Source organism: Ochlerotatus camptorhynchus, unplaced genomic scaffold, assembly GCF_037179485.1.
Source record: "Ochlerotatus camptorhynchus isolate MF236.1 unplaced genomic scaffold, CSIRO-AGI_Acam_v1.1 ptg000022l, whole genome shotgun sequence".
Classification (NCBI taxonomy): domain Eukaryota; kingdom Metazoa; phylum Arthropoda; class Insecta; order Diptera; family Culicidae; genus Ochlerotatus; species Ochlerotatus camptorhynchus.
Window position 1 is genome coordinate 3,328,298 of NW_027040514.1, and position 72,089 is coordinate 3,400,386.

Sequence of the window (72,089 nt, forward strand, 5' to 3'; positions counted from 1 at the left end):
CTTCAGTCAAAGCTAGATTGCTTCAAACTTGAACCAGAAGAAGGGGCGTTTGTCTGCTGAATTGGTATCAAAACCAGTATCGAGAGTACATCAGATAGTTTCTCTGGACTGGAATGGGCACTTTTGTTACACTTCATGTTTTGATGGCTCGACTCCATTTGATGGTGGACAGGAACCAATCATCGTTGAATGAAAATGAACTTGATAGGATTTTGTTTGTCAATAACACTGCTTAGGGAACATTCACAAATGACGTCCCTGATAAGTTGGGTTAAGTTTTCTTCATTAAGGATGCTTTAAGCCTGGGACTGGTTCGCCTCCAGTGCGTCCCTAATAAAAATTGTAATGTTATTTTACTTGACGACGGGTTCGGGTTATCATCCAAACCATTTGTGGAATAGTTCAATCATTTGGGTTATCGTTCGTTCGTATTTTTTTATTATGGCTAGCATTTGAGGAGGAGGGAGGGAGTGGGGTATCAGTAGTTGGGAAATTGATCCTCAGAGAATTTTATTTTTCCTGAAACCTGGAAGTCTCAGGGAATTTAATAATTGTCTTGCCATTAATATTTTAAAGAAAATGCTAATTTTAAAATACAAACATTTAATTTTCCTCGTTACGTCCATTCCCACATTGAACTTTATAGATTCAGAGTGAATTAATCTTCAGTAACAAATAAATTTAAAAAAAAATCAGAGACTTGAAATGTTTTAGCTTTAGTTCATACTTTCAACAAATTCTGGATTGAAAAGTTAAAATAGTTCAAGAAATTTTTATGAAACTGGAGTCAAATTACTTGCACAGTTTTAAAAGGCTCAGGCAATCTTATTATAATTCCAAAATACATTCCAAGGGAGTTCTGATAAAAAAAAGCAACTGCAATCTGCTTTCAAGGTAGTTCTGAGGAAATTTTAGATTTCATATCAAGCCTGAGATAGTTTTGAGTAGAATTTTAAGTAACCCCTGAATGTAATTTAAATTAAATTTCAATGAAAACTAATAGGAATTTCTGAGAAACACAACTATTGGTAACTTCATGGAAAATTTTAAAGGGCATTTAGAGGATAATTTCATGAAGCTTGACAATCTGAAAAGACGTAAAGATGTTGAGTCTATGGGAGAAGAAATACACAGCAAAAAAAAATTTAATATCAAAACAAAGTAGATGCACATCAATCGTGTCGAAAATATGGTGTAATATTACTTGCCAAAAAGGAAAAAAAATATCATTATTACATTGCATGAACTGACATTACGCTGCTTTTACTGCATTTGTTTATTGTTGTGGCCATAAAAATTACATGTGATTTTCGACATGATTGAAGTGCATCCTCTTGGATGTAATATTAAAATTTATTTTTTGATGTGTATCAGCAATTTTTCACCACCGCGGGTTTTTCTCTTCACCATTCAAAAAATAAAAAGAAACCCGTTAAACACATCCACAGCATGATCATTCTCATAGCACTAAAACAATATAGACGAATATTAATTGTAATCTACGATTCCATACACTACAAATACCCATTAACACATGAGAACCTCTTATCGATTAGAATGTATTGTGTAATTTTCGAGCCAAAGGAGCAACAGGATCGAGTGATGAAGGATCGCAGTAGGCCGGTTTTTCTTTTGCTGCGTCACCGAATTAAACATTATTTGCTTTAAATTTGTTAATTTGTGTGCTGAAATTTAGTTTCAAGTGATCATAAAGTTATCATTTAGTGATACCTCGTGTTTTGCCTGTGTTTGCCTTGAGTAAGTCGGTTGACCTCCAAAATCTAAGACGCAGCTCCAGTTCCATTGTTCGGTGTCGGTTTTCGTTGCCTCCCGGGAGCCCGGTTCTCCGAGTTCGGATGCCACACTTTGGGCGTGTAGTTTTCTTCAGCAATGATATCATTCTGGCCCAATTTTTTCATCATTATGAATTTTAGCTCAGAATGAATGAGAGATAAACAAAATTCAGCTAGAAACACGTGCATTGAACATATAGGGGAAATGGCTCTTTCGGGTTCATTCGGGTATGCATGTTCATTATCGGCTGTGTCCTTGTCCAGCTACTACAGTAACTTACCAGCCTTAATTGTTATCATATAGGAGAAATGTTGGCCTATGGATCTAAGATTGGGCCCATCGCTAAAAATCTGCTAATTATCAATTTTATTTAGATGAACGCGTCATTGGGACGGTACTAATGGATATTTTTGGTCGCTATTGAAAATTTAGTCGATTGTTGAATTTATGTATGGGCCCAAATTAGGGGCATTTAGGTCGACATTACATCCATTACACCATTACATCACATCCATAGTTTGGGATATCCAAGGGTATTTTTATATTTTTATGTAGAATTTGTATCCATATAATACTTTTTTATATTTTCTTAATATTTTATATATATATAATATTTTTATATTTTTTTAATAATTGCACTTAGTTCAAATTCTCAAAAAATGTTCCAGATAAAGGGTGATACGGTCAAAATTTGGTCAATATCAACTTGACGTATTTCTTTCAATTTTGCATTTAAAAAACCTGAACACCCCTCATTTTGAAGGTGTGTGTGTGTAGAATGTTGCTCCTATTTTGATTTTGGAATTCACTCTTCAGTTGTCAAAATGCCGTCCAAGCAAGAAGAGCAGCGTATCAAAATTTTGCTCGCGCATCGCGAAAATCCGAGCTACTCGCACGCAAAGTTGCCAAATCAACCGTTACAAATGTAATTAAAGTGTTTGGGGTACGTTTGTCGACAGCCAGGAAGTCTGGATCGGGGGGAAATCGAAAACCGGAAGCCGCTGAGACGACAAAGAGAGTTGCCGGTAGTTTCAAGCGAAACCCTAACCTCTCTCTCCGAGATGCCGCAAATAAGCTGGGTGTATCGTCTACAACCGTGCATCGAGCCAAAAAACGAGCCGGACTATCGACTTACAAGAAGGTAGTGACTCCAAATCGCGATGATAAACAAAATACGACGGCCAAAGCGCGATCCCGGAGGCTGTACACGACGATGCTGACGAAGTTTGACTGCGTGGTAATGGACGACGAAACCTACGTCAAAGCCGGGACAGGAGTTTTATACGGCAAAAGGAAGGGGAAAGGTAGCAGATGTTTTCAAGCACATGAAACTGTCAAAGTTCGCAAAGAAATATCTGGTTTGGCAAGCCATCTGTACCTGTGGCTTGAAAAGCAGCATTTTCATAGCTTCCGGGACTGTCAACCAAGATATTTACGTGAAAGAGTGTTTGAATAAACGTCTGCTGCCTTTCCTGAAGAAACACGGTTGTTCCGTACTGTTTTGGCCGGATTTGGCATCTTGCCATTACGGTAAAAAGGCCATGGAGTGGTACGCCGCCAACAACGTGCAGGTGATTCCCAAGGACAAGAACCCTCCCAACACGCCAGAGCTCCGCCCAATTGAGAAATACTGGGCTATTGTCAAGCGGAACCTAAAGAAGACCAAAAAAACTGCTAAGGACGAGCAGCAGTTCAAGGCAAACTGCGGCGAAGAAGGTGGACAAGGTGGCTGTACAAAATCTGATGGCAGGGGTCAAGCGTAAGGCCCGGCAATTCGGATTTGGAAAAGCGGAAGCCTAACTGAATATTTTTCCTGAATTTTATACTAATTGAACTTGAAAAAGAAATTTAATTTGATTTTTTAAATAAACGATTTCACCGATTTACACGCGTTTTCCCTTGACCAAATTTTGACCGTATCACCCTTTAGTCGAAATTTTCTAGAAGAGTTTCTAAGCCCAATATTTTTTTCTTTTTGAATTTAAACTTATGACCGGTTTATGATTATGGAACTAAGCAAAATTTAAAATATTACAGAAAATACATACTAGACATAAAAAATATCAAAATCAACAAATTAAATAAAAGTCTAGAAAAGGCAGCTCGGCACAAAGTGGTCAATATAATATGATAGACAAAAGGTGATCGTCATCGATAAAGTGAAAATTGTCTTCACTGTCTTGGAGTCTGGAGTTCATCGGGACTACCTTTAAAGCAGATGGCACTTAATGTTTTCCTCACAGTTCTTCCCAGACCTCCCTTGGAATGAGCTCCTTAGGAATTATCCCTTAATCTTGATGTTTTCAAATCTATAATCTTGAAAAAAAAAAAATATCTAGGATCTTAAATATTTCTCCAAGTATAATTATTTCTAAGTCCAGAATTTAAAAAAAAATGGTAAAATTTAAAAAATTTGTGAAAAATATTCATATTCCAGAACCTGAATTGCTAGTTAATCTAAACGAAGCTGCTAGTTAAGCAGACCGAAGATGTCATTTAAGTACTATTTATATTTTGTATTTAGACTTCTGGATGATCTCTATGAAGGTCTGAAGATCATCAACCGTTCTAGAAAATAATTTACGTGTCTCAGATATTCTCCCAAGATGGCTGGTTGATCAGAAATTTTGATCTAAATGAATGATCTGAGCTATGATCTGATGATTTCCAACTTTTCAAGCTCTCATATATTCCTCTAAGATGGCGCGTCAATCGGGAATTATTATGACTACCAGCTGACCGAAGATTTCAATAAGGACTTAGATTAGTTGCACTTCCATAGTTATTAATTAATCATATCGTCCGGCCATTTTCCACAGAGATGGCACTGTTCCGCTGGTAGGAAGTGATAAAAATCCCCATATAAGAATTGAGAGAAGTGGCTTTCGGTGGTCAAAAAAAAGTGAACGACAATCTAAAGAAATTAGTCAGGGACTTTGACGTTCAGTGTTTTCCCGGAAATTATTGATAAACAAGCTACAATTAAATAGAAATGATTTTCCCCATACAGTTTTACCTGCTTTACTACCAGCCCCCAGAGAGCCAAAACATTCAAATTTGAGAGAGAAAATTCTCTCTGACGAGCTCAATCTCTCAACATGCCATGTATATTGATGACACTCGATTTGTGATTTCCCTCTCACAGACTACAACATAGAGTACCTGATACTGCAAAACATGTCTGGTACCTCTATATATGCATTTAGATTAACATCTGAAGTCCCCCTTTTTTATATATTCTCCTCCCAAAGTTACAACTCATTTGGTTAGAAACAGACTTCGCACAAGCCATTTGAAGTTTACATGTAAATTACTATGGGAAATCTCAACTTTTTGTTAATTGCCTTCTAGTTCCATATTGAGCTTCGATAGCCATTCTTATAGAAAATTTTTCTCAGCTACAACTTTGCTGAAGATTGTTTCTATGTAAAACGAAACAGGAAAAAAAAATTTAGCGGCGCCGGTGGTGTAGTGGTAAGCCTGATTACCTCTCACTCCAGCAGGCCTGGGTTCAATCCCAGTCGGCGCCGCCGGGATGTTCTGAGGCATAACATCTCTGATCACGCCTTCCTTCGGAAGGGAAGTAAAGCCGTTGGTCCCTGGTTCATGAATTGATGGGTCGGTAGGTAGGGTCCAGGTGTGGGAGCTGCCTCCTTGGCGTCGGTGGCATTGGTGCTCAGCACGGAAAACAAGATCGACGGAAAACAAACCAAAGGAAAAAAAAAAGAGACAGGAAAAAGTTACTAATTATTCAAGAGATTGGTAAACTTATGCCATGATCAAGCAGCTGCTCTGTAGGCAACACTGTATTTCGCAGTGTGACATAGTAGCCATGATGTTCCTTCAAATACAGTTGAAAGCTTTTGAAGCAGACAGATATGGTGAATTATTAGATAGACATGAACAAAAATCTTGGTTTTACCATACAAACTTCAAATGGTTTGTGCCATCTCAGTTTCTCACTAAATGGGTTCACATTTTGAGAGGTTAGTCCGGATTCGATTTGGAATCGTTTAAGTATTGTGGAGCGAAAATTTCAAATTTTGCATCACTCGAATACTCATGCCCAGGAGAGTCGAGAAAATTTCCAACCCGAAAGATTTCCTCGACTAGACCGGAAATCGTACCCGCCGCCTCCATTTTGGTAATACCATAGAGGTAACTCTAAGACCAGAAGGTCCCGAAGAAACGTGCTCAACTTTTTAGCTCAGCTCTGGTACTTTCTTCGGTCCCAAGCTAATTGATGCACCCCTCGAAATATAAGAAAATCCACGAACCCCTCATTTTATCTGTCAAACTTTCATAGCGAATCAAAACAAACAAAGCGTAGTACTAGAATTTTGACTAGAATGGGGTACGTTAATCGTTTGCTTGGGACCAGTCTTGTAAGCGGTCACGGTAGTCGACACATTTTCTGTGATAATTGACTGCCTTTGCTTCCGACACTTGCAAAATAAGCTATCATAGTACAGTACCAAACTAAAATGTCATATGACAGGCTCTGTCATACGACACTGTCGCCGAAGACCGTCACGTATGTATGTATTTTGGTTTTTCTCATATTAAGAGCTGCTGATGTTTTACTTGTGTGAATTCTGAAAATAGCAAGTAATGATGTCCTAGTAATAATATTTCTGATCAGAAATGGTTTGATTTACACCAAATTGAGGAATTACAACGAAATCACACATGTCATATGATAGCTATTTTGATAATTTTCTTTTAGCTCGAATGTTATTCTACCGGTCGTGTTGCGTAAGAAAGACGACGGTAGAGCATGAGTGTTCGAATACAAACAGACTGTCGCGCACGACAACGAAGCGAGTGTAGTAAAAACGTCAACTGTTTCAACCCCTGCTTGGGACCGATAGGCTAGTCAAGTAGTGAGCCAATTTAAAATCGTTAGTTTCGTATTGATTGTTGGTAATACCGTGCCTTCACCGACTAGGCTATCTCAGGCCCTGTCTGGATCATATTAATGCTATTAGGAATGACCATTTTTTTAGGTTTGTAGCCATAGTGCAATAGTACGAAGAAAGCATTTTTCTCGCCTTGTATCATATGTATTGTTGGTGCTAAGAAACGCACTTATCACAAGCGGCAGTATATCCGATCATTAAATTTCTAGCATTAAGAAATCCCATTACTGACCGAGAGGCTAGTCAACACCCGCATTTTTACATATCTTCTACAAAACATACTTTCCCAGGATAATTTCCAATGCAACACCCATAAAGTGCCACCAACAGTTCCATCTGGCATCAGCCATCGCTTTGTCGTCGTCGTTCTGCGAAGTTGATAGCCATCAACTGATGGACGCATTCTCCACAACTTCTCGATTTAGTTACATGGGTCTCCCCCAGGGCTCATGTTTAAGCCCCCTTTTGTACAATTTCTATGTCAGAGAAATTGACAATTGTCTAAGTGACAACTGCACGTTGAGACAACTTGCAGATGATGGCGTAGTGTCTATGACAGGGCCCAAAGGGGTCAACCTGCAAGGACCCTTACAGGATACCTTAGACAATTTGTCTACTTGGGCTATCCAGCTAGGTATCGAATTCTCCACGGAGAAAACTGAGTTGGTCGTTTTTTCTAGGAAGCATAGCCCAGCACAACCGAAGCTTCAACTTTTGGGTAAGCCGATCACTCATTCCATGTTTTTCAAATATCTTGGGGTCTGGTTCGATTCCAAATGCACCTGGAGATCCCACATTGAGTATCTGAGACGAAAATGCCAACAAAGGATCAATTTTCTCCGAACAATTACCGGAACGTGGTGGGGAGCTAATCTGCAAGATCTTCCAACGTTGTACCGGACAACGATTTTATCGGTTTTAGAGTACGGTAGTTTTTGCTTCCAGTCGGCGGCTAAAACTCACATCATCAAACTGGAACGTATCCAGTATCGTTGTCTTCGTATCGCGTTAGGATGCATGCACTCGACTCATACGATGAGTCTCGAAGTGTTGGCGGGCATGTTGCCACTATCGGATCGGTTTTCGGAATTGTCCCTCAGGCTCCTCACCCGTTGTGAAGTTATGAACCCACTGGTAATCGAAAACTTTGAGAAGCTTCTTGAGCTAAACCCTCAAACTCGTTTTATGTCATTGTACTACATGTACATAACTCAGCCCTTCACAGCATAATCCCCATCGTGTATGCTTCTCCGACTTCGGCAATTCAGTTAGTTTTGATTTATCTATGACGCGGGAGATTCGTGGAATCCCAGAACATCATCGTTCCATGATTGTTCCGTCAATTTACGCTGCAAAGTTTGGCCAAGTTGATTCCGGAAGATCGTTCTTCACAGATGGATCACTAATAAAGTCGTCCGCTGGTTTTGGTATTTTTAACGAATTTCATAGCGCCTCTCGAATGCTTCAAGCTCCTTGTTCCGTATATGTTGCTGAACTGGCGGCAATACACTATACGCTAGAAACGATCGCCTCACTTGCACCAGATCACTATTTTATTTTTACGGATAGTCTCAGTTCTGTCGAGGCTATTCGATCCATGAGGCCGGTAAAGCACTCCTCGTATTTTCTCATGAAAATACGAGAGCTTCTGAGTGCTTTATCTTTAAGATCTTTTGTCATCACCTTTGCATGGGTCCCATCGCATTGCTCGATTCCGGGCAATGAGAAGGCGGACTCACTTGCTAAGGTGGGCGCTATGCAAGGCGATATTTACGATCGACAAATCGCCTACAATGAATTTTTCTTCATTTATCGTCAACAGTCGCTCGCCAGCTGGCAAAGTAAATGGAGTGAAGGAAGTTTGGGACGATGGCTATTCTCGATCATCCCTAAGGTGTCGAAGAGTCCTTGGTTCAAGGGGTTGGATGTGGGTCGAGACTTCATTCGTCTGATGTCTCGCCTCATGTCCAATCACTATTCGTTAAACGCTCACTTGTTTCGTGTTGGGCTGGGAGACAGCAATCTCTGTGAATGTGGGCAAGGTTACCAAGACGCCGATCACATCCTTTGGTCTTGTGCTGAGCATCGTGGAGTCAGATCTGAGCTGTGCGATTCCCTTCGGGCTCGAGGTAGACAACCTAATATTCCAGTTCGGGATATTTTGGCTAGACGTGATCTGGAGTTTATGAAACTCATATATGTTTACTTTAAGAATACAAACCTTAGATTGTAAGTTTGATTAACCTTGTGTTTAGTTTGTGTTTAGTTTGTGTATTGTGCGTGTAGTTTTTTTTTAATGTTTGTTTTCAAGATGAATAGAAATAAGTTCATGTTTTAGGATTAATTAAATATTTGTATAATAAATCATATTTCAAACCTTCTTCTCCCTTTCCCCATCCAAAAAATTGTAAATCTCCACTAACCTCGAGACGACCGCGAGTAATCGGTTCAATTCCTTTAACTCTAGATTTAAGACATTAATCATGTATAATGCAAATGATAACTCGGCTCTGTAAAGTTTATTCGATTGAGCCTGTACAAATAAATTAATATAAAAAAAAAAAAAAAAAAAAAAAAAAACTGATGGACGCAAAGGCAGTCCTTTTCTGATTGCCGCGAGACATAGACGCTCGTTGATGGCGTCGGACAGAATTTGGGATGTGTATTTGCACTAGACAATAGTATATTTTTAGACTAAAATTAAATGAAAAGTTCCAGTAAGCTTCTAGCAGTAAGCCAGTAGGAGATTTTTGTAAAATATATTCCATTAGTTGAATTTTGCGGGGACCCACATTCTCCTAACCGAACTTTCCAAATCTGCAATCATATTTAAAAACTGTTCATTTTATAAAACGGACATCTATATGTGACGATAGAAAGCTAACGTCTTACCCCAATTTGATGAATTTATTTTCACCGTGTACAAAAGTTTTTTGTTTTTGTCAAAACAGTTTGATTTCGGAACATGGGAGTCCATGATGGGACGAATTGATGAAGCAACCCGAGTTTTCATTATTCAAAAATACTGCGCAGAGCGACTATCTTGTAGAGATATTGCGAAAATTGTGAAAAGATCGAAGTCTGCTGTACATCAAATCATCAGAAAGTTTGGAGAGCACCAAACCGTTGAAGATTTACCAAGATCTAGAACCAGAAGCGGTGCTGCAAACCTATGTGTTGTGTTGAGCTTTTGTTGTCTGAATAATCTAACTCTGTACGTAAGATTGCCAAAAAAACTGGGAATATCTGTCGGAACCGTCGAAAACATAAAAAGAAAGAAGAATATCAAGGCTTATAGGAAGCAGAAAGCGCCTAAACGGAGCGCGGAGTAGCACAAACGAGCTAAAGAGCTATGCCGGAAGCTTGATACAATTTTGAGGAAGTAAATCAAACGGTGCATATTAATGGATAAAGAGACATATTGCAAGCTGGACACAACCACACTACCCGGGTCACAATTTTTTAATGCAATTGTTGGAGAGGAGGTACCTCATGAGAAGAAATCCATTAAAATTGACAAGTTTGGCAAAAAAGAGCTTGTATGGAAAGCAATTTGTTCATGTGGTAAAAAAAAGTTTGCCGTATTTTACCACAGGAACCATTAACGGTGAACATTATGGCAAAGAATGCATTCAAAAACGAGTTGTTGCTCTGTATCGTCAGCACAGGATCCCTCAACTGTTCTGGCCTGACCTTGCATCCGCCCACTACGCTTCTGCTACGCTCAAACTGATGAAGTCGTATAAGATCAACTTCGTCGAGAAAGAGGATAATCCACCAAACTGTCCAGAACTGCGTCCGGTTGAGCGTTACTGGGTAATCATCAAGCGCAACCTTCGGCAGGATGGTAGAGAAGCACAATCTGTCAACGAGTTCAAGAAAATGTGGTCATCTGCTAGCCGAAAGGTCACACAGAAAACTGTAAAGAAGCTTATGAGAGGTGTGGAGGTGTGGAAAAGTGCGTCAGTTTTATCATTAAAAGCATTTCGTGGATTTTTTTTATTTTATAATTGTTGTGGAGTAATAAGAATCTGTTATGCATAAAACCGTGTTTAAATTGGATGATAAATATAAAAGATATCGTCAAATTAATGTGTCCGTTTTATAAATTGAACAGTTATTAGTGGTTACTTTTTTTACAGTTCCGGTAACTGAAAAAAAATATTTATCAAAACCACTGTAACGTCATAAAACTGTGTCTATCGAGAAAAAAAAACTCAAGATTCTGTGACTAAGATAACTATCTAAAATCTCATGGATGATAAAGTTTTCAAGAAACTCGAACTTAGAAATAAGATGCTGTGACATTATAATTTATTAGCTGTACCTTAAAACGGGGTAACATTGATAGTTTTTTTTTAAGTATATTCTAAATATTGTTTACATCAATTAATGTTTCTCAAATGTTTTTTTAAACAAGTACTGAGGATCCTAGAACTAATTCGTTAATATGTATAACGAAAATTATTGCATTTGCACTATTTTTTACTTTGATAATGCTCGCTGAATGTAGAAAAACACGTGTGAATCTCAAACAATTTAGTTCAAGAAATATGACAATTTGTATGAATTTATAATCAGAAACATCATAAGCAATAATAAGACAACACTAAATTTGTGATGGCTTTATCAGAAATACATTTCATAAGTGATGATTTGAGTGCTTTTTCAAACAGGCAAAAAGAAAGATTTTTTTTTCAATATACTTGGTAAACATTTAACACAAACTATATAAAAAGTATATGCGATATCAAGGGACATGCCCTAAGCTACAATATGGAACCAATGTTTCTTATTCGGAAAAAATGCAGAGAGTAAATAAAATCATCATATTCTACTATCAAAGTTACCCGCATTATCAAAGATACCCCATTCTACGGTGCTGGATTTAACAAATATAAAAGATATCAGACATGGACATGGAGAAATTTTCAAGATACTTATGCTTGAGAAGTTTTCAAGATAAAACAAAATAAAATAAATATGCCAGATGCCAAACTATGAAAAATACATATATTTATATAGAAGTTAAAAAAAAATGATTGTGAAATTTCTAAAATACTGGCGCTTAGAAAAAAAAAACAAGATATAGAAGGTACAAAAAAAAATATGGCCACAGTGTATTCAAGATTTGGAGCCTCCTTTCATAAAAGTAATCTGGCTGCGCCTTTGCAGCTTTAAAACTATATGTTAATCTAATTAGGCCACTATTTAAATGTGGAAAAACTCTAGAAAAACGCTTTCTTTCCTAAACGCTAGAAGATCGGAATTTCGGATACCGTTTTAGCAGAAAACTTAGCGGCAACGAGCTCTCAGTTATAAAATATATATATATATATATTTCCCATAGAGCATTCTCATAACATGTAAATAGACTATTTTCAAGTTACCCCAATCCTCCATTCCGCTAATCAACCGTTTCAAGTAGATTATGATCACTTCATTGGCATATCAGATCGTTCTGATGCTTCTTCGCTTGAATCTAACAACAGAGCCTATACCGAGTGGGTACCAATTTTGAGTGGGAGCAAAGCATGCCTTTCGGTTTTAATTATCTGGCTCTATTCTAACTGTTTAGTTATGGGTAGGTCGGTACCGCAACTATTTCCTCCACCGTCCATCAACATTGGCAGAGTTATCTAATTTCCATTTAATCGCGTAGCAAACAAAGACAAAAAAGCTCTCCCAAATCGTTATCTCCCTTTTGACTGTTCATTACATTTCGGAACCTCTCAAGCGGTATGATGTGAAGTAGTTTCGTTTAATGCTGTGGGTAGTAAACACCTGAATACCGTTCGTGGGGCGGCGCGTTAGCTTTTCATCTAATACACTCGTTATGTGAGTTCTTACTAAAATATACAACTGATAAAAAAGAGAGAGCATGTGAATTGCTTCGTTCGAGTTCGTTCTGGAGATTCCCTAGATCGGTTTCCACTGGGAGGGGGAAATGATATGCTACTTCTAATATTGATTCATTATGTATGTAGTTGAGAATTGGTGCGTTGCATTCGGAAGATTGCTTCGCGATTAGAGATTAGAATTATTTGTACATTGATAATTTGAAGGAGTCAGCTTTAGCACCCTTCGAATCCTTTGAATACACTATCAATAAATATCTACATTGCTTGGTAGTAAACAGTGCTGTAATACTCAACAGATGTGTGGGTGAAGCAGAGCTACTAACTGCGACTTCGCGGTTGATAATGAAGTGTTCGTTGTATAAAACTTAATGTTCTTACCTAAAAAAAATGAAAGCCAAAGTAAAACCCGTCGTCGCGTCGGTCGGCAGGCGGAAGTGATTAAGTCTCCAGCAGTATGGACGCGGCCAGCTGCACACTCCAGCCGGTTTTTAGCAGCGCTTCCTCGCACTTGGTTCGATTGGCCACACCGAGTCTGCAAATGGAAGATGGGGAAAAATAGAAATAAATTATTAGAAAAAATATTGCCGTCGTTTGTCCACATGCCGCGGAGGAAGTGTGACCAGGTCATTAATTTTACTCATTGCTCGCGGGCGAACCGCGATGATCCGAACGAGGCGATGCGACGCGGTCGGTTGCATTATGTAGCTCTAATGAATTGTGCCTATACAGCATGGGTTTGGATCATTGGGTGGTAGGAAATTTGCTGCGCATGGATGCCTCGCCGAAGCGATAAGTTTGAAAGGGAAACTTCAACTTGATTAGATTCGGTAGTTTAGTCTCTGTGATGGGTTCATTAGAGCCATAATCTACAATGAGCTAATTATGATATACATGAAATGGGTTTCATTTTCCAGCAGACAGCAACGGTTACAACTTGGGGTTAGTATCGAGGAGGAGCAGTGTGCATTTTCATTTCAAAAGATATTTAAAAAAGAATCCCGGAACAAATTGTTTACAATACAAGGTGTAATCTACCTTAGCATATTATGTTTGTTTATAGAGACGTTACGGCCGCTCGTGACAAGTCCGTCCCATAGTACAAATTGTAATTTTTTTTCAAAATGGCGTCTGCAATTTTTGAAAAAAAAATGAATTAGCACAAAAACGTCACTTCATCTCGAAATGGCGTCTGAGACAAAGTTGTAGAGAAAAGTAAAGTTTTTCTGCGAAAATTATATCCGGTTTTTTCAATGAATTTGGACTAAAAATTCCTAAAATATTTTAAAATCTCAAATATTTAAAAAAGTGTATCTTTAATTTATATATATATAAAATTCTAGATCTGATTTAGAAAATTTTCCAAGATTCCAGATTGGAAAAATACAATCGCTGCAAAATTGTGTGGTCTTGGAAAAATGTTAAGGGTAAACAAACATAACACATTGAATATTTCTTGTTTGGGACAACTGGAAAACGGAGTACCCCTATCCACTCCGCCGCTGCGGGGGGACGTGCTGTCAAATCAGCCTACTGATCATCTTGTATGAAACTGGTTCCAAACGTAAACAAACGCTGTAGGTTTCTTATGGCTTGTTTACGTTTGGAACCAGTTATGCGAGGTATTGTTCGTATTTGACAGCCACCTCCCCCCCTTGCTCCGCCGCCGCTGGACTCGCGGGTGACTGTTTTATCCGTCATCCTTCAGATGTCAACAAAGCGCATAAAGAGTGAATGAGATATGTTGTTTAATATTGTTGGTCTGTGCCATAAAAAGGGAGAGATATGTTGTCATCATGTATGTAAATAGAAGTGTGTTTAGTTCGTCATCGTAACAACGTGTTTTATTTTCATTCCGAGTTTTAATTAGTTTTAATTTATATTCGCGTCCAATGTTCGCGTATCGCGAGTTCGGCCACCACGTACGGGCGCGGGATACAAAAGTGGCGACTTCGGGAGTGGGAAAGTTGTGAAAAGTGGTGAAAATATCCCATCACTACGTTACCCACAGTGAAACGAAGAAGAATGGATGACAACTCGTTCGATGGGAATCCGTGTCCGATTCAGCCGGGAAATGGACAGCAGTTGCCTACCGGGAATGTGCGACCGATTCCGCAGCAGCAACAGTTTAGAAATCCGCCTCCAGCCGGACAAGTGGACCCGTACCTGCTATGGTTTCAGCAGCAGCAGCAGCAGGGTTATGTCACGGACCTTTTTCGGTAGCAGCAGGAGGTTATGAAGCAACAACAGCAAGCGTTTATGGCCCAACAGGAGCAGCTGATTCGCAGTATAATGACATCGATCCAGGTGCAGGTCCCAGCAAATTCGGAAGCTGTTTTAGATTCCTAGGCGAACAATATCAAGGAGTTCAGATACGATCGCGACAGCAATGTTACGTTCGCTGCGTGGTATAGTCGATATGAGGACTTGTTCGCGAAGGATGCCAGCCGACTCGACGGAGATGCAAAAGTGCGCTTGCTGATGCGACAGCTGGGAATGTCGGAGCACGAAAGGTATATCAGCTTTATTCTGCCAAAGGCACCGAAAGATTTTGACTTTGCGGTGACGGTAAAAAAGTTGACCAGCTTGTTCGGTGCTGCCGAATCTGTGATTAGCCGGAGGTATCGTTGTCTGCAAATCGTCAAGCAGCCACAGGAGGACTATGTGACGTATGCATGCCACATTAACAAATCGTGCGTCGAGTTCGAGCTGTCCAAGCTATCGGAGGAGCAGTTCAAGTGCCTCGTATTCGTGTGTGGCTTGAAGTCGGACAAAGATGCAGATGTGCGGATACGGCTGTTGTCGACGATTGAGGAGCGGAATGATGTTACGCTGGAACAGCTGTCGGAAGAGTGTCAACGTTTGTTGAACTTGCGGCACGATACTGCGACGATTGAGGAGAACTCAATGTCTGTGAAAGCCTTGAAGACGAAGCAGTAGCGTTTCAAGGGAACCTCACCGTCGAAATTCAACCAGTCCGGCAGTGAGAAGGGTAGTTGAAGAGCGAGCAGCGGAAAGACTAGTCCGGAAACAGCTTGTTGGCTATGCGGTGACATGCATTACGCCAGGGAGTGCACGTACAAAAGCCATAAGTGCAGCGATTGCAGTCAGGTAGGCAATAAGGATGGCTACTGTCGGAGTGCAGCGAAGGTAAAATTCAGGCGACGGAAGCCCAACGTTGCAGCGGCCAAGGTAGTGACTGTGAATTCGTGCAGTGTGCAGGAGCGTCGAAAGTACGTGCCGGCTGGAATCAATGGATTACCGGTGCGTATGCAAATCGATACGGGGTCTGACATCACGATAATTTCGTCGGATACCTGGTGCAAGATTGGCAGCCCTTCAACGTCTGCGTCGACCAACCCGGGGGCAACTTGACAAGTCCAGTACATTTCCAGTGTACCCCGAAAATTTGATGCTGGTGGTTCTGTCAAACTCACAAATTTCAGAAGTGTTATCTGAATAGGGCGAATGCAGATATGATGTACAGTAAATAATATACTGAACATAAAAACAGATAGCCTCATCTGTTTCTTGAAACTTCAAGTTGGTGTTAATGTTAATGCAACGGACGGGTGTAACAAAAGACAATCACTGAAATTTATTCGTTTTAGAAGCTCATTATAAATATCTTTTGTTGAGAGACGCTTATTTTAATTTATTTTATTTATTTCTTCATGTTTAAATGGATATACGAAATGTTAGTGTTCACAAAGCAAACCTGCTACTCACCGCGAATAAGAATCAATTTTGTATTTTTTTTTTCACCCTCAATAGAAAGATGGGGAAGTAAACTCTTTTTATTGATACGGCTTTTTATTGCAAGTCTTCACCGCACAAGTATGCTCAGAAACATTATTCTCAAGACTGATAATATTCAAGAGCAAAATATAATAGAATTAACCAATGTGTTTTTATTTCTATTTGATTATATAAGAAAAACTTCCATCAATCTGTTCCAATTTGTTTGGATTTATTTCATTTCACCACGAAAATCATAAATCGCTCTTTTCACATGGCATTCTTGCTTGTTGTTTGACATCCACACATGGCGAAACAAAAAGTTGCCTTCCCATAGAGAAATACCATTGCGGCGGTGAAGGGCAGTCCCTTTGTTTACGATGTGTGGCGACATCTACTATTTGCAAGTGGGTACGTGAAACTAAGATTATCTGTCACCTTGCCGGGGACTTGGCGTCGACGATCATCGCAAAGACAGCCAGTGGTAGGCCATTGCAGATTGAAGGTGAGTTTTCTTGTTATGTTTCCATTGATCGGCGAGTGTTGCGTGGCTTGATTCGGGTCACCAAGGAACAGTTACACCTGCTGGGTTCTGACACAATCGATGCTTTCGGATTGTGGTCGGTTCCTTTCGACTCAATTTGCAACCAAATCAGCAGCACTCCGGCCAGTGTAAGCGTGTTAAAGGCAGAGTACCCGAATGTGTTTTCTGTCGATCTTGGGCTATGTAAGAAAACGAAGGTGAAGTTCCAGTTCAAGGCCGGAATGACCCCTGTGTTTCGTCCAGTAGCGTATGCCATGTACCAGACGGTGGACGATGAACTGGACCGATTGGAGCGAAAGAAAATTATCGAACCGATAGACTTCTCGGAGTGGGCAGCTCCGATTGTGGTGGTTCGTAAGGCGAATGGTACGATCCGTATCTGTGGGGATTATTCAACTGGACTGAATGACGCTCTGCAGTACCCTTTGCCTCTTCCGCAGGACATTTTCGCTAACCTAGCAAACTGCACCGTCTTCAGCCAAATAGATTTGACGGATGCGTTTTTGCAAGTGGAGGTGGACGAAAATTCTCGTGACCTCCTGACCATAAACACGCATCGAGGACTGTACCGCTATAATCGTCTCCCACCAGGGGTGAAGGCAGCGCCGGGAGCGTTCCAGCAGTTGATCGACACGATGCTGGTTGGCCTGAAAGGAGTGAGCGACTACCTGGATGACATCGTTGTCGGTGGTATCGACGAAGAGAACCACAAGAAGACTCTTCAGGCGGTGCTGCAAAGAATCCAAGAGTTCGGGTTCATCATTCGTTCCTTTGGAGAAAGCCAAATTCGCTATTTGGGACATTTGCTGGATCGTCACGGGCTGCGACCGGATCCAGCAAAGATCGTAGTTATTCAGAAGTCGCCAGCGCCTAAGGATGTCAGTGGAGTTCGCTCTTTCTTGGGCGCCATAAACTATTATGGGAAGTACGTGCCGAATATGCGTACACTGCGGTTTCCACTTGATGAGTTGCTGAAAGGAAATGGAGAATTCCGGTGGACAACCGAGTGTCAGCGTGCCTTCGATCGGTTCAAAGAGCTACTTGGTTCCGATCTTCTGCTAACTCACTACGATCCGCGAGGAGAGATCATTGTATCGGCGGATGCTTCATCGATAAGCGTTGGTGCAACAATCAGCCACAGGTTCCCCGACGGGTCGGTGAAGTTGGTTCAGCATGCGGCACGTGCGCTCACGAAGGCAGAGATGGGTTACAGCCAGCCGGATCGCAAAGGTTTAGCAGTTGTGTTCGCCGTAACGAAATTCCACATAATGATCTTTGGAAGGCAGTTTCGCTTGATTCGAATATTCGGTTCACGGAAGGGCATTCCCGTGTACACAGTAAACCGGTTGCAGCGATGGGCGTTACCGCTACTGTTGTACGATTTCTCCATCGAGTACATTCCAACCGAGAAGTTTGGGAACGCCGACATCCTCTCAAGATTGATCAACAATCATGTCAAGGATTACGTGATTGCGAGCGTGATTTTGGAGGAGGATGTACGATTCATTGCGGACGAAGTGGTCAGCGGTCTGCCGTTGAGCTTCAAGATTGTGGAGCAAGATACACAAGCCGATCAGCAGCTGCGCAAAGTATATCGCATGGGCATAGAGATTCGTTGTGTACTGTTGGGAAATGCATCATGTTCGGTGAACGCTTGGTGATTCCTGAGAAGCATCGACTGCGGTGCTTGCGGCAGTTACACCAGTGACATCCAGGGATACAACGCATGAAGTCCATAGCAAGGAGTTATGTGTACTGGCCATCGATTGACGATGAAATCGTTGGGTTCGTGAAGGCATGCAAGCACTGCGCATCCGTGGCAAAATCTCCACCGCATTCCCCACCGGTTCCGTGGCCAAAGCCTAGTGGTCCATTGAAGCGTGTCCACGTGGATTATGCCTGCTAGTCATCGATGCCCATTCGAAGTGGCCTGAAGTGGTGCCTACGCAACGAATAACATCCACAGCAACGATCAGCATTCTACGGAACATCTTCGCCCGCCTAGGAATGCCCGAAACGCTCGTTAGTGACAATGGTACGCAGTTTACGAGCAGCGAGTTCCAGAAGTTCTGCAGTGACAGCGGTATTAATAACGTCACCACGGCACCTTTTCATCCTCAGTCAAACGGTCAGGCTGAAAGGTTCGAGGACACATTCAAGCGGGCACTGAAGAAAATCCAGGAGGGGAAGAACTGTGTTGGTGAAGCGTTGGACATTTTCCTTCTAACGATCCGGTCTACGCAAACGTGGGCACCAGGAGTCGTTTGCGGCAAGATCGGCAAAGTGATGTAGACGGTCTGGGTTGAGGATCGTAGAATGGTTCGAGCACACGTCAACCAGCTGCCCAGTCGTGGTGGTACTCCAGTTAGCAACCGTACGTCACAATCGTCGGCACCACCACTCGACGTTCTGTTAGATGCGTGGAGTATTTCTAGAACCACTTTGGTACCGCCATCTCCACTACCAGGACCATCGACTTCACCGGATCTTCCGAATGCTCAGACCCCGAATACTGAGTCTACACCGTTGCCACCTGTATCGTCCTTGTCCTCGTCGTTAGCTACGTCTTCGTCCTCATCATCATCGTCTACGTCTACATCAGTAGCATCTCCAGAGTTCACTTCAGCAAATAGCGGACCAGCTACACCGGTACAACTTCCACGCCGGTCTTCTCGTATCCGAAGGCCGCCGCAGTGATTTGACCCATACCACCTCTATTCAAGAGGGGGGATGTTGGGAACAACTGGAAAATGGAGTACCCCTAACCACTCCGCCGCCGCTGGACTCGCGGGTGACTGTTTTATCCGTCATCTTTCAGATGTCAACAAAGCGCATAAAGAGTGAATGTGATATGTTGTCATCATGTATGTAAATAGAAGTGTGTTTAGTTCGTCATCGTAACAACGTGTTTTATTTTCATTCTGAGTTTTTAATTAGTTTTAATTTATATTCGCGTCCAATGTTCGCGTATCGCGAGTTCGGCCACCACGTACGGGCGCGGGATACAAAATTTTTCACTGTAAAACATCGTCGCTTAAACATTACCGCCATCTGTTGAGTATACTGTGGTGGGCAGTACGCTGAACAGTTGGCGGTAGTGTGTAAACGTCAAACTCAAGGGAAATGGCTATGCGCGCCACAGGTGGACTGTACTACCAACTACGATACTTTTAAATTAAGTTAAATGCTTGTTCGATGAACAACTTGCGAGTGTTATTTCTGTTTGTCTGTGGTTATAGTAAGACGAATTTTTTATAGAATTTTGAAAATTCAAAATTCTGAGAAGAACGCGAAGTGAAATTCAACGGAGCTCTGACAAGAATCGTAAATTAATTCTGGGATTAAGTCCTGACGAACTCTTAGAAGAGTTTCAAGATTCAAGTTGTAGGGGAACATAAAGAAGAATTCCTCGGCGATTCTGAAGAGAATTGTATCCGGATTGTGGAGGTTAATTAAAAAAGAAATATAAACTGAATTGAAAAGGTTTTCTAATAATAATTTTAAAGGAATATTGAGGAAGATTTACATGACAACTTTAAGCAAGATCCGAGAAAAATGCCGGAGGAATCGTTTTCTGAGATAAAGAAACATGCTGAAAAATTTGAATTAAATTTTTAAGAAATTTTCACGAAAATTCAGCACAGGATTCCAATGTATTCTGAGGAGAATTCCAATGTATTCTGAGGAGAATTCCAAAGGATTGCTGAGGAGAGTTTTCCGAAAGGTAAAATTATTTCAAAGGTTTAAAATAATTAAGAGCTGAATAAACCATATTTGAGCCGAAGAAACATATACAACTGTTATACAACTTTTAATTTTTTTTAGAATATGTTTATTGATTTTTCCCCGGTTCTCCCGGGTCAACTTCCCGGATTTTACCCGGTTTTAGCGGCTTCTTTTCAAATTCCCGGTGTTTTCCCGGTTTTCACGGTTTTCCCGGTTCGCTGCAGCTTGGGAGTAAGGTTTCGTTGTCTCATCAGAGAGAGCGTTGTCGCCAGTATGAACGTATGTATGTAGTCTACTTTGCTTGACGAAATAAATAAATAAATTGGACAAATGTAGAATTCAAAATTGGACAATTGACTTGAACAGTCGAAAAGGATAATTGAAATGGATAATGGACAACACAAAATGAAAGAAAATCGATGTTAAATTTTGCAGTTCCTATCATAATGAAAAATAACTTTGTTTTCAATTGTCGCGACATAAGTCTGATAGCATATTATTCTTTTATTATACAGTCAAGAGTTTTTTTTTTGTAAATGAAAGCATGAATCTACACGACTTCAAAGGTCCCAAAAAACAATTTGAATTGATTAAAACCTGAATAAGAAATTTTTGCCTGTATATACTCCTATAAATCATTCAATGTTTGTTGGGGCGGGCTTGAATAATTTAGGGAACAAGTCCGAAGACATTGAGACGGGGGAAGAGCACTTCAAGACCAACAATTGAAATGGCCTTAACTCCATTTTGTAAACAAACTTTGTAAGGCCATTTTCTCGCGAACCGAAGTCCACAAAGGCAAACCAACATAATGAACAGGTAGGGGAAATTTCCCTCTACCCGATTGTGGTTTAGGTTTGCGAATGAAGATTTCGGTTCGCGAGAAAATGGCCTTACAAGGTTTGTTTACAAAATGGAGTTAAGGCCATTTCAATTGTTGGTCTTGACTTCTACCAACTACGTTCGGTGATCTTTAGATTATATGCATACTGCCCTGTGCGGCATAGAAGTCCTATGTATCTTTGCTTGATTTCCTATTCTAATGGAACTTCTATGCCGCACAGGGCAGTATAGGGAAGGCTCAAAATTGGGTATACATTGGACTTCAAGAACAGATTCGGGATACATATTGTTACACCATTTTTGCAGCGTTCGTGCTGGCATTACGAAACAGCGCACAACATTAGGATGCGCGAACAGCCACTAATTTGATTGCTTAGGATGGTGGACTTACCCCGTCTTCCCTTACAACCTTAATTGCATCGAAAACAAACTCCAACCTTAGTGCCAAAATTATGCACTTTTTCGAAAAAAAAGGTTCAACTCTCTCAAGAGGACGCAGAGGCTCTCCAAAACTTGGCACCACTTTGACGTCTTTCTTATCTTACCGCATTTCGGTGGAGACTCACCCAAAAGTGCCCATCGAGAAATGAGGCTAAAATATCAATTTCATGCACGTAGATTTACATAAAGCCCTCCATCCATCCACCGAAACGTAAGTCTACCGAGTCTGCCTGATGCGCCGCCTGCTCTCTACTACACTGCACTAAAGCAACAACAACAACCACCAGTGAGTGATTAATTGTTTTTACAACGGGTGCATCGTTTTGCTGTTGTTGTTCGATGTGCACCGAATTTGAAGGCGAAAAAAAAAAGTCCGAATAGAAACATGATAGGTGGTATTAGCGAATCAAATAGCTTTTGGACATAAAAAGCCTTATGACCAAAGAAATAAATCACACGCGCTCGTAAGCTAGCGCGCATTTTTCTTTTCGGCATCGCTGCTGATCATCGCTCATGGGCGGATAGTTTGACGGCATAATGGATCCGTTCCGAACGAAGTCGATTCGATGTTTGTGTATGCATTATTTTATGTTCAAATCGCGGGGGAAAGGACCAATTTGTGTTTTATTTAATTACTAAATGAATTTTTATTTTCGGACCGCTTTTTGAGCGGCGTATGTGAATGGTGTGAACGGACAAGGGTTGGAAAGTGTTGGGCTTTATGCAACCATTATTGGGCGGTGGCTCTTTTATTGGTTGTAGCAAATTTGTTTGAAGCGATCCGGTTGTAGTAGCGAGCGGTGGTTTTGTTGGAACTGATCCGAGAAAATCGATTAATTCGATTTTACTTACTCGGTGGCAGTTTCAGATTTTACAAAAAGTCTCTATTGCATCGATTTTCAACTGGGGGTTCGCGGACCTCCAATGGACGAAAAGCACATAAAAGGAAGCGATGAGGAGCGAGCTTGAATGAACGGTGGGGCAAAGTTGAGAAACGATGCTCGAGATTACGATTGACAAGTTGACTGTTCAGATCCCATTGTATTGGAACAGCATTAGGGGCTGTCCATAAACTACGTAGACAGTTTAGGGGGGGGGGGGGTTGACAATTATCCACGGCCCATACAAATTTAAAAAAATTTGTATGGACAATTTTCTACGCAGGGGGAGGGGGGGGTCAAGAATCCCAAAAAAACTGTCTACGTAGTTTATGAACAGGCCCTTAAGAAAATGTGACGCATTTCGCACCAAAGTAGACTCCTGCGCTGAAGATAGAACTTTCAGTGTTCACTAGTTTATACCTGGCAAAGAATTGGTCATGTTACAAAGAAGAAGTTAACTCCAAGAGCGAGAAATAACTTTCCGACCTTTTATTTATTTTTTATTTTTCGATCCACTAGTAATTTCAAGAATTAATTTTCAAATAGCCAAACAGCCATCAAGTGGGGTGAATATTTCTCAACATTATAGTGTTATTAGTTTGCGTGGACTAGCTAAGAGTTTCGACAAATTGACGTTTGATTTTTTGGTAACAAAAGCTGATACGGTTATTTGAAAATTTATTCTAAATAGTTGATTGATTAGAAATTTTGAGTGGCGCTTCCATATGTGTTGCACACTTAATTTGCATTGCTTAATTTGTCAACAAGGAATTAATTCTGCATTTTGTTTTGCTGCGACTAAAAACCATTACCGCGGCAAAAAGGGTGGAGAGCGGAGTAGTCCCCAAAGCCGGGGGTTGGCAGATTTGAACAAAATTTTGAATTTTTGGTTTTGGCCTAAAATGAATGATAAGAACAGTATTACCACAGACAAACAGACATAACTCATTGAATATTTCTCACTGTAAAACATCGTCGCTAAAACATTACCGTCATCTGTTGAGTACAGTGTGGTGGGTAGTACGCTGAACAGATGGCGGTAGTGTGTAAACGTCAAACCATAGATAATTAAAACATAGATTGCTCAGTCGGGCATCCCTGCTTTTACTCGAAAAGTAACAATGATAGCGCGCTATCTGTCGGCCATCGAGTGAGCTAAAAGTTTAACAGCCGAAATGGGTGCGCAATTTCGAATCAAAACTGCCCTGCGTACATTAATTTTTTGGATGGCGCATTCCACGTCTGACGTTGAAAATTGACATTTTTTATGTCACATCGGTTTTGTTTTGCTTTTTATCAGCTGTGTTCAATCTTAAGTGGAGGGGAACTATTGTCAATAATATTGATAATGTGCAACTATATTGTCGTGAATATCGTCAATCTCGTCGATTCCGACTCGCTAAATTGAAAGTCAACATCCATCGAACTAATGCCATCTAAACGTGAAATTTGGCTCGCAACATTCCAGTTTGAAAACGCAACAGCTGTCGGTAGCAGTCTGCAGATAAGAAATGTTTATAAAATATTATTGAGAATTCAAAGTCATTATTTAACACCAATTCCTGAGTTTTGCAAAGCGGATTAATGAAGTCGTCATCCTGGAAGTGATCGCCGCAAATAGCCGACTCTTTCGAGAATTTCGTGACACCGCAGACGTTAATCCATTTCTCCAAGTCATTTGAGCTGAAACCCAAGCAAATATCATTCAAATGTTCATCAAAAAACAACAGCTAGGGAAATGTAGAGCGCTACTTCGTCGTAATCGCCCATTTCCGTTCTATCGAGCAAAAATCATCAATAATATCCATGATTTCACCGTAAACAAATCAATAATACATTTGTTTCCATGCGTTAGCTCATATTACGAGTGCATTGTATGAACACAGCAAAAAAATAATTTTGATATCACATCAAAGTGGATGCACTTCAATCGTGTCAAAAATATGGTGTAATATTACTTGTCAAAAAGGACAAAATTATAATTAATGCAGTGCATGAACTGACATTACGCTGCTTTTACTGTATTTGTTTATTTTTGTAGCCATAAAAGTTATATGAGATTTTCGACATGATTGAAGTGCATCCTCTTGGATGTAATATTAAAATTAATTTTTGCTGTGAATATTTAAACACATTGTTCTCAAATCAAAAGAAGCGCTCCTAGCAAATCATTTTTTTCTGTCTTCATTCGTAGACCGAAGAAAAACGTAGAAAACCCAATGGCGTTTCAATGCGTTAGGACGAAATTGAAACTCATAGAACGAATTTGCAATCAAGAAGCAGTGCTATATTTCTTACAATATCTCAATAATGTGTGACTCTTTATCAAATTCAACGGTACGTATATAGAAAGGTAAATAAATTTGGATGACATCTATAGTATAATCATTCAATTTTTAAGTTCATATCTGTTTGAAAAAGATGTGTTAAGTGTGGGTTATGCTTAGTAGGACGTATGTTTACTCAAATCAAGCGTAAACTGGACGAACCTAAACACGGGAAAAATTATTTCAATATTGCATAAAAATAAATCATATACGAACACCATTTGGGTTTGTTCGCTATGTACCCAAATCAAGATAATTTCTTTGTGCAATCTAAGTAAATTAATCCTAGCGTGCAAAGTTATGAATGCGCAGGGAGAAACAAACATTTTTGTTGCCAGTTTCTTTTCCGAAGTGGCAAATTTATGCTTTAATTATCTAAGGTCAAACGCAAGGGAATTGACTATGCGCGCCACAGGTGGCGGTACTACCAACTACGATACTTTTAAATTGACCGTTAAATGATTGTTCTATGAACAACTTGCGAGAGTTATGTCTATTTGTCTGTGGTATTACCGAAGACCGTAATTTGCTATAAAAGTACAAAGTTACATCATATTTCAACTTCATTTTTCCTTGATTTCAAGAGCTAACAGGGAAGAAATGGTCTAGTTGGGATACAAAATCAACTAGCCTGCTTGAAGCTTAGATCAAATACCATGAAGTTATCAAGGTTCGACTTGTCACTCTCTTCTTATATTTGATTACGACAGCCATATATTTTGATATTTGTTTCGTATTTTTATAAACCCTAAACCGGATGTCCAATACAGATATGGGAAGTGAACGGCAGATCAAAGCTTGATAATTGTATAGAGCTTGACTTTATCTTCAAGTAGACTAGTTGACTTTATGTTTCCACATGTCCCATTCTCCCCTAAACTTGACACTTCTTTTAATCGAGCATGTAAAAAACCTGAACACTTCTCATTGATCAGTTCACGAAGATTTGCCGCACTCTTCTCTCACCCGTAAGTTTTGACAGTTTTGGGTGGTTTGTTTTGGCTCCCATTCGTTGCTATCTCTTTTACTCAGAAGCAAAATGATAGGGAGCAAAAAGTGAGGTTAGGGACCGTGCACTGATCTATTGTGTATAGGTGTGTGCGTGCAGAACGATGCTTTTATTTTTGACATTTGCCCTTCAGTTATCAAAATGGCGTCCAAGCATTTTGCACGCACATCGCAAATTTTGCACGCCGCATGCGAAACCTACGTCAAGGCGGACTTCAAACAGCTTCCTGTGCAGGAGTTTTATACGGCAACCGGGGAAAGGGGAAAGGTGGCAGACATTTTCAAACATATGAAACTGTCGAAGTTCGCTAATAAATATCTGGCTTAGCTGTACCTGTGGCTTGAAAAGTGTCATTTTCATTGCAACCGGGACCGTAAACCAGGAAATTTAGTGTATGGATTCTGGAAAACGTCTGCTGCCTTTCCTGAAGCAACACGATTGTTCCGTGCTGATTTGGCCGGATTTGGCATCCTGCCATTACGGAAAAAGGCCATGGTATACCGCCAAGTGCTGCCCAAGGACAAGAACCCTCCCAACACGCCCAGTCGAAAAATATTGCGCCATCGTCAAGCGAAGACCAAAAAAACGAGAAGCAGTTTAATACCCCGTACAGACTATGGCTTATATCATGTAATATAGACTGTCTTGCAATGAGCACTCATACATCTAGTTTTCACTGGAAATCCTATGTATGAGTGCTCATTGCAAGACAGCCTATATTACATGATATAAGCCATAGTCTGTATGGGGCATAAGGTAAACTGGCGATCTGTGGCGAACAAAGTGGACGAGGTGGCTGTACACAATCTGATGGCAGGAGTTAAACGGTCAACCGGAAACTTAGCTGAATAGTTTATAACCCTTTAGGTACTCAGCATTTACATTTTGACATTTCGGACCACAGTAAGATGGTGAAAGATCACTGAGGAGAAGGAGAGAAAGGAATGGAGAGATGGTAGAACGCAGGTTAGTAGACGGCGGTGGACGTGCCGAAGTCGTAGAAGAAAGTATTGTAATTAAAATTGAAGTAATACTGAAATTTTGCTAATTATCGGTGATTGTAACGGGAAATTTAATATTATATATGAATTAATAAAAAAAAAATAGTGGACTAAAACTAACTAACGTATTAGTTGAAGTGATTGATCTCACAAGGTAGGTAGTTCAGACAGGAAAAATCTGAAATGCTAGACTATTTTTCTAAAGATTTGGGACTTAAATTGCTTAAATTTAGACTTCCAAGCTTGAAGAAATAAGGAGAATAAAAAAAATGCTTCCCTCTATTTCGAAACCTGTCGCTTGATTAAACTAAATAGGAAAGGGACGTCATTTCCATGTATTGTCAATGGCATAGTGAACCGTCACTTCGACGCTGGACATAAGACCTCTTTCTCTATGTATTACGAACGTACTGATTTGGTAACCAATAACTGCAAGATTAGGTTTATTGTTAATTTGAAGAATGATTTTCTGAGCACATCAATAATATCAAATTTAATCATACTTATAAACATTTATCTTACCCAGATATTTGTGATCCGACGGATAAATCCGGAATTTTTGTATCGCTAACAATATTGTAGAAGACACAAAAAAAAGTTCAAAGTCTAGGAAAAAAACTATACTGAAAACTATGATTTAAATGAGCTTGGTCATACGTGATGTAAGTCTTTTTTTGCTGGTGCCCTTGTTACTGATTCCATCTGATCCAGCTGTGACAGCAGCACGAGAACATAAAATAATTTTCAGAAGACGCTAAAGCTCTACTATTCGATTCTGAAACCGAGGAAGAAGAGGACGACACTAAGTGTATATCTGAATCAGATAAAAACAAATTATCTCACTTTTAGGTGGGTTAATCACCAAACCGTCTACACCAAAAGAAGCGCTTTTATGTAGAATCTTCTCCGAGAAAACTGTACCTCTAAAATCAATGGTTAGATGCTATTAAAAAAGCACACGAAAACGACAGAAAGAAACACTGTGCAAAGCATACCATCATTGGGATTGCATTGAACCTGTTGATTTTGCCAAATAAATAAATTAATAAATGCACTAGCTGACTCATTTTGCCCCGTGACCCATCTAGCCCCAGCTTACCCTATATAGGCCTATTTGAAAAGTTGCATGGGAACTTTCTTTACAGATTTATAAATATGTAGGGGAAATGTTGGCTTCGGCAATGCCTTAACCTATTATCGTCAGGGGGTAAACAAAGTCCTGGAACACTCAAATTTAGCCAATAGATGCTCCCAAACACAATGTATCCACATACCAAAATTGAGCTCTCAAGGACGTTGTTTACGCCCTGACGATAATAGCACAGACAAACAGACATAACACTCGCAAGTTGTTCATCGAACAAGCATTTAACGGTCAATTTAAAAGTAGCATAGTTGGTAGTACCGCCACCTGTGGCGCGCATAGTCAATTCCCTTGCGTTTGACGTTTGCACACTACCGCCATCTGTTCATCGTACTACCCACCACAGTGTACTCAACAGATGGCGGTAATGTTTTAGCAACGATGTTTTACAGTGAGAAATATTCAATGTGTTATGTCTGTTTGTCTGTGATAATAGGTTAAGGTATTGCCGAAGCCAACATTTCCCCTAGCATATTGTATAAGAATTACATTGCATTGCTGTTTGAACAGTTCACTGTCTAAAATCTAAGAGTTTACTCTCCGCATTAGTGTCGTGAGATTCTGCTTGGAGAAGTCTATAGTCCCACAGAATTTCCTCAAAGAGTTAGGTATGCTTCTATTCTAAGCTATAATTGAGGACTGCCAGGCCAAATAGCAAAAACAAATTAATTTTAGACTCCATTTGAAGTTTTTTGTAATATGTATTCAAAATGGCTCAATGAAAATTTTAGGCTTCATTTTTTCTGTGATTGATTTTTTCATCGCGTATTGGTCCGAATCAATGTGCCACTCGATAACATAGTTCTAGAAAAGAACTTTAGTGCAAATAAAGTACAAGTGATCGGATGAAATGCAATTCAAAGTATTTTTTTATCAGCATCCTTTTTGTCAGAGCTGTTATTAGGTGATTGGCAAGCTAGCCCGATGATTCTGATTGGAGGCGGATTGTGCAAGAGTTTTTTTTTTGAAGATCCGATGGAATGGTTTGATGTGTTGAGCTAGAATTAGGAGATGCAACAGTCTTCCAAGTTTTTGCTTCACGGGCAAACCATCGTTCATTTGGTGAGTTCGTTTCTGTTTATATATTCACCTGTTTCGGTTTCTACAACTTTGTCTTAGACATCATTTCGAAGAACCGCTTTCATGCTATATTTTGATGAGAAATCAAATGTGGAGCGCACTATTGTCGGGTATGGCCAAGTTCCAACATAGATTTGCCAATTGATTCATTCGGCAAGAGAGTTGTCCTAGCCCTTTTTTCTGGTTTTAGACGTTTGATGTTTTGTTCTGGAAAGTTCATGTGCTCATGATTTTGCCTGAAGAATTTTTGAACTAGTTTGGAAATAACCCGGAAAAGTCTTGGAAGTGGTTCAACAGTAGTGCATCAGAACAGTAAGAGATCAAAATTATGAAACTGGCTGAGATCTTCCCTTTATTTTCATGTATATGTTCTTATATTTTTTAAATTTATTTTCATTCTAATACTCTCTACTGAAATCTAGTTCTCACCTGTTCGTGATCAGCGTTGGAAAATTTTGCGAGGTTTTATGAAGCACACAAAAGGAAAAGTTCGCGAGTCATTGGCCCTTATTACCGATGTCACTTTACGGTGAAGTGACAATTTGTCACTCACGGTGAAGTGATTCCCATTTGATTTACATGGCAATCACTTCACCGTGAGTGACAACTGGTCACTTCACTTCACTTCGACCCGCTTTTTCTCAAGGGAAGATAGAACTAGGGTTCCTTCATCCATTTCCTTTCTCCTACGGCCTTTTATTCAATTTCTTTTCAGAACGCGATTAATGGCGCTATAACCATAAGCCATATGGGCTAGGACGAGAGTTAGTGCTCATGTCCCAACCACTCGAGGAAAATTGAGCATCACTTAACTTTTTTAGATTAGATTGTCCCAACCACCAATCATTTATAAATAACAATACAGCGGAACGTACGGTACGAGATGTCCACGTTTCTTCCATTTATTGGATTCTGAAGCATCGTGTTTTAATCTCTGATTTTAACAGGCCCGATGTTTCTAAATCATCTTGCCCCTAAAATGCTGCACAGTAGGCCTGGTTGTTTTGATATATTTTGCGCATCTCTGATGTTCAAAATATACCAAATAGACAAGAAAAAGGATGGAGGTATATCTTTCATTTTCCAGGATGCTTTCATGAACTGGCTGTGTTGATGTTAGATTAGATTAGATTAGATTAGATATTTAAAATGGCTCAATTTTAGTTAAAATGTGAATGATTGACCATATGTAATAAACTATTATGCACTGATTCATGAACATCAGAGAAGGTCCCATCAGATCAATTCGTCATTTGGCGTTTAACTCAATTACTCAAGACTTCAATACAAACCAAAGAGAAAATCAATGAAGAGAATCGATCAACGAGGATATGCTCTTTTCAAATGTTACTCGAGCTTTCTTCAGAATCTTCATAAGAAGCTTCTTTTAGAACCTTCTTTAGAGGTTTTTTTTTAGAGAATCATCTTTTAGAATACCTTTTTTTTATTGCGTTTATTTATAAGGCCTCCTCGCCTATTAGGCATTGCTTGGGCCGATGACCATTATTTACAATGAGATCCCTTCCCGCTTTTATTTTTCAAATAAAACGTATTATCCCCTATTTGATAAGTTGCATTATTTTCATCTAAACGATCTATTTGCTGACCAGTCTTCTGGGTGCACTGATCAGCACGAACTTTCTTTTTTTCGTTCTCCTTGTGTTTCGACAGCCGGCGTTTGTTGGTATTTTCATTGAAATCCTTTGTTGCGTTTGATGAGCTGGTGCTAGAGTTTTCGTCGTTGCTTGAAGTGTGATGATCCTCGGTTTGATTGTCGGTGTTTTGCTGTTGTTCTTCTGCTGAGAACCCGGTGAAAGCAGGAGATGATTGACCCGATGTCGTTGGCTGGTTTTGTTCGATATCAATCGACGGGAAATCATCGAGACTGAATACCCCCTCGGTTGGTGGAGCTGCTGGAGCGGTGCTATTGTTCGATGTGGCTACATACAATACATTTCTGTTTGGGATGTGCTGCTCGGCCACAATGGCGGCACGTTTTTGGTTGCTTGTCATACGTTACCAACGTTGTTTCGTTGTCGACCGTGATGTACGATGGAATGGCGCTTTCGAGTCGCATTCGCAAAACTCGAACACCGCTCATGAATCCAGGGAAGTAGTGCTTCCATTTCTCATGTCGACTGGAAATCACTGTCCCGTACTTTGCCATGTGGTTCATAACAGTGGCTTGTGGCCATGCCAGAGGAAGATCATGCACTCGAACGGTCACTGCTTTACAATCCACATATACCGGGATTTTGAACTCACTCTTCGCACAGAGAATCGCGTGTTTATAGTTGTGCGCCTTTTCATAGCGCAAGGCAACTTCATTGTCTATCATCTCAATAAAAACACAATTTCGGACATTATGAAACTGAATGCATCTAACGTCCGAATATTGAAGCTTAATATTGTTCTCGAAGAATTTTTGCACTTTTCCCGCATTGGGACGAACTGGAAGGACACTGAAGTCAACAACAAGTGTGTTTTTACGAACTACACTCATTTTCGCTACAATATTTCACCAAGTTAAGCAGAGCAGAAAGAGAACACGTCCGATGAATACGAGTAATGGCTGTCGAATGAGAATACCTTATTTCATTGTTTTTTCTTTTAATTCTACTACCTAAGAGATGAACCAGCCCAAGGCTGAAAATCTCTCTAATAAAGCAAAAAAATTCTACTACTATTGTATCACTTTCACTTCCACTAATTCACTATTTACTTTCACTGTCAGTTTAAAAAAAACTATAACAGATACGTATTTCGTTTACTACTTGCAAACTTCTTCAGTGTCTAGTCAGTCATAGAAGAAATCTAGTCACTGAAGAAGTTTGCAAGTAGTAACCGAAATACGCATCTGCCACAGTTTTTTTTTTAAGTGATAGTGAAAGTGAATGGTGAATTAGTGAAAGTGATTCAATAGTATAATTGAAATGAAAAACAACGTAATAAGGTATACAAGTATTCTACTAAAACGCTCAGCAATCAATTTAGATCTTTTAAAGATCGGATCTTTTAGTACAACGGAGTAGCTACCCTCGAGGCCCAAGGAAGACAACCCTATGTTCCTATCAGAGACGTGTTGGCAACCCGTGATCTCTGCTATATGCAGTCCGTTTTTTGTTTTTCTTCAAATGTCTAGTATAAGAATTTAATTCCTTTTGTCTTTTGTCTCTTTTTATTAGTTTTTTTTTGTCTTGTCCCCCCGTCTCGATGAGTCTCATCGTCGCCCACTGGTCACCCACCATAGCCGGTCGAACTCCGGACGAAGCTAGAACAGCACTACCGTTCATACTGGCGACAACGCTCTGATGAGACAACGAAACCCTACCCCAAGCTCCTCCCCTGATCCTATCCTTCGAAAATGTACCCTTCTAACCTCGAGTAAGCCGCGAGTAATCGGCCCAACTCCTACTAGACATAGAATAAAGTGAATTTTGTTACACACAGTGAACAATGAATTATCGGCTCCGTAAAGCTAACGCGATTGAGTTGGAAGGCTAAACGAACTAGATAAAAAAAATACAACGGAGTAGATACGCAGTAAAGGAGCATTTTTTTTCAAGGGTTCAATGAGCATTTCATCCTTTTAGTGGTACAAAAACCATTTTCTCTATTTAAAATGGAACTTTTCCGCTCTCAACACTCCTAAAATCTTAAAACCAATCCAAAGAAAGATCCACTCACCGACACAGTCGCTCGATCTTGAAATGCCGCACCGCCAATGTGTGATCCCAGCTGACGGCCGCCAGTGCGTCCCTAGCCTCTTGTTCGTTAGCTTCCTCTCCCAGCTCGGCCATCAGCGAGGCCACCTGCTGTTCCTGTTGCTGAGCCAACCGACCTAGTCTTCTTTGGATTTGTTGAGCCGACAACGGAGCCGCTGGGGCAGCCCGAATTGGCCTCAGCATTTCATCGTTCGATACTTCATCGTAGATCACAGGTTGTTGTTGTTGTTGATGTTGTTGTAATTGACTAACATTGTTGTAGATTTGCTGCTGTTGTTGGGGAGCAACATTGGAAGGAATTCGTTCGTAGTACGATGCAGGGGTGACTGCCACCGTGTCGTAGATGTCAGTACCAATGGTTGAATATCCATCGTTACCATTGTACACGCTGTTGTAGATGTTCTGAACTGGAACACTGGGTTGAGGAACTGCCGAGGCTTGTAGCTGTTGGGCAGCTAGGTTGATGGAGTTGACGTTCGGGGTAGAGCCGTACAACCGAGTATCGTTCTGGATTCGAGACAGGGGTCGATTCGAGACGGCCACGTAATTGTGGGTTACTTGAGATGATTGGCTGGGAAGGTTTCCGTACATCAGTTCGTTGCTGCTCAGCGACGTAGCACCATTGCGCTCCATCCACATTTGCGTTACCAAGCTGCTAGTGTCGACTGACTGTACGTTATTCTGCTTCTTCGGTGAAAGCATGCTTTGGGTGCTTTCGTAGTTCTTTCGTTGGAAGCTTTCAGCCGAGTTGTTCGCATAGATTTGCTGCAAGCTTGCGTTCAAGTTTTTACTGGCTCCAGCGGTCACCTCGTGGCCGTTCCCGTAAACAGCGGTGGCACTGCTACTTTCGTACTTGGACAACGAACTCATCAGACTAGATATATGGTTCACCGAACCGTTCTTGGCGTTCGATTTTGCAACGTACGCTTGCGAATGGTTCAAACTGTTCGATTCGTTTTTGTAGATGTCCTTTTCAAGCTCCGCCAGGAATGTTTTGTCTAGCTTTTTCGGGGTCAATTGCAACACACTTGGATCAGTTGTGTCTAGCGTGAGGCTGCTCAGGTTGACATCCAACGAATCGCTCAATCCCTGAGCGCTTCCATAGGAACTGCCGGAGGTGTTTAGTCCGGAGGAATTCATACTAGCCATCATTGAGCTGGAAAGTTCATCGAAGTCAGTAACTTTGCCATAGTTAGAATCGATCTTCGAAATAGCTCCCCTATTGACGTTGCCGTAGACTACTGCTGTGGAAGTTGTTGCCACGTTGGATGCTGCTTCATCCAAGGTCTGCTGTCTCTTGATTGAAGCCATCAAGTCTCTAGCGCTCACAACACTAGATGGTCCGCTCTCGTAGTCGGATGTCGCATTGGAAGCTACTTGATTTGCTGCGCTTTCCATCGAGAATACCGTCCGAGTATCGAACGGATCCGGTTCTGGGCTAAATTCCTCCAAGTTCATAGTATTTGTATACTTAGGTGGCATTTGATATGGTGGAGGCTGTAGCCGAATCGGTTGCTGTTCTTCTACCACCTGAACCGACAGCTGTAGGTGCTGATCTTGTAGTTCTTCCACCGTTGGAACATCTATCGGTTCATCCAAAATGCTAGTAAACTGCTTACTGACAGCCCCCATCGAAAACGATGAACTGGCAACACTGCCCGGATCTTCACCCGGCGATGATAGATCGATTAAAATTCCTTCCACCGACCCACCCGGGGGAAGATTGTGCGGTTGAGGTGGCCGGAGGGGACGGTTTTTACTATCCTTCACCAACTGCTGTTCTCGGTTGAGCTTGTGATTTTCGTTGACGAGCTTGTTGTAGGAAAACTGCTTCTGGGCATTACTTTTGCGCTCTTTGGCGTACTGCTCCGAAACGCACTTGCCTCGCCGATCGGTATTTAAGGTATTGTTCTTGCCTGGAAGGATCAAAGTTAGGTGAATCATGTTTTAGATAATGGTTTAGGTGTAGAGTGATTTACTTCGTAGCTTTACGTCTCCGTTGACTTCCAACGTGCTCGGATTACCCCAGCATGCACCGAAAGCAGCTCCGTGACCCGTGTGTCGGAACGAGTCGTGCAACGGACGGCTGATGGTACCGGATCCACCGCGCTGCTTTGACGAATCTACTGCAACATTTCTACAACGGAAGATGAGTGGGTTAATTTTTCAAACTAAACTATAGAATTGCAGTAGAATGCCATACCTCGGAAAGATTCCAATTTCATACGTGCGCTGATTTTGACCTTTGACAAACTGCAATTCCGTCCGGTCGTCTATGACTGCTATGCAATCGCCTTGCTCAACCGTCAAACGACTATCGGACTTGTAATTCATCACCGCTCGGTAGATCGGGGGCGGCGTACCAGAAAGGAATTCCCTAAAATGATAAAACTCGTATGATAAACATCATCTCGAAAGCCACCCACCAAAACTCCTTACTTGATAGCAGCAAAGGTTGGTCGCTCCGCCGGTGTCTTATCCCAGCACTGCAACATCAGTTGATACACATCCGGTGGGCATGCATCCGGATGGTGCAACCGTTCCCCTTCTCGGTCAATCTTTCTCAGAATCTGCGACCCGTTCAATCCCACCCAAGGATCCTCTCCAAAGGTGAACATCTCCCACAGAGTTACGGCAAACATCCACGTGTCCGAAGCGTGACTAAACTGTCGGTACCGGAGCGATTCCGGAGCACACCACGGAAAAGGAACCTTCTTGTGCTCTGTCATTACGTAGCAATCTTCCTGCTGGGGCAGTGCTCGCATCAAACCGAAATCCCCAATCTTAATCTTATTCCCCGAAGCCAACAGAACATTGCGACAGGCCAAATCTCTGTGCAGAAACCGTTTGCTTTCCAGGTACGCCATCCCCGTGGCCACCTGAACCGACCAGTTCCAAATGGTCGTAAGGGATGTATTTTTGCACTGCTTCCGCAGCGTGTCCAGTAGGGACCCATTCGCTGCCAGCTCCGTGACCATCATCATCGGTTGGGACAGCACCACACCATGCAATCGCACCAAGTTGGCATGATTCAGCGTATGCATTGCTTGAACCTCCTTGAAGAAATCCTCAATCACCCCGGGCTGTGCCAGGGTATCCGCTTTCAAAATCTTCACAGCCACCGGAACAATCTGCCCACCGGGAGCATTCCACTCTCCCCGTCTGACCACCCCGAACGAACCATCCCCCAGCTTCACCGACATGGTCACATCTTTCTCGTGGATCAAACATGTCAGCGCTAGGACCGACGGTTCCTCCGGTTCCCTCGTGACGGCAGTCTTCTTCTGAGGCTGCTGCTTGCCTCCTCCAATCAACTTGCACAGAATATTCCGTCGCCACTGTTGTGCTTTCTTCTTCTTGACGGCCTCCATCAACCGACGGATGCCGGGTTTTCCCAGGCCAATCTTCTCCAGATCGTCCACATGGACGTAGTCAAAGTGTGCCAACCGGGTGATTTGCAGCTCATCCCGTATCCGGGGCAGGAACTGCTCCAACTGAACGTCCTGCAGCAGCTCCTCCAACCAGACCGTGTCCGGATCGGACATTGTTGCGCTTGAGTTTATCTGAAAAGGAGAAATGAGATGTTTTTTTTAATTTAAGCCAAATGTGAATGGAATCGAGCGGGCGGATGTACAGTGCGCGATAATGGTCATGACGCTATCATACTGGTGAAGTGGTGATTGAGGGGAGAGAGAATTCTGAGAAATATCAGAAGGAAGCGAGCATGGATGGGTCACGGCCGTTCGGAAATTGTTATATGCTTTAAGCCAAATGGCAACCAAATGCTTTTTGATTGAATTATGATGAGTGTCGAAAGCATTCAAGACGCGTTGGATGATAGCTGATGTAGAGTGAACGTTACCTCTTCTATTTAAACATTGAGCTGTTAATTTTAAAAACTACTTGGAAATACATTTTTGAATGTTACCGGAGGGCGAAGAAGTTCTACGATGAGTTGAAGAAAAGATGATTGTTATGCAAAACCGGAGGGACAGCGCCAAATTTTATGCTCATAGAGAAATAATCCACTTCCGAGTAGGGAATAAGAAAGTCACCAGATAGTCTGTAAAAGCATTTTAAAATTTAATTCAATTCCTACTTCCGAACACACCAATGTAGGTAATTCACACGAAACTGACAGCCACGGCACAACGTAATAAGTTTCTTTCCCTTTCACTATCTTCATACTCCACTGAAGTTGACTGGTCATCACTTCGACTGGGCACTGCCGTTCGTGTGCATGTAAGCCTTTATGCTTCCGTTCTTTTTATTAGTCATATTGAAAATCTTCATCTAAACGGCTCTGTTGCTAGTTTTGTGGCATTCTCTATCTTGATTTGCAAAACACGCTGGGAATTTGTGATGATAACAATACTTTTGATGATAAAAATAAAAACGTCTTTCTCCTCCAGTTTCGGCTCTTCCTCATTTCGGACATCCCCGAGTTCAGTAAACGCAATTTTCGTGTTTTACTATTTTGTTTATGAATATTAATCGGACCGTTCAAATTATCCGATGATTTACTTTTCAATTCGCTTGTGGTTGCTTGACGTAAACCGGCTAATTATTGCTGCTCGGTTCGCTTTTATCAAACGATTAAATTGCGTGCTTCTGCTTGTGATGATCGCACACTCTAAATACAGTTTGTACGGAAGTTCGGACGACAAGTGCGAGAAGGAAATTATGAATTTTCAACGATAGATGCTTGATATTGAATTGATATTGTTTGAAAATATCGCTAATTCCGTTTCATAAATCATTACGTTTAAGTAATACAGGTCGGACTCGATTATCCGTGGGTTCGATTATCCGAGGGTTCGATTATCCGGAACCATTTTTCTGTTTTATTGGATTTGAGTTAGTAAAAACAAGAAGCATATGGTAAATGCAACAATCATTGATGCATTTTAACCATTTTGAGATTTGCTAAACGAAGTGATATGGAAAGGTAAGATGACGAAGGCATCCCGAGGTAACCATACCATGCCATCCATGCCAGCTGTGAGGGACCATACCTGGTAACTCATTGCATAGTTGAAAATTTGAATTGTTAAATTATTGCAAAGTTGAAGATTTTCAGAACAAAACCTGATCAACCCAAGGGGTATTCAACTCTGCACACCTGAATCCGTGCCGAGTGATTGAGCTGTGCCAAGCGCTATGCAGAACGTGGTTTTAATCAAAGTGTGCCAATATTCCATGAGTTTGGCAACCCCGGAGTTGTGACTTTTTTTTTATTGTGTTTACATTATCAATTTATCAGATGGATCAAGACAAGCATTCAGATCGGAAGGTGGTAAAGGGTGTCCACGATGAAATTGCCACACACAAAATTGATTCGCAAAATTCGAGTTTTCATCCGATTGCCATCAATTTTTCAGGGATTGAGAAATAACTATTAAACTTCATTTTACCATTTTACTCGTATTTTATTTACAGTCCATACGCAAATGCCCGCACCTTGGCCTTAACCCCGGCCATAAGATTCTGCACAACCTGTGAATCAACCTTTTTTGCATGTAAACCCATACTTTCTTCAGTTCCTCGACTGTCTTCACTACCTTAGGTCGTTTAAGAAGGTGCTGCTTCATAATCGCCCAGTACTTCTCGATGGGGCGGAGCTCCGGAGTGTTGGGAGGGTTGAACAGCACGTCCTTGGAGTAGTGGCATGAGGCCATTCCGGCTAGAAGATTGTTGGGACGTTGTGGGCCTTCAGGAGAGGAAGCAGCCGCTTCTGGAGGCACTCTTTTATGTACACCTGTCCGTTCATCGTGTCCTGGGTCACGAAAGGTGCACTCCGCTTCCCGCACGTGCAGATGGCTTGCCAAACCAGGAATTTCTTCGCAAATTTGGACATCTTCTGAGTGCGGACATGCTCCGGAACGCTGAACTTATCCTTGGCCGTGAAAAACAGGTTGCCGGGGATCTGTTTGAAGTCGGCCTTCACATATGTTTCGTCGTCCATGATGCAGCATTCAACTTTCGTCAGCATGTTGAGGTACAACTTCCTGGCACGGGTTTTGGCGGACTTGTTCTGCTTCTCGTCGGGATTAGGGGCCTTTTGTACCTTGAACGTTCGAAGCCCAGCCTTAGTTTTGGCCTTCTGGACAAAACTTCGGCTTAGGTGCAGCTTCTTAGCCACATCCCTAACGGAGGCGTTCGGATTTCGGTTGAAGGCCCCAACTACGCGATTGTGATTTTTGGTGTTGTACGGAATACTTTTTCCTTCACTTCTGGGCTTCCGATCGGTGGTCAACCGTTCCTCGAACCGCTTAATCACTCGCGACACCGTGAAATTCGCGATTCCCAACGTTTTAGCGATGGAACGATGCGAGAGATCCTTGTTCTCGTGATGAATGCGCAAGATTTTATCACGCACGAGCTGTTCTTTCGACTCCATTTCCGCGAGTTTTGATCACAGGACTTTAAAACTTGCAGGATGTAAATAATGCACTATGAACTAAATCCACCCAAATTTTCATTAAATTCTACCCAACGGTTAAAAAGTTAGAGCAATTTCATAGTGTAGCAATTTCATCGTGGACACCCTTTAGAGGACCTGTACGGTGTTCAACACGTCCACCAGATTCCGGATCGATGTCTCTAATGCTGATTCCTCCTGGCAGATGTACAGAAACGAAGGAGTAACCCGATAGATGATGGATGAAGCCACCTGCTCCCTGTAGAATTATTCCTGACTAAAGTAAAGTAAAGAATTTGAACGGGCGAGAATTCAATCCAACCGTAGGAGCAACATCCTCGGGAAGTTTTTAATAAAGCCTCAAATCAATTTTCAGTAATTAGCAAGGCCTTACAGTTGACCGATCGGTAGACCACCCATCGTTCTGGCGTCCCTTGATACGAGCTAGTTCAACAGAAGGATGATGTCAGAGATGCATCAGTAAAATGACCGGATCTGCTGAAGGGGATATGCTTGATGTCGGACTCGTGGAATAGAATGTAATTGCATTTTTAACTTCAATGATCCGTTCCTATAAATCCTATACTATTGCACTGAGGCAATCGTACTCCGATCCAGGTCTGATGGAATATGTGGGGTTAATGCGTATTGACTTCCCGCAGCAGTACTGGGACTTCATTCCAAATTATATGTACATCCCTATAATGTCCTGTGGATTCCCCATCGTAGCCAGTATCAATTGAGACCAATGACTTCGAACGTGTATAAACTGACGTTCATTGTCTCCAGGTTTGACCAACCGTCGGTCGCTGGAGGTAACCAGTTTCAGCCATCTTGACTGTCGTATCGACAAGACTCTCTCGACCGGCCATGGTGTGAATGAACTAGATTGAAGTCAGTTCCGAATCCAGAAGCTGTTCTGGATGAAGTCACGAACCACTGGTAATTTTACTGTGAATCGGATGAGACGGACTGAGTTTTGCTAGATTTAAAGAGATTCACGGTTCAGAGAATACTTACAGATTTTTTTCTGAGCGATCCTCTAAACCGGTTTGTCGTTCGTAAATTCTTGATTGAATCGTTGTTTTACCAGTTTTATATATGACAACAAATTCTCTCACTAGCTTCCCTGGGCTTTGGCAAAACCTTGAGGTAGTTTAATTAGGCTACCAGGTCCCAGGACTGATCTGGATCTTTACCACATTGGAAAGATGCACACTAGTGTTGCCAGATCAGTGTTGATGCTTACCAAAAGTGCATTTGAACCCGCTTATAAAAGCATATTAACAGATTAATCATCACCGTACATTGTTTATTGCTCTGTACTAATAATAAATGATTAAGACAGCATTTGATGTTTTAGTAGGAATGCTGGATTTAGTCGCAGTGGAAATCAATCCTTTATTGAATTGGATTTATTTCTATGGATATGCACGTTTGGAAAGTATCATCACAAAGATTCTGCACTCGGTCTTCAGCTTGTGGGCGGGAAGCGTTGTGTTTGTTTTTGTTTTTTTTTTTTATCTATTTATAGAGTCAATTCTTAGATACACGAAGCGAATGACAAATCAAGCATTAAGCACAAGACCTTCAAGAAAACTAACAACACGAAGTCTGGAAATGGCAATGTTTTATTCAAAATGTCAAGCATTTCAAGAATATCGGGTGAGACCAATCGCACCGGGCGCTCTTTCGGTAATCTGGAAGGGTTGTGCACGAGGAGCGATTTTAATCCCCCCCCCCCCCAGTTTTGAAGACATTCCGGAGTGAGGATCCATTATCTTATGTCAGAGGGATGATGGAAGTGGCATATCCAAAAACACAATACAACAAGAGAAGGAAGTAGGATTGAAGGTAAACAAGGAGTTCATGGGAACGTTGAAACTGTAAGTATACTCCGATCTATTCTAGTACTCTTGTATAAAACCTATTGTAAACCGGCTAGATCGTAAGCGTCGTCACCGGGACGCATAGTCATGTGAAGATTGCCGGATCCGTGATCACTCATGATAAAGCACACAAGGCTCTTAACATTAAATACATTGCACGGGTTGGGTCGCACAGAGGGTTGATAAGATGTACATTTCTTTGAAACACCCGCATGAACGATAACCATAAGGAGTGCCTAACAACCTATTCCAGTTATCATCCCAACAATACGTGGTATGGTGGCACGATTTGTGGTATCGTTCATGTATGGTGTTCCCCCCACTTTTTATTAGGGTCGCTGACGCTCATTGCACGCTCTTTCGTTCTCCGGCTGATTGAAAGGATGACGGAGTTTGACGTCACACTCCTTCAGACGTTTAGGCGGCCGGCGGGAGGACGAGAGAGATGGCTGTTCAGTACAGGGAGATAATTTTACAAATGTATCTCTAATAGGTAACAGTTTAAAACTCACTAATAATCTCTTTCGATCTCTTTTAATTTCTTTTTCATTGACGGTGTGATGTAATCGAGGTCATTTTTCAACGATACGATAATAACTTATTCGCTTTTCATACAAAACCTACCCAACCCTTTCCTTTCTACAATCCCTGGGCAGCTGGTTTACCATAAGTATACCTCGCAGAACTTTTTTAACCCTCATGGGTAAAGATGCTGTGTTGCTCACTCCTCTCCCCTTCCCTGGTGTATTATGGATGGTGTGAATATTCACATCGGTGACATGGCTCCTGACCCCCTTGTACATCATAAAATGAAAATGAAAAAAATGACAACAAATTCTCTCACTAGCTTCCCTTTTGAGTAAACAAAGTATTCAACCGAGTGGTCAACCTTAGCAACGATTGGCAAAACGTCAACACTCAACAGGGATGCCATTTAATATTATATCGTTCGTGTCCTACTTGTCAAAGTGTGCCCTATCGTGCCGAACAGTGTGTCGTGCTGTGTTTTGGCACAGTGCGCAGAGTTGATTACCCCTTGGATCAACCAGAAGACTAGAAAACAAAGATCTCTGATGATCACCTGACGGTCTTTGGAATATTTTCGAAGCCACCTTGCACCATGAGAGAATATGAAGACCGAAGCGTGCTATGCTTGCGGATTGTCGTGTTTTTATCGGTCGCCGTGTTTTCGTTAGCCTCTGTCATTTTTTCATATATTTTTTAGCTATATTTTTTTATAAATGACTAAAGGTATACAGTGGGAAGTTAGTGCCCGTTAAGGTGTTTATTGCTCGCAGTGTTGTGTATATCATATGTCGTTTTCGTTTTTACTACACAACACCGAAGTAGTTGTTGCTTATAAGCGCGAATCATTGACAGCTCATCATCATTTGTTTGTAAACAAAGGTGCAACCGATAGCTCCGGAGAACTTTGAGATTTGAGCGTAATTGCTTTTGTAAACAAACACGTAAATCGCCAATTTCTCGCGTATAAAAGCTTTATCTCACAAACAAACTATACCAAATGAAATAGGAATCATTTCTTTACCTTTTTGTGTTTTCAGTTTTTGAGATTGAGCATTAATTCGCGAGAAATCGGCGATTGACGTGTTTTTTTTACAAAAGCAATTACGCCCTAATCTCAAGGTTCTCCGGAGCTACACTCTGAAATTTTTCGGTGTTCGGTGGTGTAGCTACACCGTAAAAACAAAAATCAATTATAATTAGGGGATCTCCCTCGGAATCACCGTTTGAGAAATCGTTTGTTATTGGTGATCTTGTTTTCTTTTACTCATTTCGGTTACGGTGCCGGCACGGCTGTTCGGGTGGTTTAGATTGAAGCAGCACAGGAAAGAAAATAAAACAAAATTAAGCACCCGTTGTTCTTTTGGCGAAACGCGAAGCCGGTTGGTGAATTTCGGTAGATTTTTTTCTTTTTAATGATGTGATGTTTTTGTTACATGTGAATTGCATTGAGTGATGTGGATTAGTGTCAAAAAATAAGATAAATAGTGCAGTGACAATTTCGGTTTCTATATAAGGACTTAGGATGTATCTTGTCGGGCAGCTGGCAGAAGACTCAGTTTGCCGTTTGCTTGAGATTTAATACTACTACTGTTGGAACACTTTGTAACATAAAGGGCACTATTAAGGATCATTAGATTAGATCAAATTATCCGCAGTTCTATTTGTTCAACGCCCCCAGCTGGGGGAAGGGTAGAGGATGACACACACACACGCACACCTTGAATCATGAGAGAATATCCGAGAGATGTGATTCAGTATAATAAAACCTGATTAGTCTGAAGTATTTAAAAAATATGTTGTTGACTTTTTGGAGATCTCTGCTCACCTGGAGATCTTTGGATTAATTTCTGAGCGATTTGGTATTTACATTATTAGATGTGATTTAAGTTGCTGGGCAGTTGGAGATCTCCAGAATAAAATAAATATCTTGGAATAATTTCTAAACTGCCGTGATTCATTTGATATCTTTAGAATGATACCTGATCAATCTTAAATCTTGAAAAAACATCCTGATGTTTTCAAGGTGATCCCTTATCACTTGGTGTTATTTTCAATAAATTCTTAGCAACGTGGAATCTTTGAGAATACCTTGAAGATGTGATTTTAATTGTTCAAGCTGAAGTAGGGATAAGTCACTCAGCACAGTGTATCGAAAGTAGATTCGGAACATATTGGGCACATCCATCGGCACACCTTCGGCACAATTTCGTATGCATTGGATTGTTCATTAACTAAAATGGGAGCACTGCTGAACAGTTGTCATTGAAGTTGTTCACAACGACGTTAGACATACGGTCGTTAGGCATACGGACGTTAGGCATAATGTACGATAGGGATAATGGAGCCCAAAATTATACAGTGTTCACTCGGCTGTCGACAAAAGCAGGCCACTCTCGATGTGTGCCACGCGATCGTCTGTTTTCTCGGCAGCAACTATTGTGTGGCCTCCTCATTGTTCTTCATCAGCAGTTCTTTTGGTCGATGCGTCGTTGACTTTGGAAAGCAACCGTTTCGTGATGAGTGTGTGAGTGCTGACCACGTTTCGCAATGGAAGCGCTCTGACCCTTGTTGGCAATACTGCCATAAAATGAAACCACTGAAAGCGGCTCCCGTTCTGAAGGAGGAGGCTTTTTGGATAGCAGAAGATAAAGTGTTTATTGTGTTGTACCTTTTGACTATAGTTTTAATATGTATTGTATAGTACAGTGCATGAACTGACATTACGCTGCTTTTACTGCATTTGTTTATTTGTGTGGCCATAAAAATTACATGAGATTTTCGACATAAATGAAGTTCATCCTCTTAGATGTAATATTAAAATTTATTTTTTGCTGTGTAGGCATAAAGGACGTTAGCCATAATGGACGTTAGGCATAATCTACCCGATGAATTCGAGAAGGATGATAATGGGGATCGTCTATTGATCCCTGACATCGGTGACTATATTCATTCAGCCTTAATTGTTGGGACTCATGAAAACTTGCGACGTCTTGGACAGGCAAAGTGCAGATGGTACGTTTGCCAGAGTTCCTTGTTTGTTTTGGCATCTCGTCACTGTTAATGGAAGTATCAATCTACACACTTATTTTGCGCCAAATTTTTCTCAATGGGCCTCACGTATGCCGGCAGTGCCGAGATTGATCAGACTGATTTTTTTGAGCTATGGTATGTTTGGCAACCCGGTTAATTTGACAGTTCACATGTTTTGTTTTGAAGAAAAAAAAAACAAAAAGGAGTGGAATTATATCCTAACTATCGTGACTCTCGGTTCGTTGCTCCCAAATTCTGTCGAAAAAGGACTACACTGAACCTAATAAGCAACGGCCTCAGCCACCTAATCGAAGCTTGGAGCGATAACGTTCTCCGGGGGAGGCACTTACAATTTCCGACAGGACAATAACTTCTACTGGATTGGAGTATGATGAGGCCTCGGATGAACCACAGGTGGCGGGGGGTAAGTAGACAAAGCGAGCGTGCATCATCAGAGGAAACTGGTCCAGATGCTCTTCAGATTCTGATGAACGCTTCCGGGGGGAGTTTCTCCCGAAAGCCATCGACTCAATCAAAGATGCGTCACCAGCGTTTTAGTGGGAGTTTCAACCGGAATCAGACTTCCCTAGTGGAGGTAGGGTTTAATATTTCCACACGGTAAGATAGTTCAAAGATCGGTCAAATGGAGAGAAGAATGATGTCTCTGGCAAAAAGCAGTGCCGGCCAGAGAACACCTGTAAAAGCTGGGGCGCTGTCGATGGTAGAAAAGCAAACACCGGTGAAGATTCTACCTCCGAACATGGTCCGAGTGATCATCGAAGGCGAATACATCTATGTCAGGTACGATGAGGAACGAATCATGGAACTGAATGTTGATTGGCTGATCAACGAAGTGGTGAAGCGTTACGGAATCAAACATGCTAAACGACTACTGATAAAACTACTACGGCCAGATGGTGGCCTTTATATGAACACCGATCCCCTTACGACCTTCTGTGCGGCTCGGATTCCATAATCAATTCGTATCTCATAGAGTTCGAAAAGCTGCGTTCGGATGAGTTCTACGAGGATTATTGCAAACATCGCGATGTTGAAATGCTTACCGAACTGCTACAATCGCTGGGTTACCAGGGTCGTGTCTAATAGCTAAACCTATACTTCAACCAACTCACCGGTGTCAACTTTCAGGAGCTCATCTTCAAGCCCAACAACTGACCAATCAACATTTTACAATTCCACTAAACCTCCTTCGGCTGTGATTTCAGCTCCGTCACGAATCTCCCCGCCACAAATCGATCTACCAACATCTTCACTAGCCAACTCACTAATCACATTCCGAATCGGCATTATGACAACTTTAAATAGCAGTCCCTTGATAGTCATCTTTCCATCAGCTTCCGGAACGACTTTCCCAACTTCGATCAAACTGTTCTGAAACACCAAAGCCTTCCTCACTAGATCCTCGAACAGTTCGATCGTCTTTAGTGGAAGTTCTCCGATCTCGAAGCCTTCCGTTAGAGACCCCAGCACCATCCGGAAGAATTCCAGTAAGACCCCCAGATTACTGTTGTACTTGGTGACCTCGCTCATCCTAATGTTTTGACAACATGTCCGTTGTGAGGAAATTGACGGTTGAAGTTATGAAATCAAAAATCGGATTGTGTCAACAACAATGGTTATCATTTTGACACATGCACAGAGCAGGCGCAGATATAGTACAGTGTTTCCAGTTACTTTAAATAGCATTACAATTTCTAACCATGGGTGCTAATGAAAGTGTCCAGGTGTGCCCGTCTGTATTTTTGGCACACTGTGCGTAGAGACCAACCTTTTGGTGTAAGAATATATTAAAACAAATGTGTGTTTTTTTTTTTTTAATTTCTAGATGCGATTGATTTCAAGATATAGTTTAAAACTATGCTGAGTTTTATTGCCAGATTACTTAAACGCTATCGCTACTAATCTTGGATCTAAGTAAATATGTAGCTACGTCACTTATGATATGATAAATAGAGGTTTCCAAACTGTGCTTATTAAATAAACTATTTCAGAAACATACTCTAATTCAAGGGGTGAGACAGGTTTCCTTCTGTGATACTTTTTTGCAGGGAGTAAGTCACGAGTAGCTCAATGTACCTGCCAACCCGGGGGCAACTTAACAACTCCAGTATATTGCCAGTGTACCCCGACAATTTGGTGCTGGTGGTTCTGTCAAACTCACAATTTTCAGAAGGGTTATCTGAATAGGGCGAATGCGGAAATGATTTACATTAAATAAAATCCAAGTTTATAATTCATCTCATTGTCTGACGTCAAAATTAACATTAGTGGCATAGGAAGTCCAGTGATGCCAGCGAGAAATGTTGTTTTGCGTTTCAGTCGTATGCGAGGTCGTATGCACAATTCATAATCAGTTTATTAAACTTTTTTGTAGTCTCGTGTGTCTTTGAGCAGAACAGAACCAAAACTCTAAACATATGATTTGTAAAACGAAAATATGTGATTGTCGTCGAATTAATCGAAACAAATGTGAATTGAGCGAGGATATTGATTTCGAAGCTATTGCTATTATCGTGGATGATGAACAAAAACAGAATTTGTTTTGCAGCGAGTAAGTGCGTACTTATTACAGTATCCCCCCGCTAATCCTACAAATTTGATAATCTGACTGTCAAGTCCTTACAAATCAATGTTACCAATGTAAAAAAAGCTCCATAAGAGACCGTGTCGGATTAAGGAAAACCGGAGTGGGGAGATACCAACAACCAATACGAAACTAACGTTTTTAAATTGGCTCACTACTGGACTAGCCTATTGGTCCCAAGCAAATCGTTTAACTTCCCCCAATCTATTCGAAATTCTAGTACTGCACAATGTTCGTTTTGATTCGCTATGAAAGTTTGACAGATAAAATGAGGGGTTAGTGGATTTTCGTATGTTTCGAGGGGTGAATCGATTAGTTTGGGACCGAAGATAGTACCAGAGCTGAGTCAAAAAGTTTAGCACGTTTCTTCGGGACCTTCTAGTCTTAGAGTTACCTCTATGGAGATACTGTATACGCAGCTAGTACTGCAAAATGTAAAATTTGAAGAACTAGCTTAAAAGAGTACAGTGGTGAACTTTGTCCGTCTTTCGAAAACCTTAAATGCATTTAAACTTAAAATGTAATATATCATGCAATTTGACTAATTTTCAATTTCAGCAGTTTACTTAACTTGCCCCGTAAGAGAAACACGGGAAATTATTCATTTTTTTTATTTAACGGGCCCAGGACAAGCCTTCATTGCACAACTATGCTGAATGCAATAATATGAAGGATTATCAACTTCAAGAGCAAAAAATAACTGAAGAAACCAAAGTATTTTTATTGCTATTCGATGATATAGGGAAATGAAACTCGGGTTAATTTGTATGGATTTATTTCACTTCACCACGAAAATCATAAATTAGCTCTTTTTATATGGCATTCTTGTCTGTTGTTTGGCATCAACACGTGGTGAAACAAAAAGTTGGTTTTCCATAGAGAAATACCGTTGCGGCGGTGATAGACAATCCCTTTGTTTACGTCGTGTGGCGACATCTACCATTTGCAAGTGGGTACGTGAAACTAAGGTTTTCTGTCACCTTGCCGGGGACTTGGTACCTGCTTACTATCAACAACAACCTTCACTTCCAACCAACTTTTAGCAGATGTTCTCCCTTCTCAGCAACTAGTCCCAGTCGTCACTCCGAAGGGATTATCTCTGATCAAAAAAGCTCTGCCAACAGCTATTCTTCTAAACATCATTTCATTTCATAATATCCCATCAACTTCGATTGCGATATAGAAAACATTTTCGCGGTGGGGCAACAACCGATTAATACCCAATTCCAGCTCCGAAGGCAACACTACCAGCTATTACCCCCGCGGATTGTTCAGCCGAGCATCAGTGCAGCCGCCGTCATTTCCGAACCCGAAGAGGAGGAGGACGATGAACTAACCGCTGCCAATGTTTCCGGTGAGTGCGATCCTCGTCGGGACTTCAAACCAGGGCGGTCATCTGATACCTCAATGCGCGCAATGTACTGATTTTCTGAAACATAGGGGAAATGTCTCTAATGTTGGCCTATGGATCTAAGATTGGACCCATCGCTAAAAATCTGCTATTTATAAATTTTATATAGATGAACGCGTTATTGGGACTAATTGATATTTTTGGTTGCTATTGAAAATTTAGTCGATTGCTGAATTTATGTATGGGCAAATTAGGGACACTTAGGCCGACATTACCTGAATTTACCCTACAAAGTGAGAATCAAGCAAACACAAAGTTGGCTTGTTTTTCACCCTGCGCAAGTTTAAAGCAGCGTAGAAAAGAGAAGACAGACACACACCCAGAAATAACGAAAGCTCAATGTGTAGCCATCACTCGGACGCAAAGAGCGCCACTCAGTGTAGGGTTGCAAATGGGAAACAGCGAAAAGACAAAATTCAGGGGAAACATGTCAGAAGGTTATAACTCAAAACGTAAACAATGACTTTGAACGTCGATTTCTCTTGACCCACGGAATCTGATTACACTATCTCATAGAACAAACATTTCTCTGTCAGATGATTTAGTTAGTTTGAGTGGGTATGTAGTCATTCGTAAGAATTCGACTATCCAAGTCATTGTTTACGTTTCGAGATAGACCCTTCTGACATGTTTCCGCTGAATTCTTCTTTGATATGCCCTTCTTCATCTCCTATGCATGCAGTCGTGGTAAGCAAAGTCTCGCGCAACACGAGAAAAGGGCCTATCATTGTTGATCGATTCTCTTCATCGATTTTCTCTTTCGTGAATAACCCGACTGCTTATGAATTTCCCATTGAGTGTATTGTTTCAGGCGCAATCTAACATTATCTTCTGTCGAACTTTGCTGCGAGCTTAGCGAGAAATTCGTGTATGTTGCTGTGGTAAACCAAAAATAAGGTCGATGAAGAAAATCGATCAACGAGGATAGGTCCTTTTGAAATGCTCATTGTGTGGATCGCTTTCTCACAGATTAGTTGGAAAAGAGTGTGCGAAGTAAATGGAAGAACCACACACTCTTTGTCGAGTGTTGAGAGATACATCCACAAAGTTGCTTTGCTAACACTCTGAGGTGCTTTCCAGCCCTGCTTCAAACACATCAACGATCTACCGGACGAAATCGAAGTGAAACCCGAAGTGAGGATCGTCATGAGACGTGATAAAATTCACATGATCGCTACCAATCACTCGATATCGTAAGCGCTGATTCAAAAACGAGCTGGAGACGAACAACATATTCTACACCTGAGCCGCTATGGACTTAGCCAACGGGAAACCAAAGAAGGAAACATGTTCCAAATAAAATAAATAATCACACTTATGTAGTGATGTTCTACTTCAACGGAGACTTCCGTCGACGGCTGCACGGCACAGCACAAGCACCAAAACTTGAGGGATGCATTTCCACCGTCAGTAGAACGGCACAATCAATTAATTTGAGCATCCCTAAGTTTCGCTGAGTTATTTAGTTCCGTAAACATGTTTTTTTATTGTTGTTTTGTATGATAGCAGGTTTTCGGCGTTGCATGAAGGTGCACCTTCAAATGCTGCTACGCGTTGTGTTGCGTTGCGTTTGTAACAGAGTAATTCATACGTTGCATACTGGCAACTGTCATGTATCTACACACTTAATCTAGCTCGGTAAAATCTGTAACAGCCGATTACCTCGGCATTTACTGTTGCTGATATCTCTGCAAAATATCTGTTTGTTAGCTGATATCTCAGCAAAATGTTATTTGTTAGTTGAGTCTCGGTAATTGTTTTACTGAATCTCAGCAAAATAAATTGCAGCATTACTCGGCTGTTGGAATCTCGGTGAAAAAAATTTAACTGTGTACTTTAGCATTCTTATTCTAATTACTTACGGAAAACTATTTGGGAATGAATAGCTCTCCCATCAGAATTCAAAATAGGAAAAGCATGACAATTACCATTGCCGGCCACGCCCATCTTCTCCGTTACGGAGAAAGCAATGATATTGTTGATGTAACATCTACTTAACGGAAGGCCTGTGCACCTTCAAATGCTGCTATGATGCGAAAAGTGCGAAAGCAAATGACAGTGATCTTGCTCACTGAGCAATGTGAGTTACTCGAGGTGCCTCTCAAAAGCAACTCAGAAATTGCTCATGATTAGGAGCTGTCTTGCCCCTTGCTCTAATTCAATATACTAGAGGAACTCAGACCAGCAATTCACTTCTCGGTTCACATTTAAATTCGAAATGTAGGCTTCCGAGGGCTGTCGATTGCTATCGATGCCGGCCACAAGTCTTTCAGTTACTACACAAATAGAGTGTACTACAAACCGGAATGCAAGAACAATTTGGATGGATTGAATCATGCAGTGGTGGCGGTTGGATACGGAAAACTTAAAGGAGAAGATTACTAGATAATCAAGAACTCCTGGTCAAAATACTGAAGCAACGATGGATATGCTTTGATACCGGTGAAGGGTAACAACTGTGGCCTTACCACCGATGCGGCGTATGTAAATTTGAAGTGAGATTTCTGTTTAAATTAGAATTAAGTAAAAGAGTAGTTTTATTTTCGGATATGTGTCATCTTATACAAGATGGAAAAAATGGTTTTCGATTCGATTTCTATAAGTTCAAGGCACGCCCACGCAAACCAACATAACCATAAGACTTCCCCTACCCTATGGGGATGTTGATTTGCGTGGGCGAGCCTTGAACTCATAGAAACCATCTAGAGAAGTCATTGTTTATAAAAGTTGTTACGCCCTTATTCTAGCTCTATCTAGAATTGAGGAAAATTGGCCTTTATTAGGCAATTCAAGAGATACAAAAAAGTTTTCTGAAACAAAGTTACTTGAGATTAGCTGAGCTACATACAACTTTTCCGAAGAATGTATAACTTTATTTCTCCTAATGAATAAAGTTTTTTTTATCTCAATGATAATAAGAATCACCCGTCATAATAGACACCAAAATGAGGGCTTAACTGTAAGGAACAACTTTGTAGAAGAAACTTTTATTTTAAGTTTCAATTTCAGACTCTTTCCAGCTGAATTCCCATTCTGGACCGCTGAGCAATGGGTCAGGAATACAATCTAGTGGGTCAAAATAAATAATTCAAAAACGAAGCATTTCCGCGGTTTACTGCCTTAAACGAAGTATTTCATTATAATGTAATTCAAAATACAATTGCTATTCCGGTAGAAAAGAAAATTGTATTGAGATAAGTAACGAGTAAAGACCACATACAACAAAACAGTGCAAATTGCAGCACCACAATCCATTTACATATTTGCAATTATTTTCCTCAGGCTATTACAACAGGTTGTAGTTGCTTCTGCAGTATTGACACTCGGAACGTGACATTTTTAGTTTACATCATTCTGCTCTAACTCAAACAACGCGAGCAGTGATTAAACCTGTAGAATTCCGACACTTGAAGGTGTTGCTTCGTTTTGCGACGCAATACTGCTATTACTGGTACTCCCCAAACCGAAATCACCGCAATCGTTAAAAGAAGCAATGCACAAACAAGAGGTGCTCCCTGCGCGGTTTGTTTGAGGGACTCACCAACGGAGGCCTTCTGGAAAGCAGACGTTTCCATGAATGGGGTGTAAATCATTTAAACACTGACGTAAGCTATTTGCTGACGAGGCGCGACGATCAGGCCACAATTGTTCATGATGAATCATTCAGATTCTTCCGATTTACGGGTTGATAATTCAAACTGCCAATACCCACTTATCGGAGTTGACCCTTTCCGAAGAAAGCTAGCACCCCCGTCATCAAGCGCAGCATCTTATTGTGAAACAATGAAAAGCCTGACTTAATTTAATTGCCACTAATTACAACAATCTGGTGCGGGTTCAGTTCATGCCGTGCTCGGGAAGTTGTGAGAAAATGAGAAACGATGGTGGAGTAACGATCTAACTAGCGACGGAAAGACTAAAGGTCACACCGACCGGCAGCGGCAGTTGAGATTAGACTCGTTTGGCAAGGGGATTCCCACCTCGCTTGGTTACTTCTTTCAAAACTGCAGCCGGCAAAAGATTGGAAGAATTTTTGCAATTCAAAATTAAAATGGCAGAGCCGCGCAGAAAATTTTCACGTGCAGTTTGCACCATCCCATTCGGATCTACAAAGCTGATGGAACGAGTGTCTGCCGGGTAAATCCGGCGCTAGACATAATACGTAAACACAGGCAGACAGCAGTCGACTGCCGATCGCTGCTGCTAGCGAAATATTTGCAACGCGCCATTTGACGTCTGTTTAATGTGCTATTGAACATCAATCCAGGCTAGGGAAATGCTTTTCTTCGGAACGTCTAAACACGTGTGGTACACTTGTACTACACCGACACAGAATATGGAGGAAGGTGTGGCGTTGGCGCTAACATGGTGGTCGATGATAATTAGATAACACTGATTTTACGACTTGTTGTTGGATACTTTCCATGGATTGTTTTGGCTTTGGAAAACGGTTATGAACATTTTTATGGAATGATAGTTAAAGGTTATCGTTAAATTTTGAACAATGTTGCACTTGCAAAGTAAACAATGGTTCATAAATAGGTCGAGTGGTTCGAAGTCTACTAATTCATAATTGCATATCACTGGTGCTCCAACAAAATCCGTCGCATTGAACCTGGTCGTGAAGTAGCATCCATCACCTCAGTACAAAGGCCATTAAAACCGCCACGCCATCTACCAGTCATCATTTGCAAGACTATGTACGTAAGTTTTGGTGGCGAACTCACTATCATTAAACAAAATCTGTTTAAAGTTGACCAAGATCGAAACAGACTGAGAAATATGGGAAAATTTTATAAATATATCAGTAAATTTACACAGTTTACACAAACATGGGTAAACTTGGTAAAATATAACAACAACAACAAAGAATCCAGTAGGACGAAGTCAAAAGTGGGTCCATTAAGTAAATTTGCTAGTTGCTTCGTAGCTTGTTGGACTTACAGTATAGTATAGTGATAAACAGCAAAAAGTCTTCGAAGGACAACTTCCTAATGTTCACTTCGAAATCAGTGTAAGTCTATTGGCGTCTTGCAGTGAAACTTTTGCCAGCTTTCGCCACCTACATTTCGAAGTGAGAATTGTTGATGGTTGCAAAATACTCCAAGGGAAACAGGCGACTTTTGGGGAAAATTGCTCCATATAGCAAAACTAATCTTTTCCCGGGGAAACTGTTGCTTGAATTGCGTAGGAATACGATTTAGGTAACTAACTGTTTTCTTCCGGTGTGATTCTGTGATGTTTTCACGGTAAATTATTCATTACAATTTTGCACTCACATGGCAGCGGCTTAATTTTTCGGAAAATGGTGAAAATGGGTGATTTCCAATGAGATTAAAATAGGAAATTTAATTAATGTACTAAGGAAAGCTTTTATCATGCTGACAGGGTGTCCACTCAATGAAGAAAAAAAAAACATGGTATTATCCAGTTGATCAGTTAACGCAGTAACCAGTATGTCACTTTGGCTGATAACGAAAATGAACATGCTTTTTCATCACTAGAATAAATGCTCGCTTGATCACCAGAAAGTTTTCAACAAATTCATGATCCGTATCTTTCCTCAATTTACTCCATTTCCTGTCCTTGACATGGCAATTTCCTCACCCTTATCAGTTGTTTTTCTGACTGTTTCTGGACTTTCCGCTAAGGATATTTCCGCATATGAAACACTTGTTTTTAATCCCGTTATACAATATATTCCCTGTGAACACTTTAATGCCCATCCCATCTCCGTTGAATTTTTTTTCTAGATAATACGTTAGATGATTCGTTTACAAGCACGAATTGAACATCCCAGGTAATCAATAAGCCCGGCTTGGCATTTTAAGCTATATAAAGCTTTTTGGTTACTTGGAGCTGCCCGCACTGTCTTTCATAATCGAAAATTGAATGTTCAGAGTTGTGCTTTCACAAAATTAGAAATGTTGGTCCATGTGAGCCTGAGTTCAATATTCAATCATAACCTGCTACTCCAAGCAATCGAAAATTCTTCCATCCAGCAGGATCATAATTCTAATTTTCATTGGATAGCTTAATGTCCGAACCTATCCAACTCATAAGCACAATGAAGAACTAGAACAAGTATTCAGAAATATAACTCTTAACTCTTTACCATTATTGCATTTATACAAAGACGTTCCAACCCATTCAGAGGTTTAGTTTTTGATTGACCCAACTAATACTAATACACTTGGAGGATACATTTTGTCACAACCAACAATGTATAACTCTGCTGACCTATGTAAATGGATTTATACCGCCCCCCGGGTTCCCACTTCAACTCAGGGATGTGCCAACCTATAGTAAGATTTTTATTGTTCATATAGGCCCAAAATCATGAGTTCTCCAAGCAGATTCTCACGAATACTAATGCAGCATGTAAATTCATAGGATTTTGACAGTTCTTACAGTGATACAAATGCCACATCAAGAAATTAACATCATTCGGTTGAGCACCCATAAACTCACAATTCTATTAAAAATTTGATTAATTTACAAACATCCTCAAACTACACCGTCTAATTAAATTAGAGATCAGTAATACTTTTCAGAGATGATTAAGAAACATTTCCCTGATTTTTAAAGAAAATCCCTAAGAATCCCTGATTTTCCAGGACGCGTAGGAATACGGTTTTGGTAATGTTTTCACCGTAAATTATTCATAACAATTTTGCTTTTACAGGGAAAGGCTACCTCCTGCACAGCTGCATTTTTCGGAAAATGGTGATCATGTGTGATTTCCACTGATAAACAATGTTCTACGATTATGGTCAATTTTGAAGTGTCCATTTCAAGAAAGTTTCTATTTATGATGAGCTTTGAAAGCTCATAAACATAAGTTTCAATATCTTAAACATGTACTTTTTATCTTATTGTGGTTTTAACACTTTTATTCATTTTTGAAGAAAATTTGTGATCTTTTTTTTCAGTGTGTATTTTGTTTTGAAGGCAATGTCTCAGACTTCGTTTCGATTTGAAAAACCGTTGTTTTGGATTGAAGAATTGAGGATTTAAGTTCCCGGTTATTTCCCGGTTTGTCTTGGTTGTCTTACATAGTTTTCCCTGTTTAATGGAAACAGCTAAATAAGGGGAAGGAGGCGAACCAGCCTCAGGCTGAAAGCTTCCTAAATAAAGATAAATCAATCCGGAAATACCGTAAGTAACATTACAAGATTTATGAAAGTTTTAAAGACCAAATCTAAATCATGTTCTACAACAGTATGATAAAACTAAAATTGTTATTTGAGACATAGTTTATTATTTCGGTTAACTTTTGACACATAGGAGAGCCATTTGTAGTTTTTCCTGAGTGGTGGTGCGGAGCCGATCACTTTAAATTTTCAAGTTATGTTGCTTAAAAATTTAAAATTTAAAATATTAATTTTCTTGCCTTTGTTTACATTATCTCAACACCGCTCACAAATTGGCGGCTTTTTTCGAGTGCAAAAACTGAGAACTCGTTCGTGACTTTTTCATTATTTGATTGCAATTGCTTGAATGAGCGAATATTTGGGGAATTATATAGGTTTTGGATAGGCTTTAAAGATACATTAGTTTTATTGCTGTACAATTTAATTTAAGGATAACATTTTGAATGTTGAGAATCTCCTAGAGGGGATTTCTAAAGAAGTATGTAGAGAATTTTTGATGTTGTCATGGACGTGTTATGTGTTTTAAGGGCATGCCAGAAGGAATTATAAGATGATTCTAAAGAATTCTGAAAGAAACTCTGACGACGTCTAAGGAAGTTCTTGAGAAAAATCAATAGATATCCTATGAAGGATTACATCATATATAAACCATAAAATTATCTACCGTATGCGTGATAATGTAACCTATAGCTCATACCGTAGTAGGCTGTGTATAAAAGAAAATGGTTTACTTAGTTTGACAGTTGCATCATGACGAAGTGGCAGCGTATTCGTGATTTGTCCCACGCGAAAATGTCGCAAAAAGACATTTCAATCGCCGTGGGAGTGTCCCGGTGGACCGTCAAAAGGGTTTTAGACCGAGAAAAGAAAGGACAACTATCCGCGAAGGTGGCCACAGGTCGTCCGAGGTCAGCTCGGGCTCCGAGGGTTATCGCTGCTATCAAAAGGAAGATTCGGGTGAATCCAGTGCGTTCAATAAGCAAAATGGCAAAGGAACACGGGATCAGTGACTTTACTGCAAGGAGATCGTAAAGGAAGATTGCGGGGTGAAGGCGAGGGCACGGAAAAAAAACTAACATGATTACCAACCGCATCCGGGAGCTACGAGTCGAACGATGCAAGAAATTCTTGAACTTCTTTAAGCGAAAAAATCCGGTAATCCTGTTCACCAACGAGAGCATGTTTACCGTCGATCCCGTTTAAAATTCCAGAACCGACCGGTATATTATTTCTCTTCCGGCAAAAGAAGTGGCTGACGAGCACAAGAACGTGTATCTGAACAAGCATCCTGCTACCGTTATGGTGTTTGGATTGGTGGCTTCCGATGGCAAAAAAAATGGACCCGGTGTTCATTCCAGAAGGCGACAAGGTCAACACGGAGGTCTACATCGGGATTTTTAGTAAGTATGTTCTTCCGTGGATCAAAGAACAGTATGGTTCGAAGCCAAATGTTGTATTTCAACAAGATGGGGCTCCGTGCCACACCTCGAACCGCACTCAGAAGTGGTTGCAGGAACATCTTCCGTTCTGGGCGAAGGATATGTGGCCGCCATCCAGCCCCGATCTTAAACCACTGGATTACTCAATATGGCGCGTCATGAAGGCCAAGGCCTGTTCTAAACGCCACCCGAGTACAGCAAGCCTCAGACAAACATTGACTCGTACCTGTAGAGAAATGGATCCAGACTACATTATTAGAACCTGCCGTGCATTCCGGAAGCGTGTTGAGGTCGTAATTGCAGCAAGTTGAAACTCGATCCATGATTAACATAGTTTAAGACTCTGAGAAACATCCCCCTTTGAATAAATAAAAAAAAACTCGAAAACGAAGTTTTTGAGAATTTTTTAAATTTTGACATTGCTCAATGGTGCAAACATTATCACGCATACTGTAGGTAATTCAAAAATTGCAAAAATTTCAAGACCTCGGGCACAGAAATGTGGTATTTTTTTCAAATCTGAGACCTCGAACAGTTTGTAAAAATTTCATGCTAATAAAAAAAATATGGCCAGGGTCTAAGAAAACTCTTCAAAAGGGGCTTTAGAGATGAATCCCAGCCTAAGGCTGAAAGTCTCGTTAATAAAGGAAAAAAAACTTCAAAAGGGAAAGCCTAAATCGCACGGCACGAGTCGGATCTCATTAGGCTTCGTGAACAAATTATGCAACGCAAGGAGAGGTACGGGAGTCGAGATTGCGTTAGTTATATTTACATAGGGAGGAGGGGATAATGGGAAGTGCTGTGTAACAGATTGACCAAAATGAATAAAAATCCTAAAACGAAAAAAAAATAAATTGCTGTTAAATAAATCCACGCAACACTTGTATCTATGGGAAAGTGGGGCAGTCTGGCCATCTTAAGAAAATCATCACTAATGATACCAAATTCAGTGAAAATTTGAATGATTTAATGATTTTTAATTTTTAATCAAATACATATTCGCAAGCTTTATATACATCATGACTACATTTTGAAAAATTTTGTAGAAAATGTTTAAAATAAGTATATACTGCCCGAATGAACTTAAATAATTGTTAGTTAAGAGAAACTTTTATGCTTATTGAAACTATAAAAAAAACATCGTGTCATATAAGTAACCAACAACCATATTTGCAGCTGTTGATGGAATATTAACGGTAAGTTATAAAAAAAACTACTGATAAACCTTATTTTCTGACTAAGCTAAATCTCCGCCAACTTTAAAGTAACGTGCCAAATTTATCCCAGGACGAACCTGATAAGCAAATCCATAAATTCTGATAACAAATGCGCGCCAAATCTGATAAAATCGCAAAGATCGCGAAATCTACGTTATCGTAACAACACTATGATTCAAAAATCTTATAACATCTAAATTTTAAGCTAGTCTAACACATTTTGAATATTCGCACTAGAGAAAACGTAATTAGTTAGATGCAAATGAAATAAATAGTTCAATCATTTAACCTGCAAGAGATTCTTGTAAAATATGTTCAATAAGTTGATGTTGGTTGAAAATGTTGATTCAGATTTTTTAATCTTGAACAAAAAGGGGGAGGGAGCGAGTGAGTTACGTAATTTTATATAGGAGGGGAGCCTTCTTAAGCGTGTTACCTAAAGCAGAATATAGAGTAATTGTGTTTGCACCGATCGAAATTTTATTTGTTAAAACCAAAATATAGCAACGACTGACCCATAATACTGGATAGCCCCTTAATGGTAGCTAGCCCATAATACTGGGATCAGTGGTGACACGAGTACAGATATTTAACATTTTTTTCTTAACATTTTATACTATTCGCAATGACCATAGTCACACAAAAACAAACTGACAAGCATAAAAATGTCACGACATTTCTGAACTGCTTTCTGCCAGCGACAGAACATTTTCTCAAACAAAAGCAGACAAGACGATTTGAAGTAGCTGATGGTGGTTTTGCAAAAAATATACATTTTCCACCATTGCACAGTGGTCCAGAATGCAGATTTAGCTGGAATGATATGTTTTGAGCCTGAAATTGAAACTTTAGACTAAAAGTCTCTTCTACAAAGTTGTTCCTTATAGTTAGGCCCTCATTTTTATGACAATGAATTCTAGGGTGGTTCCTATTATCATTAAAATCAAAAATCTAACTTTTTTGTTTGAATAAATTAAGGTATACATTCTTCGGCAAAGTTATAGCTAAGCTAATTTCAAGCAACTTTGTTGAAAATAACTTTTTTGTATCTCTTAAATTGGCCGATTTAGAGCTATTTTCTTGAATTGAGTTAGGGTGGCTCTTAAAAAAACAGTTTTTTTGCTCTATTTTTCTTATTTCGAATTTCTCAGCAAATGTGTCTTCAGATAACTTTTAGATATTAAAAAGGCGCAAATTTTTGCTTCACAAAGCTTGTCAATATCTTTCGTCGATCAAGAGTTATTGACGTTTTTATACTAAAAATATACACTTTTCAAATGTTAATATCTCTGGTTGGGGCAAACAAAAAAAAAGTTTATTTGCAGCATTTGAAAGAGCGTATGTTATTCTCAATAATATGAAAAAATTGGAGGTATGTTATTTTTTAAACTCGTATAAAATCAATTTGAATTAATTCATATTTTTTACTTTATTTGAGTATATCTTTTTTATTAGAAGAGATACAGGCAACAAATTCAGCAATAAAACATTCGTCCTAAAGAGTTTTAAAAGTTTCTAGAAGATGACTTTCATGATAAATTTCAAATAAAAAAGTTATTGGCAAAAGATGGATTTCATAGGACCACTCTAATGACAAATTTATATAAAATGAGGTAGTACATTTGTTTCAATATTTGGACATTTAGTGTCTTCGAAGAAGTTTTTGTTCTTAAAAATTCCCTTCTTTTGGTGTTTGCAGACGTCAGGGTGGTCCTCAAATTAGGGAATTTTTAAAACTAACTTTTTTGTTTTACAAAATATAAACATGTGTTGTTGAACAAAGTTGTAGTTAAGTCACTTGCAAGCAACTTTGTCGAAGAAAATTTTTTTCTATCTCTTAACGTTCTCATTTTAGAGTAATTTTTCGGAGTTGACTTAGGGTGTTCCTGGAAAAAATAGTTTTTTAGCAATAACTTTTTTATTTGAAAATTCTCATGAAAGTTATCTTTTAGAGACTTTTAAAACTCTTAAAGACGAATGTTTTATAGCTGAATTTGTTGCCTGTATCTCTTCTAATAAAAAAGATATACTCAAATAAAGTAAAAAATATGAATTAATTCAAATTGATTTTATACGAGTTTAAAAAATAACATACCTCCAATCTTTTCATATTATTGAGAATAACATACGCCCTTTCAAATGCTGCAAAAAAACTTTTTTTTTGTTTGCCCCAACCAGAGATATTACCATTTGAAAAATGCATATTTTTAGTATACAAACGTCAATAACTCTTGATCGGCGAAAGGTATTGACAAGCTTTGTGCAGCAAAAATTTGCGCCTTTTTAATATCTAAAAGTTATCTCAAGACACCTTAGCTGAGAAATTCGAAATAAGAAAAATAGAGCAAAAAAACTGTTTTTTTAAGAGCCACCCTAACTCAATTCAAGAAAATAGCTCTAAATCGGCCAATTTAAGAGATACAAAAAAGTTATTTTCAACAAAGTTGCTTGAAATTAGCTCAGCTATAACTTTGCCGAAAAATGTATACCTTAATTTATTCAAACAAAAAAGTTAGATTTTTGATTTTAATGATAATAGGAACCACCCTAGAATTCATTGTCATAAAAATGAGGGCCTAACTATAAGGAACAACTTTGTAGAAGAGACTTTTAGTCTAAAGTTTCAATTTCAGGCTCAAAACATATCATTCCAGCTAAATCTGCATTCTGTACCACTGTGCATTGTCTAGAAACATAATGTAGAGTTGATCTCTTTAAAAATAGAAAAGGTATCAAATACTTCTTTTTGCTCTTCACCGGGTATCTCCTAGTCACCTAGAGTTTACTTTGCACATACCGTACCCATCTGATCGGAAAACACATGAATTTGTTTACCCAAATGGCATTCCAATGGACGCGTGGTGGATACCCTCATTGCATCACGTCACGTCCGACGTTTGCCGCCGTTTAATCGAGTTTTCTTTGATGTGTGTTTCTTCTACTACTTTTCTCTTTGTTCGGGGTGCTAGCTCGCTTCAGAGACAGAACTTTGAATATTTCGATATTTAAACCGAATTCTATCCAACTACCATAAAGCAGGAAATTCATTCCACTGACAGGGGGTAAACATTATGCACAACCAGAGATGCAACTGCGCGAACCAGTAGCAGCATAACATTAAAAAAAAAAGCGTGATCACCAAAGAGCTAAACATAGCTGTGCGACGCACATGAGGTAAACAACGTATGCATTCTCTTTCGGAATGCAGTGTAGTTTCATATCCTATAATACCAACCAATGCAGCCAGCCCCAGACAGTAAGGTAAGCTCTGCCTGTGCTGGTGATCTGCAGCAGCAGACAAACGAACGCACGCGACGAGAGCTGAGGCAGTAGGCACTCTGTATTGAGGTGCACGTGACAATTTTATACGACTCGAGTCGACGATGATGGCGAGTTGTTGGATCGGTTTTTTTTTTTTTGTTCGTTTGCAGTCATGTCATGGCAGCTCATTCTTTACGTCAACCTGAGACCATCGTGGTGGTGCCAATTTCATCATCGCTCATTCAACCGCCATCGCCATCGCTTGCGGTAATGAGGGTAAATTATGCTCCATTTTAGCGTTGATAACACATCATGGGAAGAACAAGTGTCAGAGTCACTAAGACGGTGTAAATACTGAACACTCTTGAGCCTACTAGGTGGATTATCCTATTTTATAGCATGCCTTGGATGGTTGGTTGGATGGCAAGAGTGTTAAGAGAACTTATCAAATGTAACTGCCATTCGCAATGGTATTTTATGTGAAATTGAAACGATCATGAGAACTGTGAGTAACTTGAGTTGACTGCAGAGAGACGTGTGTGACACGTTTTAACCAATGCAGGCCGGAAGCTGCCGTCATGGTTTCATGAAATCCAATTCACAGTCATCGTCTAGAGTGGTACATTAGTGACCAATCTCCAATTTCGAGCTTCTATTTGTCTCCGCATAGATTGAGATAGTCATTACCATAGTCCTTGAAGAAGTTTTCCCGCAAAATAAGGCCAACTAGGGTAGGTGTGCTTGTTTTTGGCGCGAGTGGTCTTCTATTTGGCCGTATCGTAAATTTCACATCAAATGTATTTTTAATGTACTGGGACTCTCTCAACTTAGTGTTCCTTGAGCACATCCACAATTATTAATTGAGAGCTTTCTAAGCCTGTACCATTTTTGCATTAGTATAATTGTGTGGCAAGTACAATCGTTCTCTATGCTCAGGAGTCAATAAATTTTTCAACCCGAAAAATTCCTAGACCCAGCCGCCTACAGCATGGTCTTGCTTTAAACTGAGCTAAGGGAGACCCCTAATCTACGCAAATACAACCATCATGATTTATTTCAAAACTGGAACACTAGTGCCAAAACTGCCAAACTCTAACTCAATCCATTTTCTTCGATTACCAACCAAAACGCAAATCAACATCGACCCACTGGGCTGATCTGATTTTCGTTGCTCTCCTCTTGCCAGCATTTTAAATTTTCCTCATTCGCCACATTGTCGACACAGGTTGAGCAGCACCTCTCCACGCTCAGCACACCCCGGTATTGCATAATATACTATTTTCTGGGTCTCATATTGATCCCAATAGCACAGCATTAGTTAGTTGGTAACGAATCAATTTCCCACTACATCACACATTGTTAACCAATCCAAACAATGATGATCGAGCGGCTTTCGCCTGATACAGGATAGGATGCCACAGTCGAACGCCACGCCGCACCACCCGGTGATGATGGATGGTGAAAATAAATCAATCCAATGTGAGGAGCGGAAAATGTATACGTAAACCTGGCACGCAAAATGAGATCAGCAGTGCAGTTGCAGTGGATGTTTGGAGTGAATGTTCTTCTCTACATATACGGTAGACGCAGTGGTTCTCAAACTTTTGTCGACCCACTTTGAGAAGTCGCGACCCACCAATATTGAATACACGAGTTGTAAAATCTTAAAATTTGGGTTTAAAACGCAGAAAACCCTTCAAACTACATGATTGCCTGAAACCCCAAAACAGAATGGCATTGAAACTGCATTTAAATGCAAACATTTCAATAACAAAAAAATACGAAATTGCGTTATAGCGGCTGCGAAAATGATACAAAAACAACGAAAGTGCAATGCCAGGGTGTCGACTCAGCTTGAGCTTGAGCTCGATAGACCGCCCACGGTTGCTACTCTGTTATTGCCAGATCAGCTGTAATTACACAGAAAACCAACAGACGATGCTTGGGACTAGCAATCATCCTCAATGTGTAAAAACTGGTTATCTTAAATTAGGCAATACCAGCGCCGGCCGCGCCCGAACACAGGTCAAGAAAGGAATGGGAAGGATTGTGTTGACATGACACTCGCTTTGATGGAAGCCGAGAACACCTCTGCACTTCCACGAGGAATCACTGGGATGTTGGATAAGAGGGTTGGGTTTGCAGCAGGGTTCGTTTTGGTAAACGATAAGCTGAATTGATGTCCTAACGATCATATAACGCGAAGGAGCTTGGGACTAAACCCACGGTCTTCTGCTCAGTAAGCAAAAACGTTTGCCACTAGACAGACGAGCACCTTTTTAATCACCGAGTTGCTATTATTACCATGTAGTCATATTAACAAATAAAACGATTGACGAATCTTGAATGTGGATGGGCCTGAGATTAGACTCATGATGTTCTGCTCAGTAAGCAAAAACGGTTGCTCTAAGGCCACCAAGCCACATAATACCGTTGCTCAAATTTTGGTATCCTTTCAAACCCGGAACCAACGACAACAACGAGTTTCGCAAAATACACGATACACAAGCGATTTTACCATAAATCTCTTTGATATGTAAGGACCTGGGACCGCATTTTTCTGCTCAGTAAGCAGGCCACTGTAACCGACGATCTTTCAAATCCGAAAACTAAAAACTACGAAAAAGTACTTAAGCCTTCATTAAGTTCCACTTTCACGCGACGTTCAATGACAGGTTCCTATCCAGGATTACATCTGAAAAATCCAAATCTGGCCAACGCCCACCCTAAACCTAAACCTGCTCTAATCCACCTGAAATGACTAACGAATGGAAGACTTTGACTACCCAGCCATGCAATAGTCTCATTCCGTGCCTTATGGCAACTTTCTAAATTTGGCAGATCGACAGGTATTCGGTGAGTTACCACGATAGTTGCTATTCAACAACTCGACAACGTCCCATCGTCAACGCCTGCTATGAGAATTTCTCATTGCAGACGCCAACGAAATGACGTCATCGAGCTATCGATCAACTACCCTGGTTATTATCGCCTGGTACCTTATAGCACGATGCTAGGAGGCGAACCGGAAGAATCGATGAGCTACCTCTCCCCCTGCAATGCCAGGGTGTCGACTCAGTGATGAAAAGTGAATTTCCTGATACAGTAATGACCTGTTTTTATCAGCCCCTCCTTGCATCAGACTTTTATCTTTCAATAATTTCACATAACCGTAATTAAATCTTTCTCATTCATCTTCAAGGTGGATATTTAAGGTATACTTTGGTGCAATAAGACCAATGAAAAAACGCATGGGTTAGGTAGAACATAAAAAAATATTTTCAAAAAGGGGGCTGACAAAATCGGATCATTGTTGTATTCCCTGATTTTCCAGACGTGTTTCTGAGAAATTTCAGACAGGGTGGATGTGATATTAATATAGAAAATCAAAAGATAAACTAAGCATTCTGATTAAAGTTTAATATGTGAATCAACAGTTTTGCTACTATCCATTACTGGAAAATTATAACTTTATGGTTTGATGATTGAGCCGAGATCCATCTTGTGTCACATTCAAGCGTTGTAATTGGTTTACAATGCAGTTTGAAGATAAGGCGCCATTTTTTCGTGCGTAGTGCCGATGGAATATTTTTTATATTTTCAAAAAATAATAATTCTTTATTAAGGAGATTTTTAGCCTATGGCTAGTTCATCCCCGATTGAAAAAAAATAATCTTTTTATGAGTTTCCTAGATCTAATAACATTGTACACTGCCAGCTGTATCTTGTGCGCAGCGCAACGTAACCCATCGGACATAGCACCAGGGAAGGCTTCCGGTTGATCACATTCGCTTGCAGTTAGAGGGATTCCATCCAGAATGAGCTGAAAAAACCTGAAATCGTGCTCGACCATCTTCGATTTGGATGATACTTTGCCCATATTTTCAGTATGATAGACCAAGTATTTTCCGCAGGAGAGGAGACCCTTTTGACTCAAGGGTAATTTTTGAAAAGGGCCTATGTGTTTTTGCACACATACTTTACAATAAAATGTAGTTCAAAAACAGTTGGTTGTAGAAAAAAATTTACTAAGAAGGAGTTGTAGGAAACTAATAAGGCTTTACAAAAAAAATATACATGGATTTTTTTTCGTATTTTTACAAAAAAAAATAAAAATAAACCTCATGTTTTTGTTTTTTAATCAAATTTTCGGATAATTTACGATGCTTTGACGAACACCGTTTATTAGGAAACGGCTTGCAACACTCGACCTTCTTGAATTCCATATTCAAATTATACTTGTTCACTCAAATTTTTTTTTAGTGATGTCTGTTTTCAAAAGGATGGTCATGTCAGTTTTCAAGACGAATGAGAACGACCCAAATTTAAGTTTAGTTCACTCATAATCGCCAAAAGTGCAGGAACTCAGCGATGAGTAAAATATGTCTCATGTTTGCCCAGGCTTTTCCAGGATTTTCCAGGGAAAAATTCCCGAATTTGAGAAAAGTAAAGATTGGATTCACTCTTTCTATTGGTACTACTCCGAAGCTGAATAAAACTTTCGTCAATTTCTTCATTTTCCGGCTGAATTTTTAGGTTTTCCACAGGTAACCATGAGACAAATTTACTCATCGCTGAGTTCCTGCACTTTTGGTGATTATGAGTGAACTAAACTCAAATTTGGGTCGTTCTCATTCGCCGTGTAGATTCGTATCAGTCTTGAAAACTGTCACTGTAGAAGTCACGAAATGGCTGATCATAGTCACCCTTTTTTATTTTATCACTCTCGAATCGGACGCTCACTCAAGCAACGTACACAGAAAAACAAAACTACCCACCGCTTGGGTTTTTTAAACTCAAATTTGAGTTATTTGACCTCTGTCCGTTTCATTTCCTCTCGCTATTGTTGTCAAAAATAGAACGAAAGATTCGACTCAACCGTCTAGTTCCGTACAAGAAGCCAAAATTGAGTAATATGCGATATACCCAAATTTGAGTTAATTGAACTTAATTTTGGGTAGAAAAAATTGAAAATAACTTAGCGATGGGTAATTTTTTTTGCCGTGCTTAAATGCAAACTACTTTGAGCCGGTTTACCCAAATTTGGCTTATCGTACGGAACATGGGAGATGAGTGAAAAGAACTTAATTTTGGGTTGTTTTGAATTTCTGTGTACCTAGTTGCTTTTGACAGTTAACAATGAAAGTTGGTCACTCACCGCTCCACCCAATAAGTCGTGCTGTTTACACTCTTCTTCATAGTGAATGTCATCTCAGCAGCAATTTTTCTATCAATCAGTATTGTTGAAATTCATTTACCTATCATTGATGATAATCGTGACATTCATTTTTCCTATAGTAGCATGCGGTTCTAGCGCTCAGTTTTTGTGGCCTTCCCACAAAGAAACTGAAGAAAAAAGTATATTTCATTGATTAATATCACCTGAAGGATTCGTCTTTTTCAACGGTTGTTAGAAAAAGTTACCGTAAAACGGGATTTCTTTGATCGCATGGGAGACTTTGATCAGGTCGTGCAGCACTGAGCAGCTCAGGCATCAAAATTATCCCTATGTATTATCCATCATCCAATCTATCATTGGATATTATCCCTATCTCTATCCGGATAATTTTAAAACGTAGAATATCCGAGTAAAATTATCCGGATAGAAAAATAAGTGGATAAGAATAATATCCATTATTTTTCTATCTGGATAGTATCCAGAGTACTCCGAACAGCTTATGTTTAGAATAGGGATGTTTGATATCAAATATGTACCCATAAGGAAAGCACGTCACCGTTTCTTCCTTTCGAAGTCTGAGAGCGACCGTAATTACCTTCGCGAAGTAGAGCTGCAGTACAAAACAATTCTATTATCCACGTACGATAACTACTTCCTCAGGATCTAGGACAGCGTAAGACAAAACCCATCGTGCTTCTGGGATTTCGTGAAAAAGCGGCAAGCATCTTCTCGCATCCCATGCAACGTTACCTTCAATGACGCCCAGGCTAATACAAATGAGGATGCTGCAAACCTATTCGCCATGTTCTTCGAGAGCGTTTTTAGTAAAGTGTCACCTGTACCAAGGCGCTATTGTTTTGCTCACGTTCCTTCGCAAAACATCAATCTACCCGTTATTCAGTTTTCCGCAAATGAAGTAGTAGAAGTCATCGATGAGCTTGACATCAAAAAAGGACCTGGGACGGACGGAATACCACCCCTGTTGCTGAAAAACTGTTCAAGAGAACTAGCGAACCCAATTGCTCGCTTATTCAACCGACCACTTCACGAAAGAACCTTTCCGACAGCTTGGAAAGCTGCTTGCATCGTTCCTATTCACAAAACTGGCAACTGTAATCAGGTGACAAATTATCGCGGCGCTTCTATACTTTGCTGTCTTAGCAAAGTGTTTGAAAGACTGGACTGGTGCACAACGTTCTATACAACGTAGCGTCTCCCATCATCTTTGATGGTCAGCATGGCTTTATGAAGCATCGTTCTACAACAACGAACATCATGTGTTACGTCGCCGCACTGTCCCACGAAGTAGAAGAGAGGCGGCAAGTTGACGCGGTGTATGTTGACTTTGCGAAAGCCTTCGACACTGTACCGCACATTCTAGCCGTGGAAAAACTGAAGCACATAGGTTTTCCAGATTGGATTACAGAGTGGATACATTCGTACTTGTGCGATCGTACTGCATATGTTGCGGTCAACTCGACTCGATCCCACACTTTCAAAATCACGTCTGGTGTACCCCAAGGAAGCGTTCTGGGACCATTAATATTCAACATTTTTATAAATGACCCGTGTCTGCTGCTTTCCTCGTTTAAGCTTTCATTCGCTGATGACCTAAAAATGTATCGTGTCATAGTTTCTCTTCCGGATTGTATTGCCCTACAAGAATATATTGATACTATACTGGTATGGTGTGGCGATAACGGCATGCGGGTCAATAACATGAAGTGCAAAGTTATTACCTTCGGTCGCTGCAATAACCCCATACTTCATCAATACAGAATGCAAACTACATCATTGGAACGTGTGTCGTCCATCTGTGACCTTGGCGTTACCATCGATTCGAGGCTCAGATTCAACGAACACGTGAGCATTACCACTGCCAAAGCTTTTTCTGTGCTGGGATTCATCCGTCGCCACGCTTCCGAGTTCACCGACATCCACGCTTTAAAAACTCTATATTGCTCGTTGGTTCGTAGCTTTCTGGAGTACGCTGCTCTTATTTGGTCCCCTTATTATGTAGCTCATGTTCTCACGATTGAACGGGTGCAGAAAAGGTTCTCACGGTTTGCACTAAAACAACTTCCTTGGAACGATCCGACCAATCTTCCTCCTTATTCTGACCGATGCAAGCTCATAGGATTGGAACCACTATCTGTCAGACGAGTAACGATGCAGCGGCTATTTATTTTCGATGTCATTGGAGGATCTATAGATTGCCCTGAACTTCTCTCACAGATCCCGCTCAACATTCCTTCTCGACGGTTTCGGAGCTCAGCTTTAATAGCAGTCCCAAACCACAGAACAAACTACGGCTACAACAACCTTTTCGATTCGTGTCTTCGCTTGTTCAATGTTGTCTATGACGAATTCGATTTTAACTTGACTAAAAACGTTTTTAGAAATAGGATTAGTAGTAATTTCTAGTTTATAAATAAAATAGTTCAGTGATCCATAGTTTAGTTATTTATCACTAGTCGAAGACGATGATAAATAAATAAATAAATGTGGGAATTTTTGGAATCGGGGGGATGTCTAGAATCCGGAAATTGATATCCGACGCCAAAAGTGACCAATACGCTACAACATGAGTATTTTCGGAATGAGGAGAAGGTGTAGATGCCGAAAATTGATTTTCGACGCCATTTTGGAATCCAATATGGCGGTCATTGGTTTTCTGAAAAGCGACAAATACCCTACAATATGGATATTTTTGGATAAGAGACGACGTGTAGAGGCTGAAAATCGATGTCCGATTGAAGTTAAAGATGGCGGCCATTGGTTTATTAAAACCTGTTGAATACCATACAATGAGTATGATCGGAACGGGGACGACGTGTGAAGGCCGAAAATCGATGTTCGACGCCATTTTGGAATTCAAGATGGTGGCCACCTTTTTAGATAAAGTGTATTATACGATATGGTCGCCATTCTGGATTTTAAATATGCGTGTGACATCAATTTTCGGCATCTACCCGTTGTCCCCGTTGCAAAAATATTCATATTTTTGGGTATTTACCACTTTTTCTGAACCCAATGGCCGCCACATTGGATTTGAAAAGGGCGTTGAACATCAAATTTAGGCATCTACCCGTCGTCCCCGTTCCGAAAATACCCGTATTGTAAGGTATTTTCCACTTGTTATGAACCCAATGGCCACCATATTGGATTTCAAAATGGCGTCAGATATCAATTTCCGGCTTCTAGACATCACCCTAATTCCAAAAATACCAATATTGATGGTTATTCGACAGTATTTCCCACTTTTCAAGAAACCGGAAGCCGCCATATTGGATTTCAAAATACATATTTTATATCAAACATGCCTATTCTAAACATAATCTATTCGGAGTACTCCGGATACTATCCGGATAGAAATATAATGGATAATATCCAAGTTAAAATTATCCGGTTAATTTTTTACTTTGATATTATCCGGAGGGAAAGAAATGTGCATAGGAATAGACTTCTCTATCTCTATCTACTGGATAGGTCTATCCGGATAATTATATTATCCATGTCTAGTTCGTTTTTGTGTCAATAAATCTGGAGAACTTTATGATTTGGACGTATTTGATTTTGTAACCAAACACGCGAATCACCGATTTCTCGCAAATAAAAGCTCGATCTCGAAATGGAACATTACTAAATGATATAGAAATCATTCCTCTACCTTATTGTGGTGTATGCTTTCTAGGTTGAGATTTTATTTACGAGAAATTGGTGATTGACGTGTTTTGTTACATTAGTAAATACGTCCAAATCTCAAAGTTCTCTTCATTTGTTAACACAAAAACGAAGCACACGATCATCAAAACAACAACAGTCCTTACTTGTTGTCTGTGTCTCACTCAGTCTCGACGTCTCATAATCTAGTCACTCAGTTGACACTCTGGTTCCGAATGTCAGATACGAACGTCACTCTTTTGAAGGATTGTCAGATAGCTCAACAAGTCAGTCGGGGTTTGGTGTGGTGAGTGTCATCGGTGAGAGTCGTTTAATTATGCTTTGGTCTTTTCCTTTGGCTACGTACGCTCTCGTGACAATCATGAGCTTTTGCAACTCTGCTGTTCATCTTCACTATCCCAATCGTCAATCAACACAGATTCAGTGTCACTGGAGTTGTCGTTGTCGTTATCGTCAGCCTCAGCATCATATTCATTTGGATTGCAGCCATAATCAATAGCTCCAGTGATCTTCCTCTTCTTGGATTTCAGCAGAGTTACAGCTTTGACGAAATCCACGCCATTATCCATTGTAATCGAATAAACTTGATCCAGCCCAATTTCAAATCGTGTTGGTATCTTCAGAACTTCTCCACGAATTTTACAGCAGTTTGAGCCACCTTGATATCATTCAAACCAAGCGTTCTTACTGTGATTATATCTTTTTGAGATATTGGGTACTGATAGGCATGAAAAATCATTTACATTCATTTCTTTTTTCATCATCATAATTCCGAAAAATGATGTATGAAGCTTATTGACGTAGGACAACGTCTGTGATTTCTATATGGGGGTACGCTTTGTGAAAACCAAAAATGAAACAAGTAACAAAATTAGGGAAGATTTCGAACGTTAATAACTCAGCTGCCCCTGGACCAATTTCAATAATTTTATCACCAATCGATCAGAAATATTTTTACACATCTGCTTTACTTAAGACTTTATCATTTTTCAAAATGTCATTATTGAAAATTGCACGAATGATAAGTGGGCAATTGTTGCAGCGAAAAGCGATTTCCCTAACACAGATTTCAAATTTGAATCCCATCCGGTCGCATCAAACGGTGTTTATTCAATCACCGCGTGGTGAATGATGGTGTTCTCCAGTACACAACGAAAGGCTTTTCGCAAGCAGCTAGCTATCAAGGCTGCCTTCAACCGCTGATCGGATTCAGTTACAATCACCGTGTGTGGTGGTGTTTG

General features: G+C 40.3%; 1 protein-coding gene across 1 annotated transcript; it reads right to left on the reverse strand.

Moving 5' to 3' along the window:
* Positions 1 to 12,046: 12,046 nt before the first annotated feature.
* On the reverse strand, positions 12,047 to 36,593 carry Ack (activated Cdc42 kinase). The gene is made up of 5 exons (XM_065226415.1): positions 35,470 to 36,593; positions 35,234 to 35,407; positions 35,010 to 35,167; positions 32,993 to 34,946; positions 12,047 to 13,106 (listed from the first exon to the last, which is right to left on the reverse strand). The coding sequence occupies exons 1-5, from the start codon at positions 36,573 to 36,575 to the stop codon at positions 13,013 to 13,015; spliced, it is 3,486 nt and encodes a 1,161-aa protein (XP_065082487.1). The 5' UTR covers positions 36,576 to 36,593; the 3' UTR covers positions 12,047 to 13,012.
* Positions 36,594 to 72,089: the final 35,496 nt, after the last annotated feature.

Excerpts from the sequence above, each read along its gene's own strand:
- Ack (XM_065226415.1), bottom strand. The coding sequence starts at position 36,575 with ATGTCCGATCCGGACACGGTCTGGTTGGAGGAGCTGCTGCAGGACGTT. Across the intron at positions 35,408-35,469 it reads CCAACCTTTGCTGCTATCAA|GGAATTCCTTTCTGGTACGC; the intron begins GTAAGGAGTTTT and ends TTATCATTTTAG. Across the intron at positions 34,947-35,009 it reads CGGAGACGTAAAGCTACGAA|GCAAGAACAATACCTTAAAT; the intron begins GTAAATCACTCT and ends TGATCCTTCCAG.